The 72,089-nt window shown below is 40.9% G+C and overlaps 2 protein-coding genes across 2 annotated transcripts; one reads left to right on the top strand and one right to left on the bottom strand.

The window, feature by feature from the left end:
• Positions 1 to 3,013: 3,013 nt before the first annotated feature.
• Positions 3,014 to 15,757, bottom strand: ube2ql1 (ubiquitin-conjugating enzyme E2Q family-like 1). The gene is made up of 3 exons (XM_047605035.1): positions 15,544 to 15,757; positions 13,983 to 14,897; positions 3,014 to 6,509 (listed from the first exon to the last, which is right to left on the bottom strand). The coding sequence occupies exons 2-3, from the start codon at positions 14,685 to 14,687 to the stop codon at positions 6,378 to 6,380; spliced, it is 837 nt and encodes a 278-aa protein (XP_047460991.1). The 5' UTR covers positions 14,688 to 14,897; positions 15,544 to 15,757; the 3' UTR covers positions 3,014 to 6,377.
• An 886-nt stretch (positions 15,758 to 16,643) lies between these two features.
• On the top strand, positions 16,644 to 18,773 carry med10 (mediator complex subunit 10). The gene is made up of 4 exons (XM_047605156.1): positions 16,644 to 16,920; positions 17,002 to 17,085; positions 17,538 to 17,640; positions 18,032 to 18,773. The coding sequence occupies exons 1-4, from the start codon at positions 16,799 to 16,801 to the stop codon at positions 18,125 to 18,127; spliced, it is 405 nt and encodes a 134-aa protein (XP_047461112.1). The 5' UTR covers positions 16,644 to 16,798; the 3' UTR covers positions 18,128 to 18,773.
• The last annotated feature ends 53,316 nt before the right edge of the window (positions 18,774 to 72,089 follow it).

Consider the following 72,089-nt stretch of genomic DNA (forward strand, 5'->3'; position numbering starts at 1 on the left):
AGCCTCGGCGTGGACTGAGTATTCAGCGTGGTGTCATCAATATCTTGCTCACTCTCTCTAATCCATGCACTGCTCTGTCTCTCACTTGCCCTAATGAGCAGCAGTTAAATTATAACTAGACAAAAACAAGAGTGCTCAGGGATCAATTAACTGAGATATGTTACCAATGATGATAGGAGAATGTGTGTTTAAGGGCGGCTGTATGTATGCTCATTTAGCTTTTGTATACGTCGGCAGATATGCCTTGCTTTTCGAAACTTGTTAACAGGTGCTGACAAAGACAATTTTGACATTAGAACGTGTATCTCACAACCTGGTCAAGTCACACACTGTATAACCACAATGTGTTGTTTTCACACTTTTTTTGCCTAGTTAACGCCTAATGTAGTACTGAGATTTAGAGGAGCAAGTAGGCTAATTATGTTACATTTAGACAGAGCCAGGTGAGTCCTATCACTACTCTTCCTGTCTGTGAGCTCATTAAGCTCCTCATTACCTATTATAACCTTCCACATAAAAAAGGAGATCCACAACTTTCTCATTTTAGACATGGTATTACATGCACGTGAAAAAAAAAACGAATTATTGTCTAAATCCGACTCTAACTGGACAACTTAAGTACATGTAAACATGTTACTCCGACTAAAATCGGACTTCTCCTTGTTCGATTAAGACACCCAGATAATGCGATTAAAAATCGACTTTCTCTGGCATTAATCTGACTTTTAACTAGACAACTGCTGCGTTGGCTATGACCCCAGAACAAAAACATCCAAGAAGGCAGAAGTCGGTAGAAGAACCACCTGACAGATAATAGCTTTTTTTTTTATCTTAAATTGCTGTACTATTATCCATCTGGTTGTTGTTTGAAATGCCGGTCTGCCACATGAATGACTCTTGTTTATTATATGACAATAGGTCAACCAGGAAGGGGGCCGTATTAACCCACTGACAAGACACATGTTGCCACTTAATGTGGAGAAGGAGGACATATTCCCATCAGTTATTCGATTTTCTCTGTTGCATGTAAACTGGGACAATGACCGAATTTATAAAGTTGATAGCTAGATCAAGCTGTGCATGTAAACACACTGAGTAGCTCTTGTGTGACGGTTCACTTCTAAGAACTGAGAATTTGAACTTTGTCCATAGATGTTTAATTGGATTTAAAACAAGACTTCTTGGAGACTTTGGTTTCTTAGGTCTCTCGTATTATTTCCCAGCACCACAACGGTAGTGGACCTTGGTTTAATCTGCTATCAATTTACAACACAGTCTAAACATCCGTCCCCAAGAAATTTCACCCTGTTGATGCCACGAGGCTGTAATAATGGTTCATCAGAGTAGCATTCATTAAGGAAAGAAAACGGTCATGTGAGTTTTTAATGGGCAACACCTACAAATGTTCCTACGTGGAGGAATGTTGAAGCAAAAAAAAGAAAAACAAAACACTCTACAAGCCTTTGTCTATTTTCAGCTTGTTTCAGCCTGCTATCAGGCACCAAGGAACCAAGACATGTTTTGCGGTAAACACTAGTCAACTATTAATTCAAACTGATAACCACTAACTTTGAGTCAGCAAAGTTTTTTCTGCCTATCACTACAACTCATTCTTTGACTTTAGTGACATTCAGTATTCCCTAGTTCTCTATTGAGATGGTCTTGTAGATTTTACCTTGACTAAGCCCTTACTGTTGTCCTTGGAAAGATCTCTGTTCTTTCTTTTGCCCATGATGAGAGTGGCACATGTACAGTATTGATACCAAAGCTCACTGACAGTAAAGCTAAAGACACCTGGGATAGTAACAGAATTATATTCTATGGCAATTCTTGCTTTACCAGAGGCATGAAGGAATGCATGACAAAATAGATCTTCTAATGAGCTAAATAAGAGAAATCTGCATCTTTGTGTAGGTGGGTGAATGCTGTATGTGAGAGGTCTTTAGACCACATTAGGTCTAAAGAAGACTGAAGACTGATTCGAAGTTGTTGCTTTTAAAGTTTGCCTCGCACATTTAATTCCTTGTTGATCTGGTGACCCATGCAGCTACTGGTGTTAACATCTAATGTGGTTCAATGCAACATGTTAAGGTAAAACAAACAAAAAAAAAGATGATATTTTAGGCCAGGTAATAACTGGCTTTTTTCCATTTTTTTCTGTGAGCAAGAGTAATTTGACTTTTTTGGTGCATATGACAGGCATCAGCCTGTGGACACAGTGAAAGGAGTTGCTTACCTCACTGAAGCCATGAAGCCTGCAGCTCCTCATCTAATAGCTCATTATCACTGCCCCTTCTAGTTCTGTTGTTCCCTACAATATTGCAATCCAATCAGCGGGTAGGAAATGTTGGGTTTGCATCAGCGGCAGTCTGTGTTCATCTGATGATGACTGAGCACTGTGCATTCACAGCCAGACCTCTGTTCATAGACATTACATTACCAGTGACTTAATACAGCATCTCCCAGGAATGTAGTCACAGACATAATCATTGTAATAATGCAAACTTATGAATACTGCAAGAATTTCATCACTTGGTCATAGATTCTGTGATACCTCATTCAGAGACAGGTAATTAAACTTAAACTCTCTCTTAACTGACGCTTAAAATTAGATTGTTTTCTTTTACAGTATGGCTGTCCTTTTCTTCTTTGTTGGACCTGTCTTGGATGCTCTTGTGCACGATGCAAAAAAAAGTGTTATCATAGCTGGTGAACATGATAACCAAAAGGATATTGGATGAGAATGACTGACACGACCTGTGCACACATTCAGAACACTGTGATGCTACCAAGCTGGAGAAGCTGGCTGTTAATAGCACCAGAGAAACAGACGGGTGGTAACAGTATGTCCTCTCTGAGGATGTTGGAAACGTCTTCTCGGATGCAGTAAATGGAAGTAGGACAACATCCCGGGCCAGGCAGAGGACACAGCAACCTGAAGTGGGTCATTAAAATATATGTGTGTTGTGGGAATGCACAGAAGCTCCCAGATACGAAACAGAAAACCACCAGATCAGTTTGAATAAGCTGTAACTTTTATTGCACATTCCTGTTTGGTCTTGCGACGACCTTTCACCTTTTTGAAATTTTACGACCTCGGTCTCGTCCAAACACTCGAGTCAGGAGTGGGACATAGTTGCCCAGAGTAACTGATCACAGGTCAGATTCCCTTTGTGAGTTAGATTAGGAGCATTGGGAAGTTATACTGATCGTTGATCTGTGACTGAGGGGAACTTCAGTCCAGATCTTTGTGTTGACTGCATTACCCACAAGCCAAATCACTGTCTAGAGCAGGACCAACGGGGAAGGGACAGTAGTGACATCATGGAGGGGACTAGGAAGTATTCAAAGGAGCAAGGGAATCGTCTTCATTCCACTTTGATGCGCTCCCTAAGTACTTCCTTTAGAATCTTGAGGCTTTCAAACCTTCTATCCTTCTTTGTTCCCTGAAATCCCCCCCAAATAAACACACCTCCCCCGATCACACAAATACATAGGCTATCATTCATAGTAGTTATTTTTTCTTCTCGTTTTCTTGTGACAATACCTGCAACATGCTTCAAATCTTCATTTTGGCAAACCACAAATAAATTAAAACACAAACATTCATATAACACAATGTGACATATTTAGGACGCTTGAGAAAGAAAAGAAAATAATACATACATTACAGAAACCCAAAAAGAAAAGAAAAATATTACCAAGAAAAGAGAAGCATTTGCATTTTTTCCCCATATTTTTTCTTGCTTTTCTTGAAAAAAGATATACAGTAGCTAGCTACCAATCACATATCACATGCAGATATAATACAACATAATCAGGTCACCCAGTTAGTGTCTGCAAACTACCAGTCTAAACTATATCACAAAATTATTCTCTTGAAACCAGCAAACACTCAGCTTTTCGAGATATTTTGTCTTAATAATAATTCAGTTTACAGTTTTCTCCGCTGACAAGTCGAGAGATCACTATACAATCGACCCTGAAATGACGAGCCAAATTCAAAGAGGACTAAACACGCTTTTCCTACATGATCACATACCAGATGGTGAATTGTTTTTATCTCTTTTGCCGTTTTTTTTTTTCCATGATGGGAGGTTAATGCACATATTTGCTTGCACGTGCGCTCGAACACAGACGGGCATTTGTTGTTGACCACGAACGCAGCACAAGGGGAGCTTTGAGGCCGACCCAACCCAAACGTTGCAGCGTGTCTCTGCAGTTTTAACAACCCGCTCGACGATTGGGCCCACTGAGAGCTAACTGGCACTGGGATGTTCCAATACCCCAACCTCCCCTCACCTAAACCCCTTCCCTCCAAACAGAGCAGGAGAGGAAAGTGGCAAAATGTCAGTACCGAGCGGGAGGTTTGACATCCTCCATCCTTGTGCTCTCGCTGTTCTTCTCTAATGACGCTCTGCTGAAATGTCAAACCAATTAGCAGCTTTCCCTCTGACATTTAACTGGCAGATAGCAAAACAAACACACAAGGAGCCCACTGGACTGGATGGACAGATAGCAGGCCCTCGACTGATTTTGACTGACGTCGCTGCAGCCGTGCAGTTAGTATTAGATATTTATAAAGTCTTTTTAAACGATGGAACTCAGTGCCTCTTAAGTAATCACAGCAGGTACAGCAGCTAATATCTGTCCTCGGCCATTTTGCAAGCCACCTGACATTTTCGAAAAGCAGCCAGCAGTGATCAAAGCTCCCGCAATTCCCTTCTCTCCCTCTGTTCTTCTTCTCCTCTTCCTCCTCTCCCGGCTGCCCTCAGTCTCTCTCGTTCAGCAGACATCAATCAGACGGGCTCTGAAGCGTGCACTCATTTAAAAACACCACTCCATCCACAGCGGCGCTCCAGCTCCTGCCTGGCTAAGTTTCTAGGTGTTACTGCCGCCGCCGCTGCTGCCGTGTCCGTAGGTGCGCGGGCAAAAGGAGTGCGTGCGTGTCATGTGAATGTGTGTGTATTCAGAGCTAAACATCCGAAGCATATTTTCTACCAACCTTTACATGGATTTTAAAGAGACAGACGAGGCTATGTGCACGTAGATATTCGGTCACAACTGCACACGTGTTTACAGTAATAACTATCAGGAGCTGACATAGACAATGGAGCAAGATGGCGCACAATTTAGCAAAAAAACTAAACGAAAACCTCCCTTTAGGCTTCAGTGTCATTCACAGAAAATTCTATTTCTCTCTCTTTAAAAAGAGTGTTGTTCCCTTCTTCAAACACACGCACACACATATACCGAGGCCTGGCCTTCAGCTGTACCATCTGGTATCTAAATCATGGGAATTATAGTCTTCTTGCTTTCACTACAACACACACAAACGTAAGAGCAGGGAGAGAAAGAAAGAGAAGTGACTGCCTGTCATCCTAATTATCATACATAGTCTCTGCATAAAGCAACATGTGACGTTTTTTCTCCATTAAAAATCAATATCCACCTACGCAACAGTGAGCTCTAAATTTAGTCACGAGAGACGGAGAGAAAAAAGAGAAAAAAAGCGAGTTGAAGAAAGAAAGAGAGAGAGAGAGAGAGGGAGAGAGAGAGAGAGAGAGAGAGAGAGAGAGAGAGCACAGCTCCATGTAAAATACAATCTTCATGTTGCATTGAACTGTGAGCAACGGCACAGTCGAAAGAAAAAGGAAATGAAGGAGTGAATGAGTGAGAATAGTGAGAATAAACGCCACTGCGCTCCCCGTCTATTAAACATTAACAGCTTCATTTATATGTAAATGACCCGACAGCTACAGAGAGAGAGAGAGAGAGAGACGGTGGGGTGTAATACCAGTTCAGTGCTTAAGAGAAGAGAGGAACGGAGGATGGAAAAAAAGACGTTGGGGTGGCAAGGACAGGAGAGGGAGACAGGTCTCCTTCATTCAGTAGTCTTTAACATGGTGGAAAAATCCACACTGTCTGATTTGTCCGATTGCACATGCATGGATGTGCGTTGGGAAACAAAAATAAACGACAACAACAACAAAAAAAAAAATTAACGTGCACTCTGATGCACGCGCACACACTCCCATGTAAAGTCTGATGGAGCGACAAACACACACATACGCATACACCTCCCTCTCGGGCCTTTCTGAAATAGGAGAAAGAATCCCTGGGCGAGAGGGAGGTTTTCTTGGTGAAGGAGCTACAATGATGGCGTCATTTCAGCTCTCCAACAGTAGTTTCGGTGAAGATGATGACAAAAAGCAAAAGCAACGAGGACACACAAAACCAGAAAAAAATATCTGGGGTAAAACAGCAAAAGGTGGAGATGAGAGATTGTTGAGTTAGCGTGGTGTGTCGTTTTGCGTGTCGGGGCTAGCTGGGTTTGTCCGGCTAGCGCGGGGGTCGAGGAATCGCCGGCCGAGCGCTCAGCCGTCGGACACGGGCGGGGACACCCAGCCATACTTCTCGTGGGTCTTCACCAGGGACTTGAAGGTGGCCTCGGCTTCTTTACGACTGAAAGCTTTCTTGGACTTCCCTGCTTTCCTACAAATACGGCCCTGTGAATAAAGGAAACACAGAGAGTAAGAGTTAGAGTTAGTGTTAGTGTTAGGAACTAGCTGAACACATTAACAATACAATTAGAAATACTAGTAGTGTGCATTAATGTACACATTCTTTAAAGGACCAGTGGGTAGGATTCAGGATGATCTATCAGCATAAATGGAATCAAGTATTTATAATTATATTTCCATGCTTTTATATTGAAATTGGTAGCTACCTTTGGTTCTCCTATATTCTTGAAAAGATACGGGTAAGGAGTAGGTATTTAGTGGATTCCCCACCATAGAGGCCACTGAATTTGACATACTTGTTCAGTTTCTTATTGCACAAATGACATTTCAGACATAAGATGACTGCTGTACCATGACCATGAGGTGAAACTGCTGCTAAAGTCACCATTCAGATACTTGTAGAATGTTATATCTGTATTTTCTACAGCTTTACATTATTGTGCTATGTCCACCAAAAAAGCTATTCCGAAACAATATTTTTGTGTGGTTGTCCGTCATAAGGAAACAACAAACAATGACTAGATTTTCACTAAATTGGACAGACAAACAGATCCTATGCCAAAAAAGGAAAATAAAACACAGAGCGGTGGCCATTTAATCTAAGATCTTTGGCATCAGACGACTGCAGGCTTGTTTTTGTTGAGCTACACAATACTAATGGAGACGGAGGCTTCCTTCCAAGTGCTACAGTTGTGCAGAGTAGCAAAATCAGTTTCAAGTTTGAAGCTGCATCCATAGACCGCATCCTTGATTTTCCTCATGCTTTTCATAGATTCACAATAACAATTTGCATTCTCTGTCTCCTTCAAATAAGAATATAATTTCATGCAACTTCAAAAATCACCACATGCCAAAACTATTGTTGTTCAAAGGTCAAAAGAAAGATCTCTCTCCTCATTATTGTCAGCTCATTTCCAGACCCACGTACAGTAGATAGAAAGATAGAGACATACAATGCACATGGCAGAAAAAGAATCACAGCTGCAGGGGAGATTTGACAAGACAAGTGGTATGGATGCAAGTTGGCCAACATAAGATCAGTGTTTAAAAAGCAGGGAAGGAGCTTTTAAGATGTCACATTCAATCAGAAGTGGAAATATATCCCTCAGTGTACAGGGCAATAGGAAGATAAGTGAAGACCAGAATCAGCCACGGCATTAAATAATGAAAAGGTGGTGAATATGACAGAATATATATACCGTATTTATATATGAATAAATGTTCACCACCTGTGTTAATATTATATTTGTGATAATAGAAAAAGGGTGTGGGTGTTGCCTGCGACGATAAAGCTCCTTATTCGGTTATTCCCTGACGAAGACTGCACAGGATGATAAATGCAAAACAAAACTGTGGGAGACATGCATGGCCATGACAATCAAAGCCATGACAGTGGTGTGTCGTTTTGCATGTCAGGGCTAGCTGGGTTTGTCCACCGGCTTGCTAGTTTTGTTTTTACATTAAAACCACCTCAGAAACACAGGAACATAATGGAGGGGTCAGTATATCTGTTCACTGGTCAGTCATTGTGACAGCTCCAACACTCAAATGTTTTGTTGACTCACGCTGACTCACTGTTAGGTACTTTAGTGTATTAGTTTGTACATGCTCTGTAATACTGCACCACTTCCCTCAACCCAGAACATTTTTTGTAGACAGGAAGGGGGCACCACGGGTTTCCACTGAAACCTATACTAATGAAATTCCCTCAGAGGCACGCTGCACTGCAGTGCAGATAAATACCCCTGTATCGTTGCACATCCATGGCGTTTTACCTTAATCCTTCAGCATTATGCTGATATTCTGCCTTTCCAGGGGAATAGAAATAAACAGAGTACACAGTTGAAGCCCAAGGCCTTGTCATTGTTATGTAGTGGCATGAGAGCCGGAAGACAAGGCAGCTGTGATATGCTTTACAATCACTTTGTAACAGTTTTGGGAATTAGGCCTATTTGATTTCTTGCCAAGATTTCAATAACAGGATTGAAAACATTCTTACATTCTCTTACAGTCGGGAGCTTGCCTTAGCGCAAGTCAAGCAACATTAGCTGAACCACCATCACCATCTCTACCTTTTAGCTTGATTTTTAAACTGGCTTGTCTCACATCGCTGTCAATAGCGTTGGGAAATGTAAATCTCTGAATATACAGCCTTCTATTTGGAAACAAATAGGCCATAAACTCATATTTACTGATATTTTTACTGTTTAATTTTAAGCAAGTATCCTGCTAGCTGGATTTTTTTTTGTTCCCTTCGAAACTGACCAAGGATATAACAGTAGTTTAATGTAATTATATTGATGGTTTGGTTTGTATCATCTCGGGAGACCAGCAACTCTCTGAAGAACTGGAAGCACTATGTTTTAGATATTTTACCAGGAAAAGGTAAATCCAAGAGTTTCCTCAGTTTTAGGACTACAATGGATGTGACATCCATGATTAGTGCTTGGCCTTTGTTTGAGTTGTGTGTTAAAAACAGTCATTTACAAAAATCAATGTTTCTAGCAGTCTGCATTGGACATTGCGGCCTTATATAACACTGGCTTTCTCATGGGTCCAAAAGATATCAGCACATTTTATTTTTAGAACAATTTTTGTCATAACATGACCACAGAAGAGCCTAAGCCCGAGATTTGGGTAAAAGAGATTAAGGAAGATAACTGTTATCATCTGTAATGCATCACATCATTTAGAGGGAAACAAACCGTCCGGATCATTTTTGGACTACATGTGTGCATTGCGGTGAGAAAGTCCAATGATAATTCCCCAATCTCATGACGTCTGGTACACGATCACAATGTCCTGTTGCATATTTGCCCAGTTATTTTGGGTCAAAAATGAAGCAGGGGATAAAGCGGGATGAGGTGATAACGTTGAATGATCTGCAGATTAGGGTTACAGTTTCCATTCCTGTAGCAACAGTGGCCTCATTTCCCCGTAGAGCTTAGTGACACACTCCCTCTCACCATAGAGCCACATAGCAAGCTTGCCCTCTTATTTCATCTTGTACATTTAACCATCAGTCTGTTACAAATATCCAACATTTAAAGTAAATACTTAGAATAAAACCAGATAAATGAAAGGAGGTAGTGAGAGTATAAAGACAATGTTTTGAAAAACTGAAGGCATGACTCACGGAGTGACTCATTCAGATAGATATACGGTGTTGCTTAGGGACTTGCTTTCTGTTCCCCTTTTTTTGGAAAGGCACATAAAAGACGAACCTCCGCTTTTCTGAGACAACCGATCCACACATCCTTTAAATTGTAAAACAACCCACGGGGTATTACCTAAGCGCCACTTACTGAAACCTGCTCAGCTCCTTTGGGCAGCCAGAGGCCTGGATATAGATTACCCAGGCTGACAAACACAGACAATGCACCAGTTGGCTCCTGTCAAAGAGTGTGGGTGAAAAAGTTAGGGTGTGTTGTTCTCCCTTCAAATCACATGCAACCTCGTTGTCCATGAATATCTTCGCATCCCCGCCATATGGTCGCTGTCATGACATCAAAATGGCGGGCTGTTGCCTTGGACGGATGTCTTTGGCAATTGTGAAAAAAAAGTGTGATTACCACACTGATCAATGGTAAGGGGGTCTGTCAGCTGAACAGCACGTTTTCAGGAAGCCAGTCTCTGTGAGCATCGTTAGCTTTAGCCAGGTTTTAACCAAACTATTTCAGACCGTGTGTAAATTTGAATGACCAATCAGTATTAGAACACATCTTCACTGAAAACAGTTGTTTGTGTGTCAGCGAGGGGGCGAGGGGGAAGAGACACATGACCTGAAATAAAATGTAAAGAGGAAGAGTGTGTCAATGGGAGACTGAATTGCATAATTGTGTTTTGATGCGTGAAACTTTCTGACTCCAGAACGAGAACGGGAAATTGAACATTAATTAGCGCTTAGCGCTACTGTGCTCGCAGTCATCTACAAGACTGACTTGGTATGACGCATCTAGAGATGGATGTAGTGCCAAAGTAAAAATATCCGCTCTTGAAATAAAGAATGACAAGTGTCTTTGTGTGTGTGTGTGTGTGTGTGTGTGTGTGTGTGTGTGTGTGCGTGTGTGTGTGTGTTCGGCCGAGAGAGAGTGCCCTGGGCTTGTGCAGTGCCATGACAGTGTTTATCTATTTCAGCTAAGCGCTCACTCGTTGAGAGGGACACACACTCGTGTAGAGTGGCTGCTGGGTAATCGTGTGAATGGAGATCAGTCAATGGGCAGAACGGGGAAGGCCCCACTGCATGTTGGGAAGCAGCTCTTGGGGCGGGGCCAGGGGGATTGCATAATGCACACATGTGCTTGAAAGGGTTGGGATAAACAAACAAGGATCGATGTCATCATCATCATCCTCATCAGATCAGTACAGAGAGCTCCGTGGGACTGATGGCGGGGTCATTGAAGGGTAGTGCCAATGTGGTCTGTTGTTAGTTTCAGTGGTCTGTTGTCACACAATATGATACTCGGCTTTGAAACCCTTCACAAGGACAGGGATTTTTAAAGGGAAATTCCTCTAATTTTACACATAAAGTTCAGTTTCCTTACCACAGAGTAGATAGTAAACAACATGTCTTTTGGGAGTTTTCTAAAAATTACCAAGTAATCCATGGGGATTTCAGAGTTGAGGTGAAGAATCTTCTACAGAAATTCTGCGTTACAGGCTGGAGTTTTCAGGAAAAAAAACAGAAGCTGGTATATGGGAGGCCAAATGACTTTCTACTGCATTATAGGAAATGTATGATCTAGTACATAATCCACATCACGGATTAAAGTCAGGTTATCCTCGTGAATCCCCAACTCTACTGAAATGAAAATGACTGTGAAATTGCTGGAATGCCCCTTTTCTTAGTTTGATCAAATTTCAACCTTACAGTGACAATATGATTTTTGTATGTTATACATTCATTTTGTGTGTTTTTTCATGTAATTACTGCTCTGTTTATCCAATAACATGTCAGAATTAGATAACAAGTTCCTTGAAAACTGCTCAATAGGTTGTTGTGTCTGGATAAGACATTTAAATCTGAAGATAGTCACTTTACGCAGCAGATTGTCACATTCAATCAACATAAACAAAGTAGCAGTAGTTTGGCAGTTTTGCTTAATGAAGGTCACTAAAGAATGAAATTATAACGTGTTTGACAGTTTGTTTCCTTAGATAAACAAATAGGTGAAGAAATATTGATCCTTCTAAACTAAGTTACCTTGAAGCCTGTGTCACCTTTTTTCATGGTGGCAGTTAAAGCTAAATTTAACAGGGGATCTGGAATGAAATAAAACTCAACATTGAGTGATTTTGTTTTCTTTGTTTACACAAATCAAGAGTAAAGATATGTGTGCAGTGCAATTGGACAAGAGGAGAACAGGTTACAGCCGACATTAAACTGACTATAACTCTAATTGGTGTGTAAACACTGTTGCACAAACAGCAGTACATAACAATTACTGAATTGGATCTCATTACTAAGACAATTGTTTCCTGCCACTTGCACAGCACTCTGAGACTAGATGCATTAAACTTTGACAGAGACTGTCTGAAAACCGGAATTTAAGTATGTGAGGGCGAGACTGATGGTGGCCTTTAGTTCATTTGGCTAAAAATCTCATCTCAGCCTGTGTGTATGTATGTGTGTGTGTGCTTCCTCACATCTGCAGGTGAAGTCGCATGTAGCTCTGTTGACATTCAGCTCAGCACTGTGTCACTGCATGTATCCTCGCGCACTAAAAATAGGGAGCCTCCTAAACAAGACACATCCCTATTGTCACTCATGACCAAGGACAGACAAATATATTCTGTGTACTCAGGTATATATTTAGGTCTGTGTGATCTGGCTGTCATCATACATGAGAAGCTAATGAATCTCCTGGAAAACTAGGACACGTGCAAGTACCTGTGCAGAGATATGCACGAAAGAGGCAAACAAAGAGCTGCACACACACATACGCACACACAGGAATAATTAATCAATATTGTTGCCATTAGCAAACCAGGGAAGGAAGACACTGCACCATAATTAGGGAGCACTGCAGAGCCGCTAGCTCATCTCCTCAAGCAGAGAAGAGGAATGAACACACAGACATTTTCCTCCCGCTGATGTGGGGACAGTTTTTACATGACCTCTCTTTGTGACAGATGCTTAACGGTCACAGATGACTCAGGAATAATGTTCAGTTATATCATCAAAGACAAAAATAAAGCTCTACGAGGTGGGGGCAGGGCAGGAGAATCCAGCGACAGTTTACATAAGGTCTGATGCCACAGCCTCGTCATTCTGCTGATGTCAAAAGACAGAGTCAGCGGGCATAAAGGGCCAGCTCAACGGATCAAATGACCGGACTATGATGCAAAAGCGAGCGTTTCCAAACACAATGGGAAACAATGATTCTTATCTGGGCTGATAACAGAAAATCTGCTCAGAGTATAAACGATTATAGCCTGGAGTGCATTTAGAGATGCACCCATTTTCATTGGAAGTGCAGAGCGGCTGCTGCCACCACTGCAGTGCACTGAGGATGTGAAAAACAGATTTGACAGGATTACATAATCTAGACAGCCTAAGTCACTGAGGGCTAATAGGTGGGATACCTGCTGTCTCTATTTATCCATATGTCTTTCTATCCGTCATCAGGAGTTGAGTGATTGCTTTATTCCTCCTTCAGAATAATCTGATAGGACAACAGATATTGTGAGAATCCATGCAAAGGGACTCTTCCATTGCATGGCAGCAGGTCTTTGTTGTCAGAGAACACTGATTTATGGAGGTGATAAAAGGAGAGCAAAGCGGGACTGCAGTGAAGAGCTGGCATTAAGAAGATACTGGGGGTTGCGCTGCATGAAATGGCCGCCGTAAAGTCACATAAAGATTAATAATATTCCCAATCATGGGTTTGCTCGTAGCAGAGAGGAGGGGGAGTGGGGAGTCTAGCTACCGGAGATGTTACAGTGTTGCACATACAGCACCCCGAGCAACAGAAAATGATACTGAAAGGCTCCTTGTACAGAAACCCCCCTTTTTGACTTAATAGTTTTGCAGTGTGATGTTAGGTTTCTTGAAAAAATAGAAGTTATACAGTATTAACATACTTGATTGATAAATCGTTCCAACATTCGTGTCTTTAAGGATCACTCCAGTGGAGTCCAAAGTTAATTTGAATAAGAAAAAGATGAGGTTACCAAAACCACTTTTCTAAGATGCACTTTAAACAAGCACTAGTGAAAAAACTCCTATACATATATACACACATAAGACTAAGAGTTATGGCAAGGTGAGCACATGTTATCTGCATAAAAGTGGTTTTACGCGTTAATTACGCATGACGCATAAATGCCTAATGCGATTGCTCATATCCAGCGCGTGTCATGATTGGAAATACATGTACTAGCGATGATTAACGCGCCTTATGGTTGATGTTATTTCCAAGCACAACCCCTCAACCACCAGCCCCTTCCTCCCCTCACCTGTCCTTTTACGAGGCTGGCAGCAAACTGCCTCATGACCGCCTCCACCGTGTAGGCGCTGGACCATCCTCGAGGGGTCAACAGCTCCATGCATATGGCCCCTCCGTCCAGCACGTAGCCGTTCTCCAGCCGGGGCGTCAGGACCCGCATGAAAGGCGGCGAGAAGGGGAAATTGTCGGGAAAGGTGACGTTGAGCAGTATGAACTCAGTGCTGGTCTCCTTCATGTCCTGCCACAGTGCGGAGTCCTTGTCAACCTGGTGCAGCTTGACGTTCCAGTCATACAGGTTGTCCTCCACCAGCTCCACTGTGATAAAGTTGTCCCCTAACCTCCTGATCTCCTGTAGCTCCTTCATCAACCTCCGCGTCCGGACCTGGGTGCAGTGTTGCCGGTGAGGCGCCAGCGGTGGTATGGAGGAGGCACTGGTCGCTTTACTCCCGCCTCCTCCCGTCTGCTGCTTCTCTTTCGCATCCTTGCCCTGCTTATCCTTGCCGGACGGCTTGTCCTTGCCGTGCTGTTCCAGCTTCCTCGCCTTAATCTCCGGGGTACTCAGGATGTTGGTTTCGTTAGCGGTCTGACAGTGTTTGTTGGCGTTGTTTTTCTGGTTCCCTTTGGTCCCCTTTAACGAGCCCTGGTGGTGCTTTGGATCCTCGGTGTCTCGGTCGTGCAGACGGATCAGACCGATCTTCCGCAGTAGGGTGGCCATAATTTTTTATAGGCTTGATTCTCCGCCGATCCCCCCACACCGGGGCGAGATTCACTCTTTCAGGTCGGTTCCCGCTCACAGAGACGACCTTTACTGATTATTAACCTTGTTATACCGCAATCCCCCCTCCGTTCGCTGCAGCCTCAGGATGAACACAACCGGGGAGCCTGTGCTGTTGTCTCCTCAGTGCATCATCTCGACTCGGCTCCACTAAAAGCAAAGACACGATACAACAAATAAACACAAGGAATGTTCGCTTACAGACAATGGTAAGATAAAGATAGATGTGATCCAGTCATTTTTTTCCCCCACTAGTGGACTGACACGATGACTGTGACTGCAGTTGTTCGTTGATAGGACGACGCGTTACGCAGAAGCACTGAGGTGATCTTGCATTGATACATTTTAAGAGAGGAGTCGATAGTATTTCATCATGTTAACGAAAACATAACCTATAGCACGTAGTGAATAAGACTGAAAGAATCATAGCCTACATGAAGGGAAATTACAAGTTGAAAAAAAAATACACCATAATGGCTGGTGTAGCTTAATGCTTATCACACGTTAGATTCATATAAGACTCCTGCTATATAAATAATATAGACAAATCAATCATAGAGAAAAAGGCGATAAACACAGATATTATAATGCCATAATAAATTAACCATAATGACACTCATCATACAAGTGTGCTGTATAGAAACTGTCATCACTGCGTAAATGCCACAAAGCCCTATGAGAACACTACAATATTCTTATGGTAGTATATGTACATAATAGATTTTCCTTAATGTGTGTTATCCTGCCCACATACACACACACACAGACCAGCAACCCGACAGCAGCCTGTTCTTACCGTGGATTAGGAAAATTCTGAGTATGTCCGTTGTGTCCCGTTATGCAGCCCGGACTAAAAAAAATTTTAAATTAAAAATGAAAATGCTCCACCGTCCAGTGGACCTGCCGAAGACGAGGGCTGCAGCGAGTAAGGGAAGGAGATCCTTTGATGTGTGAGCAGCTGCTGCAGCTCCTGCTTTAATGCGACCGGGGACGAGCCAGCCCCCGGTAATCCTCCTCCTCGGCCAGTCTGTTCCCGACGCTGCTGCGTTTCAAAATAAAAGCACCGTGCATCATACATAGTACTGTAGTACTGTGCTCCTCTGGCGATCACGATACGAGTGCCGATAATGTTTCCTCGACACAGGCTCTTGAGTGTACAAATGGAGCAATAATTAAATAATAGGCTAAGATGTGAACACAAAAGAACAAAATTGCCGCAAACTCAATAGAGTCCATAAAGGTTTTGATTTAGCCTCTATATCACAATTGGCTCATCCAAGGTTCCCTGATTGTTAACGCAACAAACGTTTTATTTAGAAGGCAAACGACTCCCTGTTTTAGTCCGGGTAAATCTTTGTAACTTGATTTTCTCTAGTTCACCTGAAGGAGGAGAGGTGGGAAGAAGAGTGATGCCAGAGGAAGGTGATGTCAGCTCCACTGGCATTTCACTTTCACTTTTAGCCTCACACCTACCCCAAAATCTGCGTGTTTGTAGTGGGACAGGTCTACATTTATAGACTACTTTTCTATATATAGAGTCCCAAACCCTTCGCAGTTTAGGAGGAATGAGGCAGCCAGTCAGCAGACTGGACGTCATTACCTGTCGGAAAAATCAGAAAATATTGTCTTTAAAATTATTTCTGGATTCTCTAACATAGTTAAGATAGCATTGAGTCCAAATTAAGCAGCAAATTAATTCATTTAGTGAACCGTTTACATTTGAACTATTAATTGTAATGTACTGTTGAATGCAGTTAAATCACTGTCATTCTGTAGCACTTCGCTGGTTCTGACAAAGAGGCTTCCTCCTAACCGACAGTACGACACTTTCACGCAATACGCGTTACAACACGACAGTCTGTCGTTGGCTGTTACCAAGGTTGCAGAATATTACGCACGGCGATTGGCCGCTACGTAGCCGTAAAGCGTTTCGGCAACGTAGCTGTCGTAGTGTCGGTGGCTAACAGTAAACAGCGATAATTTCATAAAGAGGTTCGCGTAATTGCAGCCATCCGTATTGATTATTGGTTATTTACTAACGGGTCATCATAATGGCTGAAAAATTTGACAACCTGGAGGAGCACCTGGAGAAATTTATCGAGAATATTCGACAGTTGGGAATCATCGTTAGCGATTTCCAGCCTAGCAGCCAGGCAGGACTTAACCAAAAACTGTGAGTCATGTTTTACTTAAGTCGTAGTAACGACATTATTCCAACAACGATCTAACCCGGTATGTTGATTTTTATCATCAGAAATTTCATGATATCTGGTCTGCAAGACATCGAGAAGTGCCGCCAGCAGCTTCACGAGATCAACGTACCACTGGAGGTGTTCGAGTGAGTCCATCCGCTGTTAGCTTACAACGCTTCATCTACCACTGGATTTTCTTTATGTCTCTGCCATTGCTGTGTTATTATGCGCACAATTCTAGTCCGCGGACATGAAAAGCATTCATGGCGTTTAATTGCTGAAGCCACGCCGAAATCCGTTCGGAAATCTTTGAATTTAAAATTGCCGTCACCTGTCGGCACTGCTGCTACTGTTGCATGTTTTATATCAATGTTAATCTGGAATATTAAGAGCCACTTTAACCTTCGGCATGCTTACACTTTACAAATATATTTTAAGCGTTGTGTTTTGTGCCACTCTCCACAGTAAACTGTACTCAGTTGTAGATAAATTGAATTTACAGCAAATCTAAACTTACGAGCATTTGCCAAGAAGGTTCATTATATGTACTTCATAGCTTCATCATGTCATGGTCTGACATTATACCCTCACTTTACAGTTACATTGATCAAGGTCGAAACCCTCAGCTATACACGAAGGAATGCCTGGAAAGAGCCTTGGCGAGGAACGAGCAGGTCAAAGGGAAGATAGACACTATGACGGTAAGAGATATTGTCAGGGGCACCGATAATCCCCACTGATGACTGCACAAGAATAAATGCAGCTGTCAAAATATTTCACTCATTTAATACACATAAGCATATTTAGAGTTCCTGTTAAGATAAGCAGGTCTCTTTCATTATACAAATAACATGCATTGACGTAGATCTCCGTATTAAAAGGACCTTGTTTGCTCATGATAAATTAAATGCCCTTAAGGCACAGCAATGACATTTTTAAACAAAAATCATATCGGTTAATATTTATCCCAAATTCAGTTGTGTCTCTGCGTCTATGTAATGTCCTTGCCCTAAAACAAGTTCTGCATAAAGTGATAAACTTGGCTAATCATTATTAAAGCCTCTTCTGCTGTTGTACTCTTGTCTATTACAGAAATTCAAGAGCCTTTTAATTTCCGAGCTAGGCAAAGTGTTTCCAGAGGAGATGGCCAAGTATAAGGCTATACATGGAGAAGATGCCCCCTCCTAGTGACTGTCGCACTGTGACCATTCATCTTTAACCTGTGAAAGTGGCAGCCTGGACTGAGTTTGATCAAGCAGAATCCTCTGTGGCCATCAGCAGCACGTGATAATAAACTATTGTCAATTGTCATAAATGTTGTGATGCTGATCGCGAAGGAGGAGCTTTTATTTCCACACCTGGACTCAGCAGGTCTTCTGCTTTCTGTACATGTAAAGAATTACGAATTGACAGCAAGTTGTATTGAATTTTCTGGCTGGGTTGGTACGTTGGGAAAGGGTACATGTTTATTTTTATTGTCCCTGATGATACACGGACATTGAGTTTGCAGGAAAATATTTTTCCAACTTGTTGCTGTACAGGTTAAAAAACAAAACAAAAATGAAGCTGGAATTTAGCCCATCAGGTGTACATACTGTCTATTTATACTTGCCTACTTTTTTATAATGCTCCATAGTCATTGCGCAACATTTGTACCACACACAGTTCGTAACCTTTTGTATCAAGCTCAGGTTTCTAATCGCCATGATAAACTAAATGCAAATATTATTTGAAAGGAAAATGCGTGCCTGATCACTCAGTGCAGTCAGAAATGAGCCCCCTCTTTATTTGTAAGTTGTATAATGTTTGTTAATAAATGATTCTTTTGGACTGATATTGCATTTTGGCTGTTTTGTCATAAGCAACCTACATGTAGATTTCTTTTAGTTTTGCTTTGGATAGAAAATTGAAAAATAATGGAGTTCCATTATTATGACAGTATTTAAAAAATAATAGAATCAGGTACCTACAAAAGCTACTCCAGATCATACACCTGAATCTTTCAAGATGACATATTGAACTTCTATTTTACCTGGTGAATTCCTATTGAATTCATATGTATATATATATATATATATATATATATATAGATAGATAGATAGATAGATAGATAGATATATATCATAGCAGCATCCATAGCAGACTTAAACCGGACAGACTTTATCACTCTGCTCCAGTGTCCTGGATAAAAGTGAGCCTGCCACACTGTAACACAGATCTCTCTGTTTTTGTTGACAGATGCTCTAGAAACAGGCAGAGCTGTACCATCCCAGAGATCACACCCCAAGCACGCCTCCTCCTGCTGGGGCTTAATCGCAGCATCACGCCCCTCTGACCCCACAGGCCAATCCTCTGTGACAGAAGGAAGGAAATGAGCCCTGTTATTGGTTTGTGATATATGCTGTAGAGTAATACAGACAGCCCTCTTCCCTCGCTGTCGGCTTTCCCTGAGGATTTCTGTACATGCACCTCATTTAGTCAGCCATGGTTTAGTGAGGACTCAACCTCCACCTTCTCACAGGGCAGAACCGCATGGTCTTCTAATATCAAATCAGTCTGCTCAGGTTTCTTTTCCTTGGTTTTAGCTGCGGTGTGTAATGTAGCCACGTTGACAGATTCTTTCTTTAGAAATAAACATAGTAAGCACTTACAGTTTAGCTTGAATATCTTTCCGGGGGGCAGAGAACACACTTTAGCTTTACCAGGTCCTGAAAAATGTATCAAAACTGAAGCCACAGTGCATAATAAAAAGTAAAGTAAAGTTTCTATTTGGAAACAAGTAAAACAATACACCAGACACCATCTGAACTTAATAAAATCCAGTCTGTATATGCTAAGCCGAGCTCAAGCGTGTGTGTATAATTTTATCACAATGTTCTCCCTGCCACCATTGATGCAGCTGTATTATGTAAACTAAAATCACTAAAAGCAAAAACATTAAAAAGTCAATGGAGGCAATGACATTTGAATAATGTCATACAAAACAGACCTGCATGTATTTAATTTAATTGTGTTTGACTGAGATAATCTTTCTACAAGTGGCCCCTGGCATGATCCAGATGGACCCCATGACAGTTAGACTAGATCCGAAGTTTCTCCTTCATACTAATATATTTATACTACTTATACATACTGACAGAGACCTGAGACCACTGCACTGGGACTGAGCTAATGAAGCTTAATGTAAGTTCAATTAGGAAGACTACATTTAACTCAGATTCTTCCACATCCAATCACGCCACAGCTCTCATTTCAGTTTAACGTCTTCAACATTCATCCGCCCTGTTCACCTCTGGTCTCCATATCCACAGGGCCATGTTATCCTTATCAGACCACATATTGATCTCATCCAGAACTCCAGCATTCTCTTCTTCTCTCACCAACACCAGTATACACCAGTATACATAATCTTTAAATAAAATCTTGACTTTTTAAAGAAGCCTCTCCTAAATATTATTTGGATAAGACCTGACTGACGGCTGGATGGGACACAAGTCATGGGATGAGGAATCATATTTGGTAACTTCTGCACACGTTTTAAATTGCGTCCCTGTGCCTTTCAATGAGGTCCAGAAGCATGTGGTTTTAATTCAGTCAGTCAGAGAAAATCAAGGAAACATTCTCAGGTCAAATGTGGTCTGCTGCTAGGTCCACCTCTGCATGAACACTGAGCATAACATAAGCATAAGTGGCCTAATGTCTAATGTCTAATGTGATAATGTGTATATTGACAAGTGCCTGAATTAGCACTTATGTTCTAATGGCCTAAATACATGTTTACATTTACAATACTCAAGGGTTGGAATTTTGAAGTATTTCACTGAGTGCCTACAAAGGGTTAATGAAAGTTGGGTAGTACTAATATTTTTATTGATACAGCCTTTTATTTCTAAATTTCCCAGCAGACACAAAACCGCTTCCAATCACCTCACATTGCTGTCCTTCAGTGGAAACAGTCACACTTTTGTTCGACCATCAGCCGCCTACATCTTCTCTTCGCTTTTAGCTTATTGTTGCCCTTTTAACCCCACTTTCCGTGTTTGAGGATGACGAACATCCTCGCTGCGCTGAGGCACAGCAGCGGTGGTCAAGGGCACCCATTTAATCCAATTATGAGTCAGTTCAGATGAGAAATGAAATTAAATGCTGTATTTATCCAGTTTGCGTTTGTGCCTGCGCACCACGACTTTTCTTTCACAGGTTGACACTCTGACTGTGTGTGTGTGTGGATGTGTGTTGTGATGCTTAACTAACCAGAAAAGGAGAAGCTGGGAGTATTATGCTATAAATATGTCTCTGTACGAAATGCTGAGGTATGTTTGATGAGTCAAGTCCACATAGCACAACGTGTGTAGTAACTACCATAATTGGTGAATCTTGTGATATTTCATTTTATCTGGCAGGGGAACTCTAATTTCAAGGTGTAAATGGGACACTATACAAACTACTTTTAAAAGGCATGAGTGCAGTGCACCAGTGACATTGTCCTGCGGGTATCACATTGTAACGCAGTGTCTGGTGGAGTATCAGGTGATCTGGCGTTGTTGTGGTCTATAAATACTTAATTCAGTTCTCCGAAAACATGAATATGGGTGAAGTAAAGGAGTAAAGCAATTAATTTTACTTCCAGCAGTTATTTCTGATTAGGTGGCAGATATTATCCTATTCACTGAATTCTCTTTGTTTGTGTATATGTGTATGAATTAATTCGATCTACTTAGCTGTAACACACCAGCCTCTCACTAAAGAGAGGTTCTGTTGTTGGTTCTGTTTCAGACGTATGAAACTTTCATTCAAAATCCTATGGTGTTATTAAGTAGTCTTACAATTAAGAATTCTACGATGGAACAGTGCTTGTCTATATGACTATATACAGGCCAATGAGACATAAAAATAAAACCACTGACAGGAGAGTGAATAACATTGACCATCTTGTGACAATTCAATGTTCTACTGAGAAATGTTTGGACCTGCCATTTAAAGCAATGGCGCTCTTTGATGGCAGCCGCCATCCCCAGCAGGATGCAGCCTGACACACACACACAAAAAAACACTTTATGAACAACTCATAAAAACATGAAGAACAGCACAGGGTGTTGACCTGGCCTCCAGATTCACTAGATCTTAAGCTAATCAAGTATCTGTAGGATGTTCCACAGAGGCACGGCCCCTCAACCCACAGGACCCAAAAGCCCTGAATAGCAACATTCTGTTACTGGACACCACAGGACACCCTCAGAAGGCCCATGTCCATTCTCTAATGAGTCATAGCTGTCTTGGATGCACAAACACAATATTAGGAAGGTGGTCATAATGTTAAGCTGATCTCTTTAAATTTTATCAACTCAGCTCAGCTTCGATGTGAACAGGAGTCCCGCATCAACCTGCTAATTTACATGATGATGTTGATGTACCTGCCTGTCACATTCTCATTTTGTTACTGGACAGCCTGTCAGATGTGTCATTGTAGAAGCTCCAGAGCTGTGAGCAGGTTTTTGTCTCTCTCCCATAAGAGACCGATCTCTGAAGGGCAGAAAATTTTGTCAATTTTTTAAACCAAACAAATCAAAGGTGTTGTTATAGGATCGTTAATGGAAGCGCATAGGTGAATTAGCACAAACTGCACAGATTGGGGAATGTGACTGTGTTTATAGCTTGTACAGCGATATGGCACACTTTTTTATCGATCATCGCTGTGCACTGGCAAGACCATGAGATCCGCGAGCTGCTCTGCATCTGAGGAGAAGAGGAGATTTGATGGCAGATATTGGGCACTGTGCAGGGCACAGCATTTATTCAAATATCAGCAATGGCTATTGACCCTATTCTGAGCTTCAAAACTGCTGTTCAGGAATCCTGTGTCTGACGTCACAGAGTCAATGAAAAGGACCAGTGCAGGTATGTAAGGAATGAGAGAATGCACTGATGAAGATGGTAGTGAAACAGTGTTTAATCATGTTGTGACATCATGCCCTGTTAATTTGTAAGCAATTGTTTGCCTACACATCCTGCAAAGCAACATTGGAATTCCTTTGTATTGTTTTGTTTGTAACAGATGGTGCATGGCAAATATTCCCTTTGTAGCTGTCAGTGGCCATCACAACCTGATAATAAAATGTATCTCCTTAGAGGTGTTACACTGTCCAATATTATTCACCAGGTAGTCTTCATGTGTTTGTCAGTACCTCAGCCTCTTTTTTTGCTTGGGTTTGGTTTTCTTGCTCTATCTGTCTTTGTTAGTGTCAAGGTATTAAAGATTTCTGAAAAATAAAAAAAAATAAAAAATAGACAACAAGATTACATTTTTTATACCAGCCCTGTCACATTTTATACCGAAGTATTCGGTAGATTAGTTTAAATTTTGTTATTACAACTATGACATTTCTAAGTAAAAAGACTTTGAAATCAATTGTCTGGTTTTACTTTGTGTTTCTTTTATGGACAGGGTTTAGTTTGTTTCACACTCTGCCCGGTGCAGATGGACTGTTAGACCTTTGGAGGCCCGGCCGTGCTGCATCATTCGTGTAATGCGTCACATTTTCCCCCTTATTTCCATTCTCATAAAAATGCTATGTGAGTTTAGAACTGGGAAGGCAGTTGAAATGTAAAATCCTTCCGTGCCCTTGAGTTGGCGCAGGAAACACAAAAGCAGGGGCTGCTGCCTTTGATGCTATTAGCATAATGTCTTTCTGATGCTAATGCTAAGTGCTTCAGACTGACCGCTGAAGCTTAAACGGCCCACAGCCATGATGGGCTTACACGGGTACTGATCGCTCTCTCCCTTGCTCCTCTCTCTAGTACTGCTGCCTGTCTTTCCTCAGCTTAGTGGATACCATTCACCTTCTCAATGAGGGTCAGGAGGCGGACCCCTATACCTTCTGTCTCCCTGGTCACCATGGCAACACCCCACCCATTCGCCCTCGTTCACCCTGTCTCTGGACAATGGCCTTTGCCTTGTGTGTGTGTGTGTGTGTGTGTGTGTGTGTGTGTGTCTGTGCGAGCACCGTATGGCGAGTGTTAAAACCATGCATGTGTACCAGGGTAATAGAGCGCATCTCCATCACAGATGATTTGTGTTAGTGATCCTGCACTTCACGGCTCAGATATGAATTGTAAAACACATCACAGCAGGAGCAGCACTCCTACACGCTGCTCTCTGAACATCTATTAACTCCACACGCTCCCACGCAGACACACAAGCACAGAAAGCACCGTGTGAGTCAAGTCAGAGAGTCCCGCTGTGGAGGTGAGCATGGCCTGATTGTGTTGCAAACAATAATGAGGCACACAATACAAAGGGTGGCGAGGAGCACGACTCTCACACCTCCTGGACCCACTCAGAAGGTAAGTGTGTGGCCAATAATGGGATGATAAAGACAGTAAACAATAACTATTCATTAGGACAGTAATGTTATTGTACTTTAATAAATGAAAAACACAATTTTCATGCGTGCTCTGTGTCTCCACTGACTTCATGTTTACTTTTTGGATTTCGGCTTTCATCTGCAGCCGGGCTGATATCCTGACTATCCTTAAGAGTGGGAGTGAAGAAGACAGAAAAAGTGACAGAGAGGGGACACAGAGAAGGAGGAGGAGAAGAGGGAGTTGTTATAATTTCCCTCTGGTTTAATTATCTGAGTCTGTAGACAGCCCTACTCTTTCTCTCTTGTCGTTAAATGTCGGGAAATGTGAGCCGTCCGTGTGTTTAATATGTGTGTGTGTTTGAGATATTCTTTTCCCCGTGTGAGTGTGCTTATGGCATGCACAACAAAGAAACCAGACAGAGCAGCAGTGCTGATCAGGGAATGGACTTATCCCACTGTAACGCTTAAACCCTGCTCATTACACCCCGAAAAGAGGAAATCAATCATTTTCATCACCCGCTGTCAGTGTGTGATTACACAAGTCAATGAGCCATCATATTTATTGTTATGATTTACTGTACACTTGTGCAGCACTCGCTCTAATGCACCGGGTGTGATTACAGCTTCTAAATGTGTCTTCTTCAAATAATGCATGGGAAAGCAATCAGTGGTGATTCTCACATTTACAGCTGTAGTGATGTTGGTGATTGCCGGAGGCTGTTTTGGCCCGAGGCTGTGAGTTTTCGGGACATTGAGACGAACTGAAAGGGGGTCTATTTGTCTGTCGTAAACTTCACGTCTTATAACTGATAGATGTATCCAAGCAGAGCTAAGTCCAATCCAACATCCCAGTTAAGATCCATGAACTGGCTACCTTAAATGGAATCTCATTAATCATGTTACATGAGTGCACATCCACTTTTTACAAGATATGATTCTCGTCGAGTTTTTGCACCGCTAATGTTGCTAATGCTAACTGAAAAAAAAAATCGGAAAAACACACTTATGTAAGAATTGTACTGAAATATCATTTTGTTTCACTATTTTATACTCCAACTCCTTCAATTGCTTGTTTCTCTGCAGCTCCTTTTACCACTGTATGAGAAGACTGCTGCTAGGCACTCGTTGGTGCCTAGGGGTTAACGAGCATACCATTGACTGTATACTATGGACAAACCCATCGTGACGTCACCCATTGGATTCTGAACCTCGAAAATGAAGGTGGAAGGTGGAGCCCACCATCGACATGTTGGATGAGCTTTACTCCACGCACACGCGGATACTCCAAACCCTCCGCTACCTGTCAGAGCAGGAACGCCCTTAATTATGCAGAATTTTAATTCTTAATAAGACGTAAATGAACGAGTTGAGTAGTGAAATAAATAATTGAGACCAAAACCGTTTTTTGAACCAGGCTGTAAACATGTTTAATAATGCTGTAAAGTTGGGCTTTTTCACATGGGGGTCTATGGAGATTTGCTCTCTTTTGCAACCAGCCTCAAGTGGCCACTCGATGAACTGTAATTTTTTTCACTTACGCATGGACTTCATCACTCAGCCCCGGAGGTTGCCGCCTGGAGCATATCAGCATTTTACTCATACTAAAAAAAACTACAAAGAATAATTGTGCTGTGTTAATCTGCCCTTCACTGTGGAGACATGTCACAACTCATGGATTCGGACCAGAGACAGGACGTATGATCATATGGGTTATACATATGGGTGAACACAGTAAACATTTGATGTGAATCACGCCCCATCAAAGATGTGGATTTGCAGTGATTTGCACTGGATAAGTTTATAAAAATTTTTTTTATCATGTTCTTGTTTAATCATGCTGAAATGACCAGATGAAATCACCAGTCTGTGAATAATGTGTGAATCGTCCATGTCCGTAATTTGTGAAGTAAGACTTGCACTGCAAATTACCTCCCACATTTCTGGGAACACAGAAATAAAACTAGTCACTGACAGTATTTAATTCAGTTCCACATTTGCCAATAAACACTTACACTTGATTTAATGATTTCATCCATCGAAATGCATGAATGGGTCAGATACATTCACGCTGGATAAGTATTATCACAGGACATATCTGTTACCAGAAATATGGTACCAGATAGTCTTGTGAGCACGAGATAAGAATCTAGGTAAGTAAGTATCTAAGAAATAATTCTTCTTTTTTTTTTTTTTTTTTCCCATGTCTCTTTAAGGGCTATGTACCATCTGGGGCAAACACCCCCAATAATAATATATTTATTTTGATCAAAGAATTATCAAAGGTTTACATCACCCTTTTTGATCCAAAAGTTCAAAAGTGTTTCAGATTAAGTCTTTTCAATGTAAGGGTTTGTAAGGGTGGAACAGGATACACTGAATGGAAAAGACATTTAGAGAGTCCTTTTCAGATGGCTATGTGAGATTTAATAGGCGGAGTCCCAAGTGGTGGAGTGAAATGTTAATTTGTTTCTTGAATAATTTCCCCTATAGTCAGCTGCTACACATAACCTCTATTGTCCTCAGGGTGTCTCTTTCATCCCCGTGGACACTCACACACACACACACAAGCACACACGCCAGGCTCCATAAAACTGACAGCCACGCCCTGCCTTTGTTTCACCATTTGGCTTCAACTTCTGTCCTCTGAAGTGACCCCCGCAGAGGTCATCACGTAAATGCCAAGCTAGCTTCCCCCTCCTCTCCTTTACGCTCTTTTCCCCCAGCAAATGTGTAGCAAACACCCCACCACATGCAAGGGAGACCTGACCACATGCACATCACACAAACTTCCACCCACGCACATCTGATCGTGAGCCAGCCATATACATCAAGACGGGTGCAGAGAAGCAAGAAAGGAAAAGGAAGAAGACAGGAAGACGAGAAGAGATGGACACACAACTAGATAGGAGTAAATATCCAGAGTAGACCAGAATTAGTGTTCAAGACAAAAACAGTTGAAAGCAAAAATCAAAGAAAATGTTCTCATCAAAGCCATTCTACAAACATTCTCACATTTGAATGCTGTTTCTGGATCAGTTTCTCGATATCATTAAATCAATTTGTGGACCTTCTTTGTGACACGGTTATATAAAAAGTGTATAAAAAGTATTATTTCTCTGTAGTGAGGTGAGGCTGCCTGGCCACAGGATACAGCCACAGGGGAGTCTGTGTGGAGACACTGAATCAAGCATTTTCAGTTTTGTGAGTTAGATGCACCATATGGGGTCATGAGTCTGCGTGTGTGTGTACAGAAAGGGAGGTGGTTGGGGACAAAATGAGGTTGCCACCAGCATAATGAGGGCAGAAGTGCGTGCGCCCATGCAAGTCTCTGTGTGTGTGTGTTTTTAATGCAGCTGGTCACTGTGTAATGTGGCATATTGTTTTGGGCCTGTGTTGAAGTCCCTGTGGCAGCAGATGTGGTGTTACACAGCGACAACAAAAGCTCATTAATCAATGTCTAGTGTGTGTGTATATTTCTTGCTCTACCAGGTTGTTTTGCATGTATGCAGTTTTTCTATCTGCCCCTTCACTGTGTGTGTGGGCTTGGTTTTGTGTGTGTGTGCATATTTGCAAGCGCAGCCACTTGTGTATATAGTTTGATCACCTATCGAGCTGAAGAATGTGAGTGTGAAGCGTTGTGTGCACTCCCTGGAGTGTTTGTGTATGTCTCGGGATGAGGTGGGGTCTCCATAGTGGTCTAATTCAAAGCCTAGCTGGGGGCCTATTATATGACACTGGCTTCATAAAACACTAGTGGCAGCTATCACTGCCGTCTGATTCTGCTCACACAGACCTTAATGTGTCTCGCTTAATGGCTCCTTTAAACACTTAACACACAAAGGCACATACACAAACTCAACCTATTTAAAGCTAGGACAACGTGTGACACATGCCTGTGGTAATCTAGTAAATGCAATTCGCTTTGCCCTCTTTCTCTCGATCCTCAGTGCAATTATGTGAACTATTTGATCAGGTCAGAGAGAGCTTATTGCCCACATGCACACCTCCTCATCAGATGAGTCAAACCCACCTGCTGCCTACACTTGACTTGTTCCGTAGCAGTGAATTGCCAAAACAAACATAATAATTTCTTCCACAGTCGTTCTCTGTCTCCCACTCTTTGTCTCTGCCTCTTCTTTCTCCCTCTCCATCCTCACTGGAGATGGGAGGATCACGGTGGTTTTTCACCATCGCTTACTTTTGATCAAGATGTGTCTGCACATTCCACATGAGAAAAGGCATTACTCACCCTGGATAATGCTAATAATGTTATATAGTCTGTGGACTGTAATAGTAATAAGGGTAAATGAATGAGTGTAAACAGTGTGCAAATTCAGATTTTGGTAAATGTCAACAGTAGCTGCCCTCATTCTTAAAGATGATCAGCCTTGATGATATCTTGAACACACCATACCCAACAAGTGACATTTTACTGGCGACCTTATGGCATACGCCACGTACCAGCGCCACTCTCGGTTCTTAAACTTCAAACTAATGAGTCTGGCAGTCCAACTCATATTTCATTTCTAAAGGCCACCTCAAAATCCTCACGATTGCATTCATTCATCCATTCTTTTTTCTGTACGCTGGTTGGTCAAGGGGCAGGGTACACCTTAGACAGCAGAGAGACAGACAACCATTCACACTCACATCTACAGCCAATTTAAAGTCACCAATGAACCTAACGAGCATCTGGACAGTGGAAGGAAGCAGGAGTACCTGGTGAGAACCCATGCAGACACAGGGAGAACATGCAAACACAGAAAGGCCCCAGTCAAACCCAGAACCTTGTTGCTGTGAGGCATCAATGCTTACCACCACATGATTGAGTTGCCCCTTATGATTGCACTCCCTCTAATTTCTGGTCCCCTTTCCGTCCAGAAGTCCATTGGAAGTGACTCTACAGATTCCCAAACTTGAGTTGATACAATCACATTGTGATCCCGCCTGCTGCTGCTCCATTTTTCTTTTTTACATATATATATATAAAAGGTTCCGTGTTTTTATGAAAGTGTATTCAATTTTCTGACTGATTAGATTAAAGTTGGAGGTAGATTTGCTGAACAGTGAAGATGAAACTGTCCACCCCCATAAGCTGTAACCGAACTAATAAGAGGGGTCAGAGAGCATATAAGCACACTGTGTACATGGAGACAGAGTTCAGACTGAGTAAAAAGTCATTTCATTTGCTCATCTGATGGTCTCGTTGAGGTTTATGTCAGTTTGTCCAGTTGGGGACTCATTTTTCAGATTATTCCAGCTTCACATGAAGGTCCAATAAAGGAGGCATGGTGAGTGAAAGCACCTGCATGTACAGACCAAGTCACCACCAGTAAAGTGCTGTGTGGCAAGACTGTGTGGAACAATGACTGATTGGGGTATTAGCTCAGTCATTAGTATTTTAAAGCTGGTAAATGAATCATGTCAAGATCCTTAAATCAGGATCAAATTTATATTCAGTTTCTTGCTGCACTGCTTCTATAAGTTAAAAATGTTGACCTCAGCAAATGCAGGACAATAATTTATTGTTATGTAAGGACTGGTCTGACGATGTCAGAGTTGTTTTTAGTAGCCGTGTTTACTACAGACTGATATAGGAATAGTCTGTGTGTGAGTGCATGTGTTTGTGTGTGCTTCGGGTAGGACACAACCAAGGAGAGTTTAGTCTGGAATCACACCAAGCCAGTCAGAAGTGTAGCAGCTTATAGAAGCAACCCTGGCTGTGTCAGCATGTCACCTAATAGTATAACTCAAGGTGTGCCAGCAAACACCTAAATCCTGCTGTGTGTTACCTTCACGGCTGGTGTTCTTTGCCCTCCACAACTGCTTTTCAACAAACCGCTGTCACACCAGGGCTGAAATCAGAATGAACTTGTGCCCGGAGCGAAACACAGTCTCTGATCATCCCTCAGTCACTGCTTTCAGTTTGTCAGTGTATCGCCAACTGGCTTAGCCTAAGCCGTCGAATTTAGACCCAGTTAACTTGTGTTCACAGGGTGAGCGGCTTAATGGCTTGTTCTGACTGGCAGACAGTCAGTGGCCTCTGTGGCTGTGACTTACATAACACTACGTCACGGAGCTGGATGTGGCCTTTCTCCTTGACTCACAGCTGGACCAATGTCCAGAAACCAATGTTCTGGGAACAATAATTCTAATTGTAGTGCTATGCTCAGTCTCGTATTCAGATTAGATCTGTCCTCAGGGAGTCTCTCTTCGAGCTTTGTGGCGAATCACCGCTGAACTCAATTAGACCTGAGGACAACTAGCAAAGACAGGATCTTCAAATATTTAGCATTATTTCATGTAAGTTGAGCTATTTTCACCTCCCAAGCCCCAAAGCAAACACTTTTCACAGAGAAAAGCACTCTGTCAGCTTCATAAATAAGTTAACTTGTGCAGGTCTGTAGATTGAAAAAGGTGAAAGAAAACTACTGTAAATCTGTCCTGCTCCATGCAGGTATGTCTCCTTGAGGTCGAGAGAAAGCAAGATAGCAAGGCAGAAGAGAGAAGCAGTAACACCTGCTCACAGTGATGATGCACGCCTAAAACAATCCTCTCATACTGAACAGAAAGTAGGCCTGGAAGTGTGTGTTCCTGCATCCTTGGCCATGCTTGTGTGACCGCCAGCTCTACCTGTGTGATGAAACTACAAGGGAGGAAATTTATAATTGCTTTGCTGGGCTCCAGTCTCCAGAGTCTTGCAGTAGGTGGAAGCAGGGGGATGTGGAGGTGTAGAAGAGTGGGTTATTTTAAAGTGCACAGTTGTGAGATGGCCAAATTTAGATTGGCAGCCAACCGCTGATTTTCCTACGATGTCAGCAGTTATTTCTCAACGCATGCAAAGAAATAAAGAAGGGAAGTCTATTTGAGAGAAGCACTTATTAAAGAAAATCCTCATCAATGAACTGGAAGTAAACAAAAGGACAATAGGTTTGCTGGTCATTAGTCTATATGGTTTCAAAATGATTCCTGGGAATCAAGAGTTGGGCTCATAGACTAAATATAGTAAATCTGTAACAAAAAAACGGTACTTTAGCAACACGAGTTAACCTCTAGTTAATGTTTTTTCTCATCCTGTATATCACCTCACAATCTGCTGGATGAATCGGAATCAGTATTTTTTTTTTTTGTGCAGACATTCCCTAGAAAATTGTGTCATGTTGTGCTGCCTCATGGCATAATACAATCAAAATACAAGCGAGGATTATATAGTCCAGACGGCAGTCGCTGGGTGTCAGCCTCAAGCAGACTTTCTTGGACCACTTGGATCACCACAGCACTCCCTCCAGTTTTTATAGCCCCTGGTCTGTGATATAAATCGGAAGGCTGACTACTTTAACTCACTATAGTTTTCCAAGAAAATGTCAAATGCCATAGTGAGGATAGATGATAGACTAATATTTAAAACATTAATATTGATTTTTGAACTGCATGCAATCTACCTGCACTACTGATCATGATCAACGGATTGGGCACCCCGATGCTGTAGAAGTGGCGCAGGGCTATAAATTTTAGCTTTAGTCTTTTTTCAATCTGTCTCCCATGACATTGAAAAACAAAACAAAAAAACAAATATATTTCTGGAGTGCATCCTTTTGAGCTGGCAAACTAGGAAAGCAATGTCACTATGATTTTACTACAAGTGCAGGACTTCAGCAGCAAAAAACACATCCCTAAAACAATTTTCATGCTATATCTTTGATTTAAACTATTTAATTTTATTTGCAAGTGTGCTACAACTACGGACTAATCCCTTCCCAAAGACCTAAGAGCTTTACATTTAATTTTTCAGCCCTTCTGCCTTCATCTTCCTTCCCCCTTTAACCCACCCTTTTCCTCCTCGTGCCTGCACACAATGGAAACCCAAGCACTGCTATAGTAAGGATGTCTTTGGGTTTTCTTATCCTTGTCCATAAGCTGCTTTAAGACAATTAATCTTCCTGGGTTTGTAGGTTTTAATGCCCCTGATAGAATAAAGTATAAAGACCTTGCATTAAATTTTTCTACGGATGTTCCTTTTGTTTTCTGTGTGTCTTTTTTCACATCTGGTTCTGTGCCTTCGTAATCTCTTTTCTCAACACGCCGGCACACATGCACACACCGGCACAAAGGGGCTCTACACAAATACATATTCACAAAATAAAATGATCCAAATCCAGATTGTTGAAACGATCTTTTAATCTGACACCACCGCTAAGGTTACATCTCATATCTGTTGGACTTGGCTTCTCATCGGAGTATCACAATCCCCCAAAATAAAATGTCACAGGAGTCATCAGACTGCGAGGCAGCAACTGGAAATAGCCTTGACATGAGTTTGTTATTCGCATGAAATCTCAACAAACAACATGTGCGACCATGATGACGTAGGTGGACGTAGGCATGCGTGTAAAGACCTGCCAAAAGTTCTGTATTTAGACACAGAGGTGACCCCGACTCCTGTACTGTATGGTGTTCACCTTACAGAAATAGGATGGATGAAGATGGATTAGATGGTGGTGTCATGAATTAATGCTCTGTGAAAAAGTCATCCCTTGATGGAAGTACGTCACGCAGGTTCCAGGAATAATAAAGCTGAACTGACTGCTCCAAGAGGAGGCTGGTGCGTCTGGGCCTCGGCTTGATTCTGAGCTAGAAAAGTAGGCTAATCTTTCTTAATTAAACCAAACCCTGTTTAGCTCACTAGCATTGTTGACACTGGCATTAGAGGGGGAGTTGTGCTAATTGTAATGAGCAGCACATCAGTGTTGTTGTTACTGTGAAAACGAGATTTCTAAGGTTACAACAGAGAACTGTGCGGAGTCAGAGAGGAGTGATGGGCATTCACACTGCTCTCCAACCACACTCAACAGCTATTCTTGCTCACGTTAGCAGCTCTGTAGTACTATCCCAGGCATCTACTGTCCCACAGAGTGATGGGGTTTAATGTTTACTCTGGAAGACTTTTAATCTCTACTGTAAAAAGAGGAGAGAAGACATTTCTTTTACATTCAGATGATGTAACCCGATGGTTTAAAAATGCTTTACTTTTGTCCTCAGTTCTGTAATTGCACTACATAGAAGAGAATTAAGATAGGAAATGGGTAGAAATAGCTACCACGTTTTTTTCTTTTTTTTTAAATTTAAATCTAAAGGTAAATTTTGCACCTCCAGCTCAGCACACAGATCTACCAGCACTCACACGTCTGATGAGAGTCACACGCTTCCTAGCTCACTGCCAAGTGCTTTGTTTTAATGGGCGTTACAATGTCTGATTCTAATATCTAGGTGGAAGTAATTAATTACTCGATAGATAGATAGATAGATAGATAGATAGATAGATAGATAGATAGATAGATAGATAGATAGATAGATAGATAGATAGATAGATAGATAGATAATCTTTATTTTTTTCTGAACTTTTTAAAAATGAATTGAAATGAAATGAAATGATATTATATTAAAACAATGGTGACAGGTGAACACAGTTACCCTTGTTCCATGTTAATGTCACAAATCTATGTATTCTATGTAGCCTATTTCTTTTTGGCTGCGCTGAAACTTCACATTAAAAAAAATGAATAAATAAAAAATAAAATAGTGCCTTCTCCAGAAAGTGAACATGCATATTTCATGCTGTGAGCTGAGCCGTGTTCAGCAGATATAAATCAGATATATCGCTGCTATTACTGGGGGAATAATAAGATGGTTGGAATGCTACAAAAAGAGAAATTCACAACAAACAGACCACATACGGGCATCTGGTTTCATCTGTTGTGGCAACATTAAAGCAAGACATGTGAGGGTCCACACCATCACTGCAGCTTCTGCTGTATGAACCCCAGACTCCCTCCGTGCTTTTGAACTCAGCCACCTAAAAAAGAAAAGAATGGGCCACCTGCTGTTTTTCTCTCTAGGAGCCAGTTATTGGACACATTGGGTGAGCATGCCCAAATCTCATTTCAGTGTGAGGTTAACAGAGTTCGGCCTTACAGGTGCTGCTGTTTTGAGACTTTCTATAATACTACAGTACATCAATCACACACGCACAAACTTATGTGTTCACCATGACATTACTGACATTCACAGAGGAGTTTTTTAATGGATTAGTTTCTGTGTGTGCGTGTATTCACGTGTGCCACATCACCCATGTGTTGGTGGGATCATTTGCATGCTGATGGATGGGCTTGTGTGCACATGCCTGCTATACGTGTTAATTAATCCATGTTCCCCAGTCACACTCCATCTGCAGAGTGGGTCTATATATACACACACGTACGCACCCTTCCCTATAATTTCTAACTAATGAGCATGTGTGCGTATGTGTGAGAGACAGGGAGGAGAGTGTGGAGCATGTAAAGATGACGCAGGAAGAGTTCATAATGTGAGTGTCATCTGGCCCTCTGCTCAGTTTGAATGTCACAGTGTGAGGTCAGCCTGACCACGCGCGCACACCCGATGTTGTGGTAGCTCACAACGGTTCAGCTCCTTAAGCTTACATAAGCACCTGTGTGCCACAGTCGGCACCGACAAGAATAGCCCCAATAAGTGGCTTAAGCACAAATACACACACATTTCCACATCCCTGAATGGTGCTAAGCTTCTTTTTCCCATGAGAACTTCATCAATGGAGTGTTTTTGAGACCTATTTTCTCTGAGTCACTCAAACAATGAGGCAGTGAAACTCTATAACAGCCTTGCTCGCGTTTTCACTTGCATAATAGTAAACACATAATTAGATCAGTTGAATAATTCCATAATTTAGCTGCTTGGGGCCGGCCAGAGAAATGTTAAAGTGACCTGTACAGTCCTCTTATGTAATGGATTTTACGCAGCCTGATGAGTCTCTGGTGATTCTCCCCTTATTTGACCAAGGGTGACACAGCAAAAACACTGTGGCCACGTCATGTCATCGTGTGGCTATTTTAAGATTACATCCTCACTTGGCTCCTCGAGAGGTCTCTGAGGTTTTCATAGTGACGGTGACTGTCTGTCTTCTCATCTGTTTACAGTGGATTGCTGTGTTTTTCTTTGCAGGCTCAGGAGAGTTTCAGGTTGAAACTGGAACCGGAGTTCATTAAGCAACTGTGTACTCTCTAACTCACATGGGGATATAAACAGACATATCTATCGTGTAGTACTGTAAAACAAAAGCACACTGAAGCTCAGATTTTTTTCTTTTTTTTTTTTGGTCCAGTCCTTGCTTTTCATGATAGCAAAGAGATGTTTCACAATGGTTAATCAGCAGGATTACTTTATAATCCCAGACACTCCACTCCATCTGTGAAAGGAAACTGAAACAATGTGATTTATATCTGTGGCTTGAAGTGAAAATTAAGTAAAAAATCTATTTTCATTGCACAGTTGTCAGGTCTCAGGAAAACAAAAGAGCCCAATTAAAGCTTGCCCAGACAATGTTTTTATTCACAGTTAGGGTTTACACTAAGCTTGGAAAAGGCATTTTTAAAGAATCAATATCAATTATTGCTTGATGTCATGAATTTAACCAGAGAAATAGCAGCAAAAGTGGTTGTTCCTGTTTTTTTCCAGATGTTTGTGGCTACATGTAATCAAAGCTTCTAGCCTCTACCCTCCCATTGCTATTCAATTTTCCAATCTTTCACAGGAAGGTGAGCGGTAATCCCCTTTGTTTTATGTGCAATCCTGAGCATGCAATAGTCCTGACATCTTGCTGAGGTATGCAAAAAGAAAAGGTTAAGATTATGGGGTTGGGGGTGGGGCTGCGTTGGGGATTGGACGTAACCCTGCCGAATATGGAATACTATCAAATTACCATGCCTCACATGTCTTGAATTAGCATACATCAGATCAAACAGACCGGGACTCAGTGATTATGTATCCGGGCGCATGTTGAGTTTCAACCCTATTTTACTGCCAATTATCATATCATTAAATCGTGGTACTGCTCCTCAGCTGCCACATAGTCAATTTAGTCTACAGTGCACTCAGGGGAGTGGTAGACATGGTTTAACCAGACAGACTGTCTGCCTACCTACCAACCCACCCACCCACCCACCCACCAATCCATCTATCCATCCATCCGTTGGTTTCAGTTCAATACTGCACTGAGAAACAGAAAAACATCTCAACAGCAACTCATGCCGGTATCAGTCATGACACTACAAACTCTGTATCATCTTTTAATGTGCACCACCTTGACCTTGGGGATTCACAATCATTTCCCTGGCGTAACTCAAAAGACACAGATCCCTTAAGGTACATTGCATTCACACAGAAATGATTTTGAGAAGGAAATGTACCTCCTGAACCCACAGTGTTCGGGGAGACTTTCATAGGCGAAATCTAATAAATGCATTCAAACAGAGTATTTGATGTGCAGATAATCTCTGGGAAGCTCTGGAAAAAACACTGCAGCAGGGAATACCAAGCACAAATATGAAATCCAAACACAAAGACTGAACATCTAATGGATAAAAAAAACTTCAACTAATATCGGCTGAAGGCTGCAGAACATGGTAAAATTAAATGACATCTTATTAAGGTGCATTATACGCTCTAATATTGCTGTGCTGTTAGGAAGTTGTGAGTAATTTCAGAATTAAACTGGCACAACGACACGCTCTCATCATCTTGTCAAAAACCTCTCAACCTGCCACAGCATCTGTGCGTACTGTGATGCACTGTGTTAATAAAAGTCAACAAAGACTGTCTGAATGCACACCCTTGGAGGAGAAGAAAACAATGGTTTAATAAAAAGAGTGACAGGGGCAGGAAATGACGGGCTGGTGAGAGTGGAGTCCCTTAGAGACAACAACTAACATTTGATTGGCTGTCATACTGTTAACTCCTGCCATGCTGTCAGAGTCTTTGGATGAATTAATGTGTTTGATTGTTTAGGAATGAGCAGGGAAAGAAGAGAAGGGTGGAGAAACAAAGAGGGAGGTGGGTGTGTGTGTGTGTTGGGGGGGGGGTTGAGGAGGAGAACGTTAATTGGAAGAGAGAACATTCTCCCTAATACCTGTCAGATCATTTAACCCTTAGTAGGCCATAAGGAACGCTGTCAATCTCCAACCAGTCGTGATTAAACTAAATGATGCAATGTAACACCTGGGTTGGGTTGCTGGGGAAGAAGAAAATACTGACAAAAGAAAGAGGAGAAGCCAACAAAGCGAAAACTGAAGGAGATATGAGTAAGGGTTGGGGCGGGGAACGGGGTGACAACACAGCAGAGGACAAGGTATATGACCTCCAGGGAACCCACGTGATGTTATACTGTAGATACAAATATGTGATATATTGTTCCCCTGTTTCCAATAAAGCTTGCAATAGCACGATTCATTGTTTGTTAGATAGAATTTCCTCAGTGGTAAGTTTTTTGTTTTAAACATATTCTCACTGTCTCACAACATGGAAATAATTTTTATTTTATTGTCGCTCTGTTTTGGTCTTTACCATCCCCTGAGAGAAATATGAGGTCCTTCAGTGGTGGGCAGGTATAACACAAGGTATTAAACTCTTATTTTATTAAAACTGAGGAATGATGTCAACACCTGGAAAATGTGGAAATGCTCAAGTAGAAGATGCTGAAGTGCTCCATAAGGCCAAAGTGAACCAAACAGATGGGTATTAATAAATTTAGCCATATGAATAGGTATTTTTCCCTGATTGACATAAAACATTGATTATTGGCTTTTTTTTTTTTTTTAATTTTGAACAAATATCATGGACTGAAAGTGATCCATTTAAAAACTTTAACTTTGGCTTACAGTTTCCATTTATGGCACTTTGGTGAAAGTTTAAGAGCTAGCTTAACAGACCAAGCGTACAGGTCCTTGGAATGTTTGTGTTTGTGTACTTGGGTTTTAAGACATATATGATGCAGTTAAGCTCATCTTCTTCGCTGATGATTCAACTGGTTCCATGGCCATTGAAGCTTTAGAACTGCCCCTAGACAGTTAGTTGTATTCATAAAATGAACAGAACATTTTTAGTCGAACATGTAATACATCTCTACCATTGAATTTCCAAAAGGGGGTTGAGCCTCACCATTTTGTTATGACCCACTCAAAACTGCAATTCTCCATTTTACTGGAGCTCACAAGCCTGAAAATGTACCAGCTGCAACATGTCTGCCTCCTGTTGCTGACAAAACTGTGATATACCGTACTCTCATCAGCATGTCTGTTGTAATTATTTGTGTCAGATGAAGTCAAGGTTGAACTCCCTCGCTTGAGCCTCCCACCGTTGCACTCTTGAAATCAATGGCAGCTGCGTGGATCCCACCGTGAGAGGATATGAACAAGTGAAGGCATGAAGTGAGAAAGACTGTTGCTGGTCGTGGTGACTGACAAACAAGAAGAAAGAGGTTGTGTTCAAATAACTAATAAACATTTAAATTAGGTAACACAGGTGATATCTTTCATATGTTCAACTATATCATGATGATGATATAGTTCTGGGACTGTACTTTTTATAAGAAATGATTTCCTCTATCTCCCAACAGTGGTATTGGCTGTATAAGTCACATGTCAGCACTGTGCATTATTGGACACATTTCATTTCTTGCCCTGTTGTGACAATAGACAATAGTCAACGCAGTGGAATGACATTTTGAGTAAAAGTGAGTAATATTGGATATATTATTCATTTGGTATGAGGTGAATATTTCATGAGCAGCGCAGAGAAACTGGCCCAAGATTATTTCAGAGTCTGGGTCAAAACTCAGTGGAAATCAGCCGAGTCTAAACCAGCAAATCAAAGATGCCTAAAGTGTGTTTTTCTGTGTTGCTGTAAATCTCATCCAGACTGTAGTTTTGCTGCACGTCTCCGCAGCAGAAAATAAGCTGCTACCCTGGTTGATTTGTTTTATTCACAGTTGTAGTGAATAAAATATACTTTATTTTGGCGTTTTTTTTTTTTTTATGATGTTGTGGTTGTGTTGCTGGAGCATCCGAATCTCTTCAGTGGCTTGTCTCACTCTGACCCATGGTTATAAACACTGGCTCTACATTACATTTGTAGCATAGCAGTGCTACAGAGAAAGATGCAATGCACCAATTTGTCGTACTCACCATAACGGCATGATTCATCGTCCTTGTTTGCCTACTCCAAGGGCCTCAGAGTCCTATGGAACAGACTGTGCTGCTTTTAAATACAGCACTAGCACCGTCTCAATACTATTTTTTTCCAGAATCACTCAAACACCAAGACAGCCAAAACGATATGTGTTTCAGACAGAGTGTTCCAGCCAATTATTTGTTTCCATTTTCTCCTCTTGCCAAAGGACAAATTGAGCACCGCAGTTTTGCATTCTATTGAATATTCTTTGATGCTGTCATGAAATGAAAGGTTAATGAAAGATTTCTATCAGCCGAGGCTGTTGACATCCCTGATGACCTCCAGGATAAGTGTGTTGTGATTTGGAAGACCTGGAATGAAAGTGAAAATGTCCAATTTAGCAATGAAGACGTGGATGCCTGTGAAGTACTGTTATGTTTGAGTCAAAGCGTGACGGGTTTTGAGGCAATAAAAAATTTAGTTACCTTTCAAGGCCTGACTTCTCTGTCTACTTCACTTCCTGGTTTAAAAAGAAAATATTTAACATTTGTAAGCGTGACTTGAAGACATATCTACCTCCTAAAATCGGGGCTGCAGTACCGAGCGCTATTGACGTATCCACAGACACTGACATTACATCTCAGCACGTTGTACCTGTGGCTTCTGTATGTACGAATCACTTCCATCTGTGCTAGCTCCCATGGCAACTATGGTCAGTGTGCGTTAGGAGAAGCTAATGAGCATTACGCACAGCAGAGAAGGAGAAAAAAACATTAAGGTTAATCTTCTGTTTCCTGGTGGAGGAGAAATACAGATTCTTTTAGCAAAGTGGATGCGGAGAGAAGGGATGGGTAGAAAATGAAAGAGGTGAAGGATACTTTAAAAAAGAGAAACTGATTGACAGAAAAATATGTTAAATCCCTCTCTTGCCAAATAAAGCCATACAGCTCTTTGTCTGTTAAATAGGAAGCTACAGCAGCACAGCATAAGTGGGAAGCACCTCGTCTGGCTCATTCACAAGGTAAAAAATAACATGTTTATGAACATATGTCCTTTATTCTTTTATTAATACAAATCTCAGTTGTAAAGTCACAACCTATTGATACCCTCTTCACCAAGCTTTACTTACCCACCACCTCTGTTACCGTACCATTATCATAGCAAAGCGAACTGACACTGGTATTCATTTTCTTATGTTAATATTGGTAAGAGTGTGAATGATGGATTGTTGCTAAACTATGTTCTTGGAATTCAGTAATGGATGCGAAGGAAAAAATATGACTTCAATGCTACATATAGATACAGGGTTGGTGAAACTACAAAATGTTGCTTTTACACTTCAGCTTTTCAGCTGATTAAGCTTAAATGTACTGTGTTTATAAGCCAGATCTGTGGCCTTATGTAGTATTAATCTTCTTTTCTAGCAAAAGAAACTGTCGATAACTTCTCAAAATGTTAACAAAACACTTTCAATATCCATTGTACATTCCTGGATTTGATCATAGATTTTTTTCTTTTTAATTCACATTCTAGTCGATTCTGTTTACTAGTGCATGGGATCCTATCAGAGGCTACACACTCTACAGTCGCCCTGGAGATTTATATGAGAAAGTTGGTGTTCCAGAAATGAACTGCAGCACATTTACAGTATCCATCAGGCCTGACTTTTCCAACTCCTCAACTTCTCCATAATCCATTATTTATGGTGGCATATCACAGTGTGAGTCAGATTCAAATTCTACACCTCGAAATGCTCAACGTGACAAAACTGGTCTCTTGTGCATTTTTGATCGTGGATCCTGTTAAATGAACTCACGCCTCGCCCTGTTTGACTGCCTGATTGCTGCTTTGTTTTGTTTATTCTGATTATCATTTTTATGGATTCTTTTGTGCTCATGTCCCTGCCTGACACGTAACAAATGTGAATCTCAATCTGAATGAATCTGCATGATGATATAATGAAAACTGAAAGAAAACAAACAGGAGGAGGGAGGGGGAGAAGATTCAAAGATATTGATGAAGGGTGACTCAGTTCCTCTCCTCATGCCAGCTGGGTCTGGCTTATTGGTTTTGGTTTGGCTTGACTGGTTGATTCAAGTTTGATGGACAGGTCATTTGTGCTATCAGCCGACTTCGCCCACAGGCTGAACTATTCTGGGTGGGCGGACCTTATCTCATCAACTGGGAAACAGAGCGCAGTCAGTAGCCCTTATTCGCATAGCAGTCTTTTCAGACTGACTCACATCTAGATCTACGTCAGCCTCAGCGTGTGTTCTGTGAGTGCGATGGGTGTTTACAGACTTGTAAATGAACATTGATTCCTTTAACTGTGTATCCCAACAATCTACCGCCAGCTCGCCCAATAAGCGAATCAGGGAAAGACAAGTAGAGACAGAGGGCATTGTGGCTCCAAATTAAAAATCTGTCGGTCTTTGCTACCCTTCACGTTATCTGTGATAGAACATCTAAAAGAGTATATGTGTGTGTGTTTCTAAATCGCATGGCTCCTCACTTCTGAAATAAGGTACGTGCGCTAGATTCAGGAAAGATGGATAAGTCAGGTAGCTGAATAGACTACTAAGGTTATGTGACTTAGTTATCAGATTACTGATGGATTTGAAGAAGAAAAGGTTTTATTTTTTATAAATCCATTTATGATTAAGGAGTAGTGATTTTTGTCTGATAATCATTTGTTTCATTTTTGCAGATTGCTGTATTTGTTCTATCAATTCTATTGTTCTATCAAAGTAATTCATACCCCTTTTACATTGAAAATTGACCCGGGATTTTCAGACCTTTGGTGCTTTCATATCTCCAGATGTCCTGGGTCTGACCTCCTGCTGTGAGAGCTGCGTGTCTGTTTTTTCCTCCCACTAATACGTCATTGTGTGCATTGCAGGTAAATATTGGGCAGCATGGGTGTATTTTTTAATGCTTTCAGTTTTCTGATGACCTGAACAATGGACCGTTCAAACCCCCGCTCTTTCAAAAGGCGGTTGATATTAGAATAAATCACTGTGTCCTGCACAGAGCCTGCCACCAAATCTCCTCTTCTCCTCGGGTTCAGAGCAGCTCATGGATTACCAAGTGCCATGATCGTTAAAAAAGTGTGGGATATCACTATACAAGGTCTATAAAAGCACAGTCACACATGCATTCCGCCATCGGTGCAATTTTACAAACATGTCGTAGGACTAATTCACCTATGTGTTGTTGTTTGATTTAAACGAAAATTAAAAGACCAAAACTTGTTTTTGAGCTGAAGCTTCTACCATGATAAAGTCTGTCAGGCCGTCGAGTGACAAAATCAGAATGTAACAGGCAGATACATCAACATCAGAGCGAAAAACCCGGGCATTCCTGTTCGCATCATAGCTGCATCGAGCCAAGCCGATAAAATCCTGGGTTGAAAGAATCTCCACACTTAAATTAGGTTGAATGGGGTGACAGACAGTCTGATGTAGCCAGGCTCAGTTCATTTAGAAGAATCTGGTAACACAAAGCCCAAGTTGTAAATTAACATAATTTAAAAGGCTATCCCCTTAAAATAATCCATTTTATTTGTGAAAGAAAAAAGTATTAATTGAAAAAGTCATTGAACTGTCATTAAAATTCTAAAAGCAATTCATTTTATTCTGGAATAGATAGATGCTTTACAAATAATTCATTTTATTTTGAAATAAATAATTAATTGAAATTGATTATTATGCACTAAAAACTATAAAAAAGTGTTTAAAATGGAGAAAAAGAGAAATAGAGAGAAAAAGAAAAAAAAGAGTTGCTGCAGAGGGTTACGTAGAACGAGCTTCGCGATTAGCCAATCAGTGCACCTCGTGCGTCCCAGTTGATCAGCCTTGTAGGTTACATCCGGTCATCACTTCCTGTTTTGCGGTCATGTCACGTTGTCTGATCCAATTGGAGATAAAACCCGGTTTCATCCACGGTGTAAGACCTGAAAATATTGTTTTAAACCGAGTTGGAATAATTTTTCATGATGTTAAACACTGGTTGACCGGTATATTGTTAATATTTAAACTTTATAGAGCATTGTGAGACCGGACGATTTCTGCCAACTCGGCTAGGGTAATTGCTGGAACGCTCGTTCTTTAATTGATCACTCGATGAGTGAAAAACACTCTTTAACATGTTCAGTGATTGTAATGTGCCTTATATTCATATGTAACTTGTTTGGTTGATTGTAAAGCGGCTGGAAGTTAGGTCAGTTGTGAAAAGAAAAAAGGTGCTAATGGTGCTATAGCCGCCCGAGACTGTGTTGTGATGCTAATGGGACATTGACTTGAGCTGAGTGGCTTAGCTTGTTGGTGTTACATCCAATTAATCATTTCAGTATTATTTATTGTTATTTACCAAGGAGTATTTTTATAAGCTGTTGTTTACTGCATATGTTGGAAAAAATAAGATACTGGTGAGACTGCTTGATATAAGTCTGTGCTTGTGATACTTAAAGAGGTAAATATTTAGTTCAGTTTGTCACTGTTAACAAAGAGACAGTTAAGCACGTTAGGCCTTAAGGCCTCTAACTGCCATGGGTTTTCCGAATTTACTGCAGTGTTCTACCAAATTAAATGGTACTATGCTATATGTGTGTGTGTGTGTGTGTGTGTGTGTGTGTATATATATATATATATATATATATATATATATATTGAAAAATTGTATTTTCTTTGTTACTAATGTCACTAAAACTATTTCAACAAAAAGTAAGAGTGGTGAAGGATTCCTTTATCCCCCCTTCCTCATGGACTGTGTGGTAGGACAAAATACACATACGCAGATATACGGTACTGAAACACTTGACACGGATCTGAAGAAAAAGGGCCCCATTGCTAACTTTTGGACAGAGGGTTTTTATTTTGCCTGCTTTATTATTTTAGTTTGTTATTTTTCATTGAATGCTGTTTACCAAACTGTATTTTTGGCACGAGTGGCCACAAAAAAAACTCAAACAATTGTTGCCTGTGTCTTTTGGTTACTCAACAACAATGGCTCTTACAAGCTTATAGTCTTCTATTACTGGTCCATCTATTATCATTGACTATTACTTACCCGTGCTCTGTTATTACATCATAACAAGGGTTACAAACACACAATATGATTGCAATATGGAGCATGTCTCAACCGATAGGGCGAAAGTTTGGATAGTACAAAGACCAATTTGAATAATTACGTTGTAAACAAATTCAGCTCTGTTGTCTGTTGTGCTCAGATGATGTATGACCACATCACTGTACTCTTCTGTCCTATTCCTGATAAAGCAAGTCCAAACAATTCGACTGTCCTCACAAAGTAATTAAGTAGCTACCAACAGTGCAACTTGAGACCAACTTTCACCCACTTAAAATTTGTTGATGGAAATGTTTTTTGCTGACAAAGTCAAAAAGGGCCCTCAACAAATCAACGTGTTCATCAGACATATTCTGAAGCAAAAACAAGGTCACATTCTGCAACCACAGTCTATTATGGATGTGGTTGGTTTGAAAGTGACCTTCTAAAATAAAACGTTCCTTAGCTTAGCTCCAGCTTGCTGATGTATAATCCATTGCCTACATTGTCTTCCAGTTTAGTTCGCAAATGTGAGTCACAGTCATAGGGGGATTTGAAACATGTATTTACAGTCACTGAAGCCCTGCGTCACTCGTTGGTGGACTGAGCCTCTCAAAGTATGATGTAAGTCCATTGTTATTGATTGACATCCAGGGATTTGCCAGTTTCTCTTGTCTTAAATTGGGCATAAGTGGGACTTTGATAATCATTAACTGAAGAGACCTCCATTTAATCTGGGCTTCTCATCATATTTCCCACTGACTCATCAGCTGAGACAGATATTAGATGTATATGACATACGACTAAGGCCTGTGCAGCTGGAATTGAAATCAGGGATGTTGTGTATGTAGCACTACATGCATTTTATTTTAATTGGTCGCAGCAGACATGTTTCAGTGGGGTTCTTTCTTAATACATTTGTTAATTTTATAGTAATTTAATGCATTAACTCACTACCATCAAATCCTATTTATGAGGGGCGAGAGCGGCATTTTTTTCTTCTAAACTCAACAGCTAATACGGTTGTCGGAGGCCTGTCTTTCATACCGATGCTAACACAGTCTCCGAACACTGTATGGGAACAGAGCTATGGAGCCAGGTTGTGTAATCAACGTCAGCCCAGTCATAATAATGGGAAATGAATGAGTGTTGGGGCACAGCTGGTAATGGAAGAAGCTTTTACAAAACTACATTCACTAGGCACATACAAATCTGCCCCAGCGCTTAGTGATGGCTTAGAATTCTAAGTCACTGCACATATATTTATATATATATATCCTACATTAAACAATGTTGGAGACATCTCAAGGCCCACCAGCATACAAATGGATCATGAGAAGATGATGTTTCAAGTCTCTATGCCCTCCATACTGAATCTTTTATTTATTTATTTTTAAATGAATATCCATTTATTGGATTTCCGGGCACAGCCTTCTGCCCCTTCGTCTCATCCTGAACATTTGGGAAACCTCCGTCACTGTGGGGGTGTATGAACATTACACGGCATGAGAGGAACCCTCTCCTCATCTCAGCCCACAACCTCCCCATGAAGGGGACACCATATGCCACACACATGCATGCACGCACACACGCAGGCATGCACACACACAGCAGTATGCACCAACTACACTCTGGGGTTTTGGTGCTTAGGTGCAATTTTCTGAGCATCAAGATAAGCTGGCTGTTGCCATGACAACACAACGTAGCAACTGGGGCAACAGGGGGATGAGTAATGAGGTGTCTCAATACCGCCGTGGGTTACCGCTGACCCTTGACCCCTGGGGCCAGTGAGAACACCAGGACTAGGGAAAACAAGGGTGCGCAGTAATCATACCTCTGAACCTAATCTCACGCCTGGCTGTTTAAAGCCCTCTAACTGTATTTGGGAATGACACAGGAGTCAGCAGGGCCAAACGGCCCAGGTAGAGAAGAAAGGAAAGACTGGATAGAGAGGGATCTGACTTGGAAAAGGTTACCCCTCACCTCTTGGTTCAACTTGTTTGACGGATTCTTCTTTGAAAGGATGAAAATTGCGGCAATCAAGAAACGTCTATCGTGAAGTAAATTAATTTAATATGTGTGCTGGGGTAAACTAAATCATATGTTAGTCACAGAGTTAGTGTGAAAGGACACTGCTCCTAATATGAGTGCAATGAATATCCCCTTAGGTCTGTGTTTGGACGCCTATAAAGTTTTTTGCTATTTTAGGAGTTTGCAAAATGGACGTGAATTTAAAGTGCACACTGTAGGGTATGTACATCCAAACTGGAGAAAGTTCATAGGAATTATGACCATTTTTATACACAGTTGCCTATTTCCAAGGGCTCATTTTAAATAGTTTGTCACAATTGTTTTGCAGGTGGTGCCTGAAGCCTGGAACCAATGGACATCATCAAAGAATGTGTTGCCCCCTTTGTGCTTATTTGCCAGACCTTCACTGCAACTGTTTTCTTTATTTATTAAGAGTAGCTATGTGGATCATCAATCTCAGAATTTTAAATGAACCTGTCATTCTTTGAAAATGAATCTTTACACACATGCACCAGGTTCAGAGTTTGAATTGAAATTCTTGTTGGTTTTCTGGAAATTAACACAAAGCCCATTGAAGTCATTCTGCTAGAAGTGTGTCACAAGAGCTTTGTCTTACACACAATCATACACAACACTTTAACACCAGAAACAACCGTCTGTCCATCCACCATGACTCAAGTACGGTAGCTGAAGGACTGACACGGACAGGGAGCTTCCACACATAAAGAACAAGAATTAATAATTCTGCCCATATTTACATTTATTTACATAATTTGATTACATTAGACTATGTACATTATTACATTACTTGCTTACTTATTCACATATTTACATACATTTAATTGTTGAATGTATTAACATGTAAAATAGTATGTGGCATGAATTGAGAGGTGAGTGCATGCTTTATTGGCTACTTTGGGAATTTATTCTCGTCCCACAGAAGTCGCATTTATTTTCTACTTTAGCCGAGCTACTGCAGCTCGAAATGACAGAAAGGACAGTCTTGAATCAGCTGTATTCTTTTAGTTCTGTCCTGTGCAAGTTTATCGTGCAGGATGCCTTTAGAGTCTGTATTGTATGTGTCCCAGTCTTTAAAAACACAATACAGTATTTGCATGAGCTACAGAAGTGTGTCTCAGAGAAAATCTTCCTGAGAAACACAACCCTTAAAAAAAAGATGACTACTTAGAAGCGTGTGGGTTGGTGCGACACGAGTTCACACAAAGATAATTGAGTCATTAATATTCATCCTAAACTAGACTAATTGAATACTAATTACATTGAGAGTTTCAGTTCTGTGAATGTTCCAGTAATATATTTTCTCCGTACAATCAGTCTGCTCCTCTTTGATCTCTCAACATTTTCCTGTCCTCATTCTCTTTATGCTCTTTTCTTTTTTTTGTTTCCATGTATTCTTGTGAGTCATCTGAATCAGGGAGGATGCTCTCGCTCGCCTTTCCTTTCACTCACTGCATTATTGATCTGAGAAATCTCAGCCTTGTGACGGTAACACACACACACACACAGGATGGCTTGAATCACTTTCCATTCTCCTAGTCTTGATAAAACCATTAACGGAGCCGTTGAAGGGCACGAAAAAAGGTAAAAGGTTCTCTGTGTACAGTGTAACATCACCCAACCATTTCATGTGTGAGTGTAGGTGTGTAGACCTTTGTGTATTCGTGCAGTGGAAACTAGACCTGGTTGATGTCTACAATTCAGTTCAGGATTACATCCAGGTCTGCTTCAAATGGTCTCTGAAGGGGAGAAAATCAATTTCATTGTGCTTGGCTTTAATCAAATAGCTGAAAGTGTGTTTTACTTCAGGTGAACAGAGAGCAGCATTTGTGTGACACCAGGACTCATTTTGTGTTCTATTTTTGCTTTAGATGCTTTGAGGAGGGGTAGGGGGGTGAACGGCACAATATTTGGCAAAGTTCAATGTGCCATCACGGACAGTGAGATGACCAACACCAGCAGCACTCATGCATCCCTAACCCTTGTGCATTTTGGTTCAGATAATACTGTGTTCTGCTCTACCTCCACCAGTCACAAAGAAATGTTGGATTATATACTGTACTTATTGATTTATTTATTTTTTCCTACTCTCACAGTCCCAGAGGAGCCCTTCATGGAGCAGTTGGCATGGCAACATGTAGTCATCATGATGTCATATCCAGTTTCTATAGCACCAACTAACTAAAATGAAAAAAAAAAAAAAAAAAAAAAAAAAACAGAAACAAAAATACAGGAGTATAATAAATACCTAAATTGACTGAAAACATCCTTGAAAAAAAAATGTATTGGATATGTTCTTTCCAGTTGGGCGTGGAGGGTTTATGACTTCTACTGCAGCCAGTCACCAGGGGGAGCTCTACTTGCTTTGGCTTCACTGTTGACGAGCTGTCCGTCTTTAAACAGTCTATGGTTGAGACACATAACCCAAAATAAAATCCGATTAAATGTCACCAGATTCACACACAGCTGAGAAGCTTCTCTGATAACCAACCAACCAATGACATCTCAACGAATAGCGAGCAATACACAGACGTTCAGACCCGAACCATTAAGTAGCAGCTTAAAAGCATTGCCTATAAAGTGAAAGTAATGTTAGCACAATAATGCCAGAAAATTCTGATGTAATTCTTAATACTGCAAAAGACAATAGATTTTTCTCTGTGATGTAACATTTTACATTGTATTGCCACATTTAAACTAAGTTTTTGTAAGTAAAGAATCAGACTGTTCTCCCAGCTGTGCAAGCAGCCAGCAGCTACTTCACAAGCAACAACAGTTGGTAACACACCACTGAGAGGGCAGGCAAACTCGATATTTGGACAGTCACCAAGCTTGTGAGCTGTAACTTATGACTGTGTCAGTAAGGATTTGGCATGCCAAGCTGGTCACTGGCTGTCAGAATTCAGTTTTGTGTTTGAGCAATTCAGATTTCTAAAAAATAAATAAATGAAATAAAATAACAATGCGTTTACTACGGGATTTCTGTGTGGCTTCTGTCGATATTTTGATCTGCTGCTTCAAGCGTTTATTTCAACTCCATTAAGGAATCTCAAAGACTGGTATCTTAAACCTTTAAAGCTGTATAGCTGGATACCGCTAGATGTTACTCCACCGAATGTGCTTACTCTGTTAGGGCTGGGCAAGCACCATCCTCCAATGAAGTCTAAAAAATACCGGATAATGTCTTCCTAATGAAACAACAAAGACACACTATGCCTGGTCTAGATTTCGCACCTGCAGACCTCCAGATAGAGGCAATCACAGCCTTTCACACTACCCATAATTGGTCAGAAAAGAGAGATGCATGAACCAGGCTTCTCGCAGTGTGAACTCACCATCACTGTGTGTGCGTTTTTAATTGCTCTAATGCTTCCTCATTACGAGCCACGGAACAGTGGAGGGATGCCTGCCAGTGTGCTAGGAGGTGGCTGGCTTCAGGAGCAGTATAATCACAGATGCCATGCTCACTTTGCTTGTTAATCACCACCAATCAAAAATGCATTAGTCCCACATGCGCTCTCACGTGATCTCACAATGACAGTTGCAAGTATGACATCACGACCAGATTTTGCATTAGATTTCACCTTTCCATTGAATCCTCAGTTCATGCACAGTTTGGCGTCTCTGTGAGGTTATGAAAGCATCAAACACAAAGGTCTCTGCGGTGATAGCGAAGACATAAGAGAAATGTATCCAAAATGATAAGAATATTAGATCTCAGTATGGATAATAAAGCATTGGACCAGAACTTTTTCAGGTCAGAGCAAATTTAGCTCTGCTTCTGTGTTGTCATAAGTCCAATAATGGAATACACTGCAGTTAAAACCCAAATCCCGCTTGTGTGTCTGTATGTGACACATTCACATATTTCCTGAAAGTGTAGATGGGTAAATGGATTCTGTGTGCCTCCCTATCCAGACTCTGCTATGGTAGTGCTTGGCTCGTGTCTGGATTCATAATTCAATAAGGAGTTTTTTTTAGTGATGATGTTCTAACCCAGAAGAAAGCACAGAAAAAGGGCAGCCTTCCCTTTAAGTAAACCCTTCCTTCACTTCCCTTCCCCCATTCTTCTTCTTCTTTTCCTTTTATCCCTACAGTACAGCATCTCTTTCATCTTTTACGCTCTTTCTCTAACCCAGTGCCTTAATACTCAGTTGTCCTCTACCTCCTTCCCGCCTCAGTCTCTGCTTCATTGCTGGGTTATCCGTCCTCCATCATCCCTCAGTATCCTCATCCATCCCTCCCCTAAGGTTTCTCTCTGAAGCAGTGCTGTTTCAGCCCCTCACCCACTGTCATTTTTTCTTCCCCTCTCTGTTTCTTCCTCGTTGTTCCTCTATAGGGGGCTGAAAGCTGCCAGTCTGTCACACATACACACACCTCTCCAGGGTGTGTTGGACATCAGTCTGTCCTGCTGTGGTACCGATCTGCTCACCAAGGTGAGGGGGCGTCTGTCCGTATATCGTCACTCTGCCTGCTCATCTGAGAGGGGGAATTGTGGTTGTCTGCGAACTCACCGTGGACCTGGTTTGTCAGAACTGGGTGTGGTCATTAAGATCCCTTACTATGAGTAAAAACAGTACACTCAAGAGAAGATGAAAGCAGGATCTGTGAAAGCATCTCACCAAAAGTGTAATCTGTGCATCTATCTATCTAGTAGTTTTTCTTCTTTGTTTGTATTTGAATATGTGTGTGTGTGTACTTACACCGCAAATCATCCGTTACCTTCCCTGCAGTCATATTATCCATCATGGTTAGTACACCATGATAATTAACATTTTTATATTATGCTATATACATACATCATTTTATACTATTACTATACTGTTACCACTTATTATCACAAATCAGCAGTGTTCTTTCTTGATCTGTTTGTCTCCCTTACATACACCATGAAGGTTCACCTGTTTCACTATGCACCCACACAACACAGCACGTCCTTACACACTCACACACAGAGTACATAACCTCCTGTGTTATGCAGACAGATTAAGTGGCACAGTTTAGTACATTGGCCCCCAGTGTTAGTGTGACAAACCATTTACAGACTAATGTGCAAGACCCATTTATCTTTGTTTCCGTTCCTTGTTAAATAATATTTTAAATGGGATTTGTCATGAATAATCTTTCCTGAAATTCAAGAAAGAGCCTTTATACAACATTATACAACAACCTCATTATTGTAAAACCCTTTCACACCACATGATGTACAGCTAGCATTGTGCTTTCTGAGCACTGTGGGAGTGGCTGCCTGACTGTTTATTTGTGTGTCTAAATGTGTGAGTGTCTTGGACAGGTTTTGTCTTGACAGCACTCAGTGTGTCGTAAAAACTGCGCACAAAGCAACACCGGCTCTGTTGAAATCATCACTGATCTGCCAATGAAAGAAAATGGAAAGACAGTTAAGTCTTCGCAAAGCCGGTTTAGCCTTTATTCTCTAAAGTGCTCCCAATCATACCCTCATTAGGGATGACTGATTGCCTCTTATTTATTGTCTCGAGGATAATAACTCTCAAATTATCAAGGATCCTAAATTGCACTTAAATTCAATACTTAATTTATCCAGTCTTTCACTTTGAACAATACAAAATCATCAGTTGCATTTTCGTCTTCATTCCCAGTCTTCCACGAAAGTCAACAGTGTTTTTGCAGGCTGTACTTTCATTATTATCTTTTTGTTCAGGCACCACTTAGGACGCAGCTTACTGATTATGGCCTCTCAGTTTCCATAGTGATAGTGAAATGAATTATGGTCATAAATTGGACAAAAGGGAAAAGAAAGCAAGTATGGCACTCCAGTTCCTCTCTTCCCTGTTCTTCTAAATGCTCACTTCATCCCCATCAGCACAGCACTCCACTGCCCTTCACTGAATTAACCTCCAGAACCTTTTCCATATGCACCATGGAGGTGCAGCTTGGGGTTGAGGAGGAGTTCTGGGAGAATGTCTTTGGTTTGCAAAGATTTGCCAATGACACATCTTTGGTTATGCTGCATCGTTTTACCCATTGCACCCTCAGTGTTCTCCATATGGCAGCATGTACCATTGTTGTAGGTACTTGTTAAAGCAGTAAATATCATGCACATTTCCAGCTCCACTTGAAAAACTCTGCAGGTTTCAGTCCTCATTTGTCTTTCTCATACTGCCCTCATGCAGCCAGTACAACCTTAGCCTGAAAATGGGCAATGTTAGCACCAGCCTCTTTATGTACGGCCTTTATGGCTTTTAGAAATCGTTTACTTTATTCATAAAACAAACTGTAAATCTGATTATATAATAAGAACTTCTTGATTGAAAATGACATCTTCTCAATGGAATCCACATACGTTTGAGCTTGAGTTGGGTCTAGACGTCAAGAACGTACCCAGCAAATCAGACTACACAAGATTGTTCCAATAGTAAAAGTAATAGTATCCTAATATTGTGTAGGTCTCCCTTGTGCCTCCAAAAATAGTTGTGACTCATCAGATAATGAACATGGGCCTTCTGAGGGCCTTTGGTTCCTTGAAGCTTGAAGGGAGAGACCTCTGTGGATCATCCCACAGATACTTGATCAGTTTGGGATCTAGTGAATTTGGAGGCCAGGTCAACACCTTGCATTGTTCTTCATTTTTTTTTTAGTTGTTCCGTTTTTGTGTCTGTGTCACTCTACATCCTCTTGGGGATGGCGGCTGCCATCAAGGAGTGTCATTGCTAAGGGGTGGGGGTGTCTGGTACATGTCTAGGTAACATCCACATGAATGACTGTCAGGTCCAAAGGTTTCCCTGCAGAACAGTGAATTGTCACAAGATGGTCAATGTTAAATACTTCCCATTCAGTGGTCATAATGTTATGCCTAATCAGTGTGTTACAGCTGTTGCATATTGTGTGACATAACTGTCTGTTTCTCAAGAGGCTGTATATATTTACGTATTATGAGGAAGGAAGTATTTTATCAACAAAGCCGGTCGGGATTACTTGTAATCACAGCCAAGGGATATTGTGAACTCCTTTAAATTACTGAAACAGGCAGCGCAAACAAGCTGAAAAGGGAACCACCTTGATGGAGGGCATGTCAACGACAGCCCGGCACAGCTCGATGACGCAGCGTCGGCAGACACTCCCTGATGCAGCACTAAACTCAAAAGATACACACACATACACAGGGGGAAAACACACAGGAAAGATAAATAAATCAAGAAGCTCACAAGACCCAAAAGTACAACAGCCTGACAGAGTGGCCAACTAAGCACATATAGTCACACACCTGCAGCGGCCCATCCACTCCTACAGGCTCAGAGAAAGAGCACACAATAATCACAACAACCTAAAACAGGCAACACACCGGGGACAAAGAAGGCAAATAACTTCCCTGAAATGATTCTACTATAGTCAGTAAAAAAGTAGGAAGAGAGTACAGTTTCTGTACCACCACTGACTCTCTGATGTCACGTGTTCTCTAACTGCCAGCTGAAAAACCTGATGTCACTGTATAGTGCGTCGAGTAGTGGTCAAGGAATGAAGGACAGCAATCATCCCGGGAAAATAGTAGGTCACTGAGGCTTAACTTTATCTTGAGAAGACTGCTTCAAATCTGCTGCTTGGGAAGAAGTAAGCGCCGGCAGGCTGATTTAGAGCTGCCTTAATGTCTGCTTCAGTGTGCTCACTGATGGGGACAATAGTTCAGTGTCACCGGCTGTTAACTTTCCTCTTCATGAGTTCTTCATATGGCAGGCTGCTCGGCAGGCAGCAGGATAATTACTCGCAGGCCAACAGTCTAACAAGCATGAAGTCTAATATCCTAAAAACCTGAAGTGGTCTCTGTGGTGCATCTTGGCATTAAGGCAACAATTCATGTATGAGAATGGGGCAGCTACCAGCAGCAGCCCAGTCAAGTCCTTTATAGTAACAGTAATTTAACACAATTTTGTATATGCTTTGTACACAGTGTATATTTATATACCTTTTCTAATGTTGGACTAATATTTCCTTGATTCTTCTTTATTAGGACTTAAAGTCTCCAATAGTTCTTTGCCTGCATCTATTTATTTTGTCTTGTTGTGTGTGTAGTCGGATGTGAATAAACTCTCTGATGATTGAATCAGAAAATAGTCACAACATCTCTATAAAGCCGACATCTGACATTGATTTCTAGCTGTTTCATTTTAATACTATAAAATATTTATTTGTCAACTTTTATTTTTTTACCCAGTCTTACTCATTTCAAACAAGTTCATACATTGTTTCAGTTTTTTTTTCTTGGTCCTCACTGCACCTACTGGGAGTAAATGGGTGTCTGAGCCACAGGTCAACTCCGGTTTTGGGTGTCATTGTCAGCCTGTCATACGGTCTCTTGGGTTACTTATGCACGGAGTACTCATGCTGCAGTGCAGTGTCAGGTTGCACACGGATGATGTCACCACGGTGGCAGTGACTGGGAATGGTTTTATAAAGCAGAGAGGCAAAGATGCCAGGGATTGGCTGAGGAATACGGTGCCAGGGTGTTTTGAGGCTGTAGAGGAGCAGAAAACGTTGGGTGACTGATCGTGTTTGTGGAATGGGTGTGGGGTTGACATATGGTTGCGGGGTGACTTCCTCAGCTGGATGTATTTCAGCAGCATCTCTCCTGCTGAGAGCAAGCCCAATGTGCGTGTGTGTGCTCGGTTTGTGTGCTCACACACCGTGAAAAATGCCCCCATCTGTAATCCACACTTCAATCGTAGGGGCATATAAAGGTCACACTGGGACTGTCACCTTTATACATGTTTGTGTGTGTCTTTCTCTTGCCCCCATTTTGACAAAACAGGTAGCAGATGTGATACGAAAATCCCCTCAAACTGCAAACCTTCAAAGGCAGGCTACAGCCATGACAGGGTAGATGGATTCTGATGTGGGGTTCTTTTTTTTTTTCAGCACAGTGGAGCGGGAGAGAAAGAGAAAAGGCTTTAGAAGTATCTGTTTTCTCTGCTTTTAGCATGACCGAGGAGTCTGAGAGCAGATCAGCAACAAAAAGAAATAACAGAACACGGACAGACAAAACAAAGGGAGGGGAACAATCCACCTGCTGGGTGGAGTGAGCTGAGAGGGAGATTAAAATATGGCTTTGGACAGAGTGGAAAGATTGCACTGGCAAAGATACATTCTTCTTCTCTCACATCTTGATCTCCATCATCTCTTTACCATAGTCTTCCCATCCTGTGATTATTATGACACACAGCGGTCTGTGGGCCAGATGGACACACAACGCTCATCTACTTTTTTTCTTTTTACGTCTGTTAACCCCACATGTGGGTGGAAGAGCATGTGTGCTGTTTCATATCTATGCGCGTCTGTGTGAGCAATCTTTGATTCTGTATGGATAAGTGTGAATGTTGACAGATTGGGATGAGACTGATTGTAAAGAAATTATATGTGAGATCATATGTAACTGTAAATGTCACATACAGTACATTAATTGTATATCATATCATTATATAACCACATTATTTTCGGTAATGTGATACTATAAAGTAGTTTTAGTAGTACCATAAACAAGTTTTAGGTTGAGGTTACAGTAGTTCATGGAATAAATTTTTCCATTCACAAAGTTTATTTTTATTACATTATATATTACAACACAGTATAAGCCTGCTGTAAATTCTAAACTTCATAGTGTTACATATTTGTCTATGTCAGCTGGAGAGAAACCAAGATTTTATTTGAAAAACAAAATGCTTTAGTGCTCCATTCTTTCTAATTTTCCAGTTTTATAATTGCATTTCATAACATCTCTGCTTTTGAGTCCACACTTTTATTCCCAATCAAAATCTTTTTCTAGTGGCTAAACGCACAATTTTCAATTTAATTAAGAACAATAAAAGACGTCTTTCTGTGATCTGATTAGTATTCCACCTACATCATACAAACTGATGAACAAGAAAAAGTTATGTGCTGTCAAACACCTAACTCACAGACAATACCTTTATCTTTGCTATGACTTATTCATATACTGTCTGATCCAAAAAAAAAAAAAAAAAGTCGGCACCTGAATTTAACTAAGCAAATAGATAGGAGCCTCCTGTTGGATAATTGCATGGGTGATTATCTTTCAGCTGGAAACAAGTTATTTAACTCCAACTGGTGCAATGTGTAGCTTCTCATTTCTTAAACAACCATGTGGAAAGACACATCCTGTGGTGGTGGAAAAGATGTTAGCCTGTTTGACAAGGGTCAAATCACTGGCTGCCTCAAGCAGAGAAAACATCTAAAGAAAATGAAGCAGAAACTACTAAAATTTAGTTAAGAACTGTCCAACGCATTACTAAAAACTGGAAGTAGCCAAGAGACAAGAGGAGTATTTTCATGTTATCATTCTTGTTATTATTGTATGAGAAAATGTTAAAACTGTTTAGCAACTGTAGTTTTATTCATTTGAATGCTTCAACTTTACTGACATTAATGAGGCAAAATAAAGACAGCACAGTAGTGATGATTCATATATTTTGTTTTATGTAAAATACTACTGACAAAATCTTCCTGTAAAGCTCAATCATTTACAGCTTGCAGTCTTCTACTTCTTATGTGTAAATTAGGTGATTGCAATGACAGAGAGCAACTTATGTGTGCATTTTTCCATAATCTCTTGGGCACAAAGGTTTCATTGCCTCAAACTGTGAGATGGTGGTAATCAACTGACGTGATTAGCAAAGTAAATTTCAAATAAACTGTTATTTCAAGCTAATTTTCACCACTTTATTGAGTTAACTGAACATTATAAGCACTTTTATTTTCCTGTATAGAGCAGTTGTCCATATGTTTGCCATGATGTATGAATTGTAGATGACAGTGATGGTTGATTGATCCAGTTTATGGTGCTGCAAATGGGAAATTTAGAATATTGAAAGGCCATAATCACAAAATGAATGTGGTGGACCCACTAAATGTCTACTAGATTTTAGAATATTAGCATTTAGCTCTGTGCACACCATCATATTGCCACCAGATTATCTCACAATCAGTTCATATGTATATATATATATATATATATATATATATATATATATATATATATATATATATATATATATATTATTTGTGAGGAAAAAATAGAAGACTGTGGTTCAGAATATTTCAAGGCCTAATAAATTAATTGGTCCATCAGGCCCAGCATCTTACTGTCAAAAGACTCCAGTCCATTGGATTGTTGAATCTCTTCCAGGCCAGTTTTATGTATCAATCAGCAAAAGTTTAACCCAGTTCCAGTTTCACAGCTGAATGAGCCAACATAGAAGTAGTCGCTTTATTGGACAGGACAATAGCCCTGATGCTGCAGTTTGACTTTGTTCTATTTTGCAAACCGACTGGACAGAAACTAGAAAACTCAGTTATCCTCAGATGAGCTGACTCAAAGTTTCCTGATATTGGCCTTGTAGGTAGGGGGCAGAGGTGTGCAGTCCTTTTTCCACGTGGTTGTCTTCTTGCAGATAAACTGCTGTCTCAAAATAACTGAGTATTATTTATTGATGGAAAATGGTGCATATGCAGTACAGGAGCAGTTCTGGCTGCAAAGATCAGTAAATTGAATCTGGAGTTTGAACAAGGGAAGAGAAATATGAAAAAACTGAAACTGATAAAGTGAAAAAATAGCTCTGTCATTCAACTCTCTCCCCCTCACTTTCTTTTTCCTATTTTTTTATTTTTATTTTTTGCATTTCTGCTCTCTTGCTTTCCATTTTAATGTTAAATCACTGTTCTAATACCGCTTTCACATCAAAAATGATTTTCGGACCCAGGTCAACTCGCTTTTGGTGCGCTTTCACATTGGTATAAATCAGACCTCCCGCCTGTTTTTTCCTCCCTCATACATCATCGCGTACACTGCAGATGAACAATCGGCGGTATGGTGTAGTTTTTAACGCTTGCAGTTTGTTGATGATCTGAAGAATGGACCTGTCAAACATCCGCTCTTTCAAAACGCTGCTGATATTTGAATAAATCACTGTGTCCTGCACATCTATCACCATATCTACCACCAAATCTCCTCTTTTCCTTGGATGCAAAGCCATGATCGTTAAAAAAATACAAAATACAAACAATACAAACAAACAATACAAAATACAAACAATACAAACAAAATACAAACAATTTCCCAAACACGACACAGGGCTAATTCACATATGCACTTTCATTAATGATTGTGCAACAACACATTTGATTTGTTTGATTGAAAGAAATGAACAAAAATCTCTGCCCTTCAGAGACCAGTCTTTATGGGTGTAGACCAAAACTTGTTTTTGAGCTGAAGCTTATACAATGATACAGCCTGTCAGGCTGTCGAGTGTCAAAATCAGAATCTAACAGAGAGATACATTAACGTCAGAGTGAAAAACCCGGGTTGATGCAGCATTCCTGTTCACATCGAAGCCAAAGCCGAACTGATAAAATCCAGGGTCGTTTGCCAGGACGTTGACCTGAGTCGTTTAAGTCGTCCCGGGTGTTTCGCTCGATGTGAAAGGTGCTTAAGACAGCATCAGAAAACTCTTCAGTTACAAGGTACTTATTTTAATGGAAATTGTGATCTTCCTAACCTAGTTTTTCCTCAACAAATTATTAATGTCCAATAGTGATCTTTAACTGCTGGTATGCTCCTCTGGGTCATATCAGGGGCTAAAGACAATCAGCCTTTGTGACAGTGTAGGTTGGAGGACTTCACCACAGTGTACTACCTGTGCTTTGGATCTGGGTGCAGCGTATCCAGTGTATCATGCATTAACATGATGGGCATGTTAACTCCAGCCATAATTGTTTCCCCTTGTCTCCCGCTGGTTATAGTGCATGTATGTGTTTGTGTGTCTGTGGATCCATTTAACAGGAAGTTGGCTTCATAATTAATTTCCTGTCTTAACGTCAGGAAGATGGATGGGGATGATTACTTGCTATGGAGACAAATGCAACAAAGCAGATAGCAGTGGATTTGGTTTTCTATTTCCAAAATTGCCTTCAGTAGATGGATCACTGTGGGGACTTTGGTCCGATACAAAAGTTTTTTTCTCCGTAACCCGGATCAATAAACAGAAAGATTGCAGGACTCCAATTTCTTAATTATAAAATACATATAAATATTAATATGAAACCATTATTATGTATGATTCTGCAATCTGTCACGTGAAGGCTACACATCACTGGCTGTGTGTCTATCTATCTATCTATCTATCTATCTATCTATCTATCTATCTATCTATCTATCTATCTATCTATCTATCTATCTATCTATCTATCTATCTATCTATCTATCTATCTATCTATCTATCTATATGGGCACTTACACAACCAGATAACTTAGTACTTATCCTCTTGGTTTAATTGGAAAGAATCACATACAAATATTTTAATGACAAAGCCAAACTGAAAAAAATAAATAAAAATAATAATAATAATAATTGAAAAAACACAACATCCTTCTGTTAGAGCAACAATAATCATTTTTGGCACACTTTGTGGAAGCAAAACAGTGTGAATCACACCATCTAAAAGCAAGCACAGCCAAATAGTTGCCTGTTGACATATCCAGAAGATGCTGAGTACCAACAGCAACCAGAGTCACTGGTTTCTGGTTATTAAAAATAAGTCAAGTACTCATCCCCTTCTCTTTTGGTCTCCATCAAACAGAAAAATAACAGCATTGCAGAGGTCTTTCATAATGGCCTAACAATGTTCATTAGCCAGCAGATAATGTTTTCTTACTGCAGGGTAAATGGTGTACACTTGGGTTTGAGTTTTTATACAATGGCAAAAGCAAGTGATGAGAGCACTGGCAGCGGACCAAAACAATAAATGTTACCTGGCATAGCCATACTTATTTCATATCAGAATATGAGAAAAATTTTGATTTCATTATAGGGCATTTCACAGTAATTATCAGGCGAGGGTCAATATGTGTTTAGTGTGGTCTTGTAAAATGTTGTTATTGGTGGGACTTTGAACAGCCTAAATACAAAAAAAGTTAAATAAAGTAAAAAGACAATTTAGAATTTTGGTCAGTTTACACTGAATTTGGGATTGCTTTAATACTTTTTGCCTGACATGGGTCACAATACTGAAAAAAGCTTGTCCTCCACATACAATGGCAAAGTCAAGCTGTCTGCCTGGAGTTATGGTACTGGGAAGCCCATTGAGATGTTGTGTATTCCAAGACTAGGTTAGTTCTAAATAATTTTTTCCACAAAGCATAATATTTAATGTTTACAAATTGAAATATATAATGGAACAATAAAACGTTATGCTCCAGAAGCAGCAGTGGCAATTTGTCTGAATTTTACTCAGCAGCAGACCCTCACCTCCAGCAGTTATGGATACTATAGTGTGCAAATCAGAGAAATGTGAATAAGACAACTAATACATAATTTACATAATAATACCCTGACTCATTGTTGAGTGGTTAATTAGAAAAGAAAAAAAACTGTGTGTATAATATTAGGCAACTGCAAGAACTGAAAAATGAAGAAAAACATTATAATACACAGTTGTAAAAAAAAAAAAAAAAAAGTAAATGAAAAATTCTGGGGCCCATGTCGATATTCTTTCAGTGGACCCAGAATCCCTTGCAACTGTCCTGATGGGGCGTGGTCTGGTTTCTGAACTTAAGTTAATAACTTCATATTTTAACCAATACAGAGAAAACAATACATCTGCATGCAATTGGATAGTCCTACAACCAATCAGAGACATTTTGTTATAAACTAATTCAACACCATGGCATGACATGTGACATGTGCGAATATGTTGCTGTTACTCTCCTGTCAATCCCCACCTAAACCCCACCTAAATTATTTTAATGGCTCAGCAGATGGTGGTTGGAGCCTAATCTGTTTCCAAAGGAGGAGTTCCAGACCAACTTTCCAATAAAAGCAAAATGTGCGATCCTTGTCTGGCTCACAGGCTAAGTAGGTTTTCATCAACAAGCCACCCTGTATGGCTGTGCAGGTAACATCCCACAGCCTGCAGTGAGGGGACCAGGTCTCCATGACTCAGCTCCACTCAGTCAAAGAAGCTACATACACACGCACACTGGTTAAAGAATGAGCAGGATGAATGAGCAGAGTCAAGTACACACTTGACTTGTACATTTTAATACATTTTGCAGGGGATATGAATGCACCAAATGATGCTTGAGCCATCCCGTCTTGGGGCCTCAGTCCATGAAAAGGACCCATTTCCCTCCGTCAGTCGCCGTGAGCCTGCATATATCAGATAAGTATAGACATTTTAGCTCAAGACAGCACATGCAGATGGATGACACCTTGTAGGAGATAATGACAGGAATACACAGACACACAAACAAACACGCACACATATGCCATCCTCCTGTCCAAACATCCAGGGAACACAGAGGCTGCGAAAACATTACCGCGCACAGCAGCCCCCCTTCTCTATTTCTCCATTTCTTCTCGTTTGTCCTGCTATTCATGCGCAGATCTATCTGTTCTCTTGGTAAAACTGCAGACTCACATCTTCCCTTTCCTATATTAGTCCTCTACACCCACCTTAGCATGTCACCTGAAGCTGAGCTGCTTGAATCTCTACTCTCAGTCTGCTGCAGGACTCAGCATTTCCTCAGGGCCAGTTCTTCGGCTTTGTTGATCATGTATTTGTCTACGTATGCGGGCATGTTCTGTATATATGTGAGCGTTATTTGTCTCCACATCATCTTCCTTGTGTTTCTTTCCCTTCCCTTCCTTCCTCCTCATTCTGACTTTGCAGAGGGCTTTGAAGGTTAAAGATACATTGTGAACATCTCAATATCATTTTCATATCGACATCCCCACAGGCCATCGGGCATGGACACACAAATTTCTCATAATAACTACATTACGTGTTAAAGTGTGAGCATGTGTGCAAATGGGCGTGCATACTGACTGTCCTTTAAACCCTCCCCCCAACATGTTTTACAATCGTTCCAATCTTAGCAACCGTTATAGACACAAAAAGGGTTGTTTATGTCTAAATGTCTCCCTAGGCCAAAGTGGTGTGTGTAGGCTGTGCAATGAGGCTGTGTCTGTAAGGAGACTAACACGTTTATTAACCACAGCATCACTTGCTTACCTAATTTATAAAATGCTGTATTTTCTCTGTATTTTTTAAGGATCATTAGCTGCTGAGGATGGATACAGGCTTATGCAACAATATCACGTAAGTGCATAATGAAGATGCAGTGTTTTCTTGCCTTTTTTTAAACATCTGAAATACAAAAAGTACACTTTAGGCATTATTTTAATCGTCTTATTGCGCTGGTTTCCTGCTAAACTGGTTCAGTTGAGACAGTTGCCATTAAAAACTTCCATTCACTTCTGATGAATGAGACCAAAATCAGCCTCAGTTCTCGCTATTAACTACGATGTTTACAGTGAATGAGAAAATGGAAGGCTCTGCTGGCACACCCGGCTCTGAAAATTGGCCATTGGATTATAAAAAGCTGAGAAAATTGCAAATGTCTATCACAATACCTAATTTCTGTTTTATTTTGCAAGCATCTGCAATATGATTTAGCCTCCTCTTGTGATGCCAACATATCACCCCCTTTTACTGCAGGTCCATCAGTATCTTTCAGAGTCTAGCCGTGTGTAAGCGTAGCAGGGCAGCAGTAGGAGTGTTGGGATTGGCAGGGCCGCGGCCAATCGGCATCCTCTGAGGAGATTCCTGCTCTTGTGGACGGTTGATAATTGGGACAAAACCCGGCCCCTTCAACCAGGGTCATGCGCTGCTCCTGTGTCCTGAGAAAATGAGGTGAGGGAGGGAGGGACGGGCTAAGACCGGTGGATATAATCGAGTCATTAGTCCTTAACTGTTGACTGTCAGCGCATGATGAACGTGAGGTGTGGAGAGAGACATAAATAATGAAAAGGGGAGTGAGAGGAATACACGGGGGTGCATGAAAAATCGGCCACGATGAGGCAGTGTTGAGGAATGGAAACAAATGTGTCCAGGCTCCAGCTTGGTTCCTATGGTTACCACGGCAACCACAAAGTGATAGATGGTTTTAATGTGCTTCTTTCTCTTTTGTGGACCAGATACACTCCCACAATAAATGCGCAGATGTTTCCCCTTTTATTTGGGCATCAGACAGTGTGTTGGTTTTGCATTCGTCAAAGCGGAAAGCAGAAGAGACGTTGCTGCAGTGCCTGCGGAGATGGCAGAGATGGATGGACGTGGCGTGACCTTAACAGACAGAAATGGAGGGATTTTTAGGCACAGAGAAGAGAAGAGACGAAAGCAAACAAGGGAGGAAAAGCTTTGCCTTCTTTCACTGACAGCCAGGGCGGAGTAAGGAATGCGGAAATGACTGGATGAATGAAGAAGAGGGACGAAGGAGGGAGAAGGAGCAGACATGGTGGGGGGCCGGGGTGGGGGTGAACCTATGAAAATGGGGGGAGGGCTCAAGATCCATCTTTTGGCACCTGACACTAGATCAATAGGCACTGAACCACTGCAAAGCGTCCACATCTCTCTGTATCTCTCTCTCTCCCTCGCCTTCCCTCTTGCTCTCAATCTAGATCTCTCAACCCGATTCATCTCCCCCCTCTGTCTTCATCTTTTCCCTGGTGTCTGTGCCTATGACCTCCTTTACATCCTCCCTTCCACACAGACCGACAGGCTGCCATCCTTCATCTTACAGGGGTTTTTGAAGGCTTGACACCAATGTCAGGATTTGCACTGGAGCTCCCAGGTATCTGTGTCTTTGCTGCTGACACTGGCAAATATTCCTATCTGATCACCTTACTAAATATTAAGTAAAGCGTTTCACATAACTTCAAACGCCATTGGAAAGACTTCTGAAACAGCATGGCACAGAAACTTATTGAGAGACAACAATCCTATATTGACACAATTTTTACTAAAATAGCATAAACTGCCTCAATCCAAATCCTAAGTGGCACTCCTATGACCTAATTCTTCCCCGCTTTCATTTTTTTTTTCCTCTCAGAAAGAGATGATGATTTGCCCCTTTGTTGTTTGTTTCATTTCAATCTGTTTGTTTTCTATTTACTTACTCATTCATCATTTTAGACCTGCCACTCTGTATTAATGTGTTGTTCCGTTTCTCTGCTCACTTGATTCCACTATCCTCGTCAGTCTCCTAGTGTGCCATCTGTTCACCTTCCACATTATTTTTGTGCCCATCATCTGAGTTTTTAAGCCTGCTATCACTTATTTAGTTGTTCCCTGAACTCTGCCTGTTAACCTGCATTTGGATTTTTGCCTCACCCTTTTCTGGCCAATGAAATTAATCTTGCAAAATACAACTGCAGTTTCACCCAGCTGCCTCTGTATCAGGCATTTCAAGTCCCTTTAATTAAGTTGTGACTGTAAAAATGCAATGATCATGCCCCTTTTAACCATGGATATTGTTAACCAGAGCTTCATATACAGTATTAGCTAGTGTCCACCGTGGGGAAACTTCATCCCTTGCTGCCCAGGTACTGCTCCAATTTAAATAATGCATCTGGCCTAATACACTAATAAAGTTACTTTATTACACCTTTAAGTGGGATGCCAGTGGCCCGGCCGTGCCCGCTAATTAAGGAGGAGGAGAAGAAAAAGAAGAAGAAGAAGAAGAAGAAGAAGAAGAAGAAGAAGAAGAAGAAGAAGAAGAAGAAGAAGTGGAGTAGCAGCAGCAAAGACGCTGAAGCATATTCACCAATGACCATGAAAACAATATGGATAACGCCGGTAAAAACACAAAGACGAAGGCGAGGGGAAAAAAATGCGACATTTGGCGAGTGAAGCCACTAAATGTCCTGAAATGTTCAGCAGCACAGCCAGCAGCAGCATTACTGAAGTTCAGTTTAATATTAGCAGCATCCAACATGACAGGGCCACCTGATGAGGGACAGAGAGATGAGCTGGTTCCACAGACAGATACAGGGCAAGTAAGTATGGAACATGGGAGAGGAAGAAAGAGTTACTTGTGGCATTAGGGCTGATGTTAGGAAATGTTATTCAGGTTGCTACATTTTTACCTGTACACCAGTTTGTGTTGCACAGTATAATGCAAAAAAATAAATAAATAAATAAATGAAGTAATGATTACAGTAGTTAAAACAGCTAAACTAAAATAAATATTTTAGCTGTAAAATGCCACATGCAGTAGTAGCTAATATTAAGAAATATGTTGTGCTTTTACTTTTTAAAGTGTTACCTTCATTTCTATGTGAGTACTCAAGTTAAACTGTATATTTACAGCCTCTTTACATTGTGATTAATCATAACTCATACAGTACTATGTGTTGTGTGTTTCAGATACCTGTTTTGGTTCAGCTAGAGGGACTGCAGTGTGATGTTACCTTCATGTCTATGTGAATATTCAAGTTAAACTAGAATACTATGCTCTTAACACAACATCTAGTCAACATCAGTGCTATTGCTATAATTTGGGTGATATAGTATCATGAGCGACAATTAAAGTATTGTGACGCTCATGCCAGACGTTATTGTTGTTGTTGTTGAGTTTTAGTCCCAGTCCGTCCCTGGCTCCAACCTTCAGACTCAGGATGTGAATCTGTCGCCACTATTAACTTAACAGCTAGCAACCCTTTGGAGCTTGTAAGATGCTTCCTTTAAAATAACCAGTTACTGTTACAGAACATTTAACTCATTGTTTTCCTGAACAGAGACACGATCAAGGGTAGCTTGAGGCTGTCATTTAACATGACTTAAAATGAACTGATTAAAAAACTAGTTGCTAATAACAAATTACAAATTACTATACTTTTCTTCAAAGCCTCACTGAAACAAAGTAAAAAGGCAGCAAGTAGAAATGGACTGATATGTACAAATTCTGAAAACAAAAGCTCATTATCAAAAAACATACTTAAAAACAATGAGCTGGTCCAATTGATCAATCCCAGACCTCTTCAAATGTATTTTTTAGTAAGTGTAGACAACAAGTTTGGAAAAACTAAGTTACGGCCACTAAAGTTATTAATTTATTAAGAATTATGGTCCAAATACCAAATGGTTGTTACCATGCCCGTTTCAACAAAGACACATTAGGCAGTAACTTGTGTGGGCTCGGGTCAGTTAGAAATCCCAAAATGCAGTTTGCAGACATCTTCAAGTACACACAGTCCTACACAATTTGTGCTTCAGAGTCAAAATTGTCAAGCTTGAACTACACCCAAATTTGATTTCAAGTACTTGGCATTGGCAAATACCCTGAGCTTCGACATCGCTCCTTAGGAATCCTGTGACTTCATCCTTCTATTAATATACAGTCACAGAATTGCTGTGCTGTGTTGTTTTTTCATGTTGTAACCACAATCTCACACATTCCGTTTGACCAGATGAGGCTTTCAAACAAGCAACATAGCACACAACCAGACCATTGTGGATGGACAATGTTCTGAAACTAGATTTCAAACATCAGTTGTGCAGTATGTGAAAAAGAAGATATATATTGATAACCAGAGAAGAATGGAGAATGGAGAAAGAATCTGCCTGAGTATGTATTGTTATGTGACAATCGTAGTACTCGTACTAGTACTTGTAATGCTGTATTTCTGTGAATGCTGCGAGTGAGCGGGTGATTTCTGGTACAGTGCACGTCTTTGTGGATCTTCAATGCAACCAGCTGTTCTCTGTCACTGTTACCCAAGACCTGAGGATGTCCAATACGGCTGTCAGGGAATGTTTTACAATTCATGTGTTCTATAAACAAGTGCAAATGACCCAGTGGAGATGCGGGTCAAATTCATGAGCATGGTTGTCTGTTCTATAATCCATCATAGCGTGCTCTATGTTTGCATGTCCTGACAGAGTGATAGATATACAGAGAGAACAGAGGGGAGCCCAGATGAGACGGGGCACAGACAGAGGATGAGGGCATGAGGCGAAAGGCCGCTCCGTCTTATGTCATTTCATAAGGCAGCAGATGCGCCATCAAATTCAATTAACAGCTTAGCCCCCACTGGATGACGCTGACATAGCCTGACCAAAATGACATCAGGGAATATGGAAGCATTTTATTTCACGGAAATCCCTGTGATGTTTTCACTCATCTGAAAGTGACACAGGCTTCCTCTCCCTGCCACTCAGATCTTACAAATCACTGCTCCAATGAACTGGGAAGAATTGATTATGAGACCCAGTAGTAACGGTTCATTCAATTACTAGTGGCAAACCCCCACCAGTAAACACAATTATTTCAAACGTAGGAGGCACCCCACTAACCTACTAACCTAATGGCAGATAATCAGTTAATAATCAGTATCTTGGAAATTGCATTATAGCTGATAAATTGGATTTTAATTCCATCAACTGAACTTAGGTCAATAGATCTGTGTCTCCACGGTGAGATGTATGGATCTGTGATTTTACAACAGTATTCGCTTATGGATTACTTACTTGTTTACCGTCTTTCTACAACTTAAAGTGAAAAATCCAAATTAAGTTTAGTGGCACAGAAAATAGAACAGCATTTTAAACAGAATGAAGGGATCAATGTAAATTTAGTGACTGATATTACACAAAACTCCTTCTGGGCCTTATTTTGGGAACTAATATATGGTATGGTACCGGTAATCACTAGCAAGATGATGATCCTGTTTGGATTCTGCCACATGAAACACACATGTGATGTTCTTCAGTTTAGTAGATAACAAGAATATCAAGAAGCTGCAATTTGATGTAATACGGTCGAAAGACTGTGAAAATAGATATTTAGAAAAATTAAACAGGTACACCCACAGTTGCCAAAGACTGGGAGAAATTTTATACGCAAGAAAATGCAAAATTATCTTTTGAATTGACTAACATTATATGGGCATTTCATGGCAAATTCAACGGCTCAAAAACACATTAAAAACTGACTTCTCCAAATCATTTTTCCAAAATAAAGTTTTAAGATGTCAAAAAACTATGACTCGCTATTGAACACAACTCACTTTCTGTACACCAACAACTTTTTTTTTCATTGTCAGTGAAGTTCCACTTACATGGAAGAACATGTTTTTTCTCCTGAATCTTTTTCTAAAGAAATCAGCAATAGGTGTCCACAGATCCTGCTGATATTTCACACAGGTTGTATTATAACCTGTAGGAAGCACCTTATAATATTCAGGATATTGTCACATAACATTCATTTTGTCTGTGTATCACCACTGTATCTACTCTATATGTGGTGTGGTAAAGTCAGAGGCACATAATAGGTCGAATTGATTTATAGTACAGGGCAGCACACTGGAGTTTTCAGTCTGTCTGGAGAAGAGATATGTCAGTAATCATGATTCCTCCCTCTGAGAAATCGCACCACCAGGAAAGCATAGCCTTTCACTGTTGTGTATTCTTCTTCTTCTTCTTCTTTTTAAATCTCTGTGTGGGAAAATGAGCGAGAGGGAAAGAAAGAAAAATCCATTCTGCATTATAACCAAAAACCTTGTTTTTTTTTAAATAAATAATAAAAATAATAATACAATGGTTATATGTAATGTAATAATTATATGGTTGGACAGTCATTGTAGTGTAGCTCAAAGCTTAAATAAACTGGCGACAAAAACAAAAATTAATTTAAAAAGATACACTTGAACATTCAGGCACAATGAAGAGGAATAATGGGCTCATTGATCGATGGGTAAAGAGACTTGATAGCTCTGCATTTACGTTTTCACTGACTAATTTAATTGGTGCTATTGTCACATATTCAGTGTATTCCTATCTATTTATTTTTATTTAAAAAGTGATGCCATATAAGATGAAATAAACTTTCAAACTTTGAAAGTTATTTTCCAGTTGAAGGAACAACAACAAGGAAAAGGTTTAATTGGGGCAGTAGGCAGTAGGAGGAAGATCGATAGGGAGGAAAATGGGGGAGTGAGTCAGATGGAGAAAAACAAGCTCTGCTGGGCTAAAGAAGGAGAAATGTGTTCAGTGACAGGAGGGGGTCAAGGGTCAGTGTGACAATGTCACCACGACCCTCTGCGTGATGTCTCAGGAATGCTGAAGAAGAGGTTATGAGTCTGTCTCTGGGGAAAGAAGATGGCACCGGTGCATCAGCTGTCCATACCTGTTAGCATCAAGCTCCACTGAAGTGGATAATGGACTCACTAGCACATTGCACATTGCTTCTATGGGAGTAGTAACTTGAAAATCAAATATTCTCCAAATAAATACATTATTTCAAAACGTGCAAAATACAGTGTCTGAAGGAAAGAATGTTGGGAGATTAGATATGATGATTAGATATGAGATCAGACACATGGGAACGCATTCTAAAATAATACTGACAGACATTCTTTCTTTCTTCAGAAAGGTACCTGTGGGAAAAAAAAAATATTCAATATATTTTTATTTGAACCCAAATTAAAAGGTCTATTTTATTTTGACGATTTTTATCTATAGATTTTTATTTGAACCTTAATTTTTGGCCTGTTTTCCAAACATTAACATGCATAAATGTTATAGATGATCAAGAAATAACCTAATTTGCTGAAATCAGTTTAAACACAAGCATAGAGTATGTATAAAAGATGAATGTATCCACTAGGTCTGAAAAGTGAAGCCAATGTAAAAGTGCCTTAAAGCATTGTCATTGTACAGTGTGTCTGTGAAGGTTCTCAGTCATCAAGGTCATGGGAATCCAAAAGGCGTTGAATAAAGGCAACTGGACTGAATTTCTTGAAGGCGTTTCGCCGCTCATCCAAGTAGCTTCTTCGGTTCTGTCATTGTATAAGTACAACAAATTGAAAGTGGCCTAAAGTGGCCCTGTGTGCCGTGGCATACAGGAATAGAAGAAAATGAATAAAACATAAAGGAAATGTAAAAAAACAAACCAACAAGAATAAGTTAAAAAAAAAAAAGCACAAAAAATAAAATACTCACGTCCTAACAATATATACATATAATATTAAACATTAGATGTTGTGTTTGGTGGGTACGCATGACTTCAAGTTCCTTCACAGCTGCAATGAAGGGAATCCGATGGTTATATGTACAGTGTGTTTTAAGAACCCCCCATGAGAGCGTACAAGGTATTGCATTTAGCAATTAAATGCTTTACCCCGTGTGAACAATGCTAAAATTACAGATAACGTGTCACAGCATCAATATATTACACATAGCAATCATTGTCATTTTATTCATGTGTAGTCCCTGAAACTGGCAATTGTTTTTATGTCAAGTGTGTCACACCATCCACTGGTCCCTAGCTCACATTTCACTTGACCACGAGTCATGAAAAACACAAGCATAGGCCGGCGGCACGAATAGAAACTCACACAAGTGTGTATGCACACGCCTCCTGCCTGTATTATCCCTCTATTTAGTGAATAATGTATGAGTTTTCTGCCAGCGTGTTTCTCTGACAGATGCTCTCCCCTGTCACTCATCCAGCACTACCCACCCCCCTCACATAGCACTCGCCAACACGCAAACACACACACACAGATCCTGGGTATGTTCAGAGGTCACTCAAGAGCATGGTGGAGACAGTATGGTCTCTTTTGCACAAAACAAATGCTGCCCCATTTAGTCCAAATGTTGTCATGGCTTCTTTACAGCACAATGACTCATATTCTTGCTACAGTCTAGCCACCTGAGACCAAGAGTAAAAGCTTTATTAAGTGGATACTGTTCACACAAAGCAAAGGAGAGAATATGAGATATACCATCATTCTTCCAGTCGGGCTCGCCTTTTAAGTCTGCATCAGTGGAAGTTATCAGAGCTCTGGAAATCAAGATGAGAGGCTGGAATGAGGGGCTTTTGGAACTAAGAAATCTGCTGGCGGTGAGCGGAGCCGTGTAATTTCCTCTCCTGGCACTTAGAGGCTCTTCCTATCACCGCCATTGATCTAGTGTGTCTGGGGGATCTCTCGCTCCCTCTCTCTCTGTCTCTGGTCTGTCTGGTAGAGAAACCGAAGGAGGCGAACAGACAGCGGAGGGGAAAGAGAAGATGAAGAGTGGAAGGAGGGAGGAGACGGCCTGAAAGACAAGATGAAAGGGTCTGGCGTAGAAAGTGTAGATAAACACCAGGCTCGAAGAGAAGGGAGCAGAAACGGGAGGAGAGAAGGGGGGGATTCCTGGGCACCTTTCTCTGCTGCTCTGCAAACATAACCCTCGTTTTCTGCGGTTCTTTTTTTCAAACCTTAGCCTTGCTCCTCTCTCTCCAACCTTGATCATGTTCCCTGCAGCAAGAACATAATGAATGTTACTCTGCTCTCCGTGGACCACAATAAATTGTGGGTCCATTTATTCCCATCGAGCACAAGGGCACAGAAGTCACACAGACAATATGCAGTAAAGCTGGTGGATGAACCGGCGTCTCATTTTCCTATTAGGTGTGCACCGATCCGGTGTACTCTCTCCCACCAAGCGCTGTAGCAAAGGGACATTAGCACATACAAGTGCTGCACACAAAAACGAAGGGCTAATATGGATACGCACTCACTGCTGCCCTCTCATTCTCCTGCTATTCCCCTATCATATTATATCATATGCATTAGCAACACTACCAAAGGAAATGGTGGCAATATTCACAGCACGGGTCCATGTCCAGGGAGATGATTAGAGTAGAATCATTTTGTATTCATGTATTGATGTGAACCAGGCAGGCTGGATAGAAATGTCTGCTCAGTGACGTCAGCTGAACACGATCTCGTCTGCACATTGTAGTCCTCAACAGTGGTGGTGTCCTTTCTGAATGGAACACGTGG

The sequence above is a fragment of the Mugil cephalus genome, chromosome 14 (assembly GCF_022458985.1).
Source record: "Mugil cephalus isolate CIBA_MC_2020 chromosome 14, CIBA_Mcephalus_1.1, whole genome shotgun sequence".
NCBI lineage: Eukaryota > Metazoa > Chordata > Actinopteri > Mugiliformes > Mugilidae > Mugil > Mugil cephalus.

Bases quoted from the DNA above. Each gene is read 5' to 3' on its own strand.
- ube2ql1 (XM_047605035.1), bottom strand. From the start codon at position 14,687: ATGGCCACCCTACTGCGGAAGATCGGTCTGATCCGTCTGCACGACCGA. The intron at 6,510-13,982 runs GTGAGGGGAGGA...CTTTATTCACAG, and splicing joins CCAGCCTCGTAAAAGGACAG to GGCCGTATTTGTAGGAAAGC.
- med10 (XM_047605156.1), top strand. From the start codon at position 16,799: ATGGCTGAAAAATTTGACAACCTGGAGGAGCACCTGGAGAAATTTATC. The intron at 17,086-17,537 runs GTGAGTCCATCC...CTCACTTTACAG, and splicing joins GTACCACTGGAGGTGTTCGA to TTACATTGATCAAGGTCGAA. The intron at 17,641-18,031 runs GTAAGAGATATT...TGTCTATTACAG, and splicing joins GGAAGATAGACACTATGACG to AAATTCAAGAGCCTTTTAAT.